Source organism: Xiphias gladius, chromosome 17 (assembly GCF_016859285.1).
Source record: "Xiphias gladius isolate SHS-SW01 ecotype Sanya breed wild chromosome 17, ASM1685928v1, whole genome shotgun sequence".
Classification (NCBI taxonomy): domain Eukaryota; kingdom Metazoa; phylum Chordata; class Actinopteri; order Istiophoriformes; family Xiphiidae; genus Xiphias; species Xiphias gladius.
The window spans coordinates 24,270,306-24,342,394 of record NC_053416.1 but is presented as its reverse complement, the minus strand read 5'-3'; the positions used below and the strand labels follow the sequence as shown (position 1 = coordinate 24,342,394).

The 72,089-nt window shown below is 42.0% G+C and overlaps 2 protein-coding genes across 9 annotated transcripts in view; both read right to left on the bottom strand.

Annotated features, from left to right (window-relative positions):
- The window catches only part of usp25 (ubiquitin specific peptidase 25), a 30,776-nt gene extending 8,904 nt beyond the window's left edge, over positions 1 to 21,872 (bottom strand). The window contains exons 1-19 of one of the 5 annotated variants that reach the window (XM_040150165.1): positions 21,622 to 21,872; positions 16,541 to 16,618; positions 16,222 to 16,366; positions 15,789 to 15,912; positions 14,579 to 14,741; positions 13,084 to 13,170; positions 11,480 to 11,617; positions 10,351 to 10,427; positions 10,063 to 10,136; positions 9,134 to 9,285; positions 7,463 to 7,590; positions 7,250 to 7,345; positions 6,938 to 7,102; positions 5,528 to 5,766; positions 5,314 to 5,384; positions 4,981 to 5,209; positions 3,166 to 3,426; positions 2,043 to 2,182; positions 364 to 537 (exon numbers count right to left, since the gene is read on the bottom strand). In XM_040150165.1, coding sequence (XP_040006099.1) covers positions 364 to 537; positions 2,043 to 2,182; positions 3,166 to 3,426; positions 4,981 to 5,209; positions 5,314 to 5,384; positions 5,528 to 5,766; positions 6,938 to 7,102; positions 7,250 to 7,345; positions 7,463 to 7,590; positions 9,134 to 9,285; positions 10,063 to 10,136; positions 10,351 to 10,427; positions 11,480 to 11,617; positions 13,084 to 13,170; positions 14,579 to 14,741; positions 15,789 to 15,912; positions 16,222 to 16,366; positions 16,541 to 16,618; positions 21,622 to 21,663 — 2,583 coding nt within the window. In that variant the 5' untranslated portion in view covers positions 21,664 to 21,872. The remainder of the gene's footprint in view (positions 1 to 363; positions 538 to 2,042; positions 2,183 to 3,165; positions 3,427 to 4,980; positions 5,210 to 5,313; positions 5,385 to 5,527; positions 5,767 to 6,937; positions 7,103 to 7,249; positions 7,346 to 7,462; positions 7,591 to 9,133; positions 9,286 to 10,062; positions 10,137 to 10,350; positions 10,428 to 11,479; positions 11,618 to 13,083; positions 13,171 to 14,578; positions 14,742 to 15,788; positions 15,913 to 16,221; positions 16,367 to 16,540; positions 16,619 to 21,621) is intronic. The other 4 variants (XM_040150160.1, XM_040150161.1, XM_040150163.1 and 1 more) reach the window with 4 other exon arrangements.
- An 8,995-nt stretch (positions 21,873 to 30,867) lies between these two features.
- On the bottom strand, positions 30,868 to 65,465 carry nrip1b (nuclear receptor interacting protein 1b). Of its 4 annotated transcripts, none has more exons than XM_040150209.1 (2): positions 65,184 to 65,465; positions 30,868 to 37,269 (listed from the first exon to the last, which is right to left on the bottom strand). In XM_040150209.1, exon 2 carries the CDS (start codon positions 36,811 to 36,813, stop codon positions 33,172 to 33,174), a length of 3,642 nt encoding a protein of 1,213 aa, XP_040006143.1. In that variant the 5' UTR covers positions 36,814 to 37,269; positions 65,184 to 65,465; the 3' UTR covers positions 30,868 to 33,171. The 4 variants fall into 4 exon arrangements, with proteins under 4 accessions (XP_040006143.1, XP_040006147.1, XP_040006144.1 ...); XM_040150213.1 differs by lacking the exon at positions 65,184 to 65,465 and adding an exon at positions 59,390 to 60,007; XM_040150210.1 differs by lacking the exon at positions 65,184 to 65,465 and adding an exon at positions 50,582 to 50,731.
- Between the last annotated feature and the right edge of the window lie 6,624 nt (positions 65,466 to 72,089).

The following is a 72,089-nucleotide window of genomic DNA, read 5'->3' as shown; positions in this document are numbered from 1 at the left end:
TTCACATCATGAAACTATGGTCTTGGCTTTTTTCAGTTAACAGTGACTTGTGAAGAAGCAGTTCCTTGGATTTCTGCAAAAGGTCAACACGCCTTTGTGCCAAGATGCACACTGGCTCAAGAAGAGTTTTTTCACACAAGGGTAATACAGAAAGGCCAACAAAGAGGTCAGTCTTATTGCATGGCATTTTCAGCCTTAAGCCAATCCAGAAATCAGTCCACATAAAGTGTCAGATTTTCTCAGGTGTGAAAAATCTTATGTAGAGCCATGTGAATGGGCAATGATGCGCTCACTCAATGTGTCAAATAGGCACAGACTTCTCAGCACAAAAAGAGGGAGAAGATTTATCTGGGCGAGAGCTACCTCATCATCATACCCCCCCTCTTCTGACTCAATGACAAAGGTCCCCACATTAGGAATGGCCACCTCTACCGTGCGCTGGCCAGGGGACTCATCCTCCATCAACTGGTCAGGATGAGGGGTGGAGGGGGTACTCACTTGGACCTCAGGCTGAGGGAAAGTGGGAGGGGGAACAGACTGTAGAGAGAATGGGACAGATGAAACAGGAAGGATAGAGAAATGATGGAAAGGCAAGGAACATTACATAGAGGGGAAAAAACTGTGAAATATTAGCAAAATAGTACTCATCAAAAAAATTCATTTATATCTGAACACTACAAGATTTAATGTGATTTTCCTAAAAGACTGACTCACCCTGCTGACATTACCTTTTGAAAAATGAGCTTGACAGATCAAATAACTTAATCCTTGTTTGGACTCACTAGGAACAATTCTGGAAATAGTGGTGGAAACTTGTACTTGTATGTAGCATGAAATAGGGATTAAAGAATAGCTTCACACTGATTCGAGCTTGTCTTAAAAAAAAACACTCAAGTGCCTTAATATGTAATGAAACATTTGTAGTCACTGTAATTGTTCCTCCTTTCCATACCAGCCGTGAGAAGCTCCCTTCCTAATGCAATTCCAACATTACAATTGGGGACTGTACAAAAATGTACTAAATTGCATTCTGAAAATCAGCTGAGGCTAAGAAAAGGCTTCAGCAGACTGAGTTAGTCAAGAAGGTATCTTCCAAAGCTATTTATTTTTAGTAAGAAGTTCCTGCTCTGTTTTACTATCCATTTCAGCAGCTCAGCAAAGAAACTTAGTACACAGTTTGAAAGATGTCAAACTTATCTTTTAAACCTGCAGTCAAGGATTTTTTTTGGCCACTTGGGGCCAGTGAAAACACACTGAGCAAGAAGCAACACTGACATATTATCACCTTTTAAGTTGATATGGTGACCTTTAGTTACTTATTAACACATCCAGAATGTGCAAAGTACTATTATAATTCATTTGGTGTCATGTTTCTGACCAGCTGGTGAATATCAGATGAAGTCCACTGTTCTCTTCCTTTTAGCTCTCGTTTTATTTCCACCAACGTCCCAGAAAAATATCTGACTCTTTAGCTGCTAAATTCTACACTATGTTCACCAGTTAGTCACTGAATTTGTCTGTCCTGGGCAGGTATCGAAAAGCTGATGCTGCTATGATAGCAGTGAAAGTGAACCAAAACAGTGGGCTGAAAGACCCTATAAAGCTCCATAGTGCTGAGGGGAACTGCAGAGTCGAGTGAGCATTCCCTGTTATCATTATGATCATGTCACTACATGCAACACCTTCCACATACAAAGTCATATAAAAATATTGATTAGATTATCTTTAAAGAGCTCTTGTTTTGACACTAAATTTTACATTTAAAGAACAAAAAATACCTCATTCAACAAATAAAATTGGTTCCTGAGCAAATAATTACTCGTACTGGTGTTCTGAGTTGATTTGCTCAAGGGCAAAAAGATGAAACTGGATGAAATAAAATACGACAAAATAAAAACAAAGGTAGATAGACTTTAGTATTCTGATTAATATAGACTAATGTAAAAAAACAAACAAACAAAAAAAAACACTGATGGACATGATGGGTAACTATGACTTGGTGTGAGAGTGGTGTACTGTGTGACTTTGTATATTTTACATACAGCATTTAACAATGCTTCCGGGCTTCTCTCCTCTTGTTCAGCAGCAGCCCTAGAGATGGCTCTCTCTGTGTCCTCCTGCAGGTGCTTGGAGTCATTCGTGGGTGACGGTTGCTCCATGTACTCTGGGTCCTGCTGGGGTACTGCAGGACGGCAATGACACCATCAGAGAAATGCATAAATGCATTGTTCATTGCATTTCAACAGTTCTCTTTTCACACAAGCATTTTCTTTGTTTGTCAACGCAAATGCCAAAACAGCAGTATGCAAAGTGTAAGTTCAGAGTATGATTGCAGAAATCCTCCATAGCCTTTACCAATATTCAGGATTACATGTAGAAAGCTCTCATTCTGGACAAGGGCTTGGTTGAACTGTAGTTTAGGTAATAACAGTGTGTCCACATTTGATGACTGTTGCCTTGTTTTATAGACGCATTTCTGATGAACAATAGCAGTAAGTGCTAAGCTCACTGACTAATACATTGCATTTCCTGTGACTACTTCATAATAAAAGTCAAATTTTGTTTTGCCAGTAAAATGCTATTAATGTGAAGCTGCAGTAGTAGTAAAGGTTCGATTTGCATCAGCAATAACTTAATACAGCATTTTTTGCCGGGAATATCTCAACAGACACCCAGTGCGTAATACTTCGAACATAAATATCAATAAATTAATAGTTTCGTCAGTGGGTCACAGGCTCAAACACCATTGGTGTTACCTCATTCAGTGGTAGAGACTCATTAAAAGGAAAATCTTGTATAAATTGAGTTCCCTTACATGTTTGGTTTTATTACAACCCAATAACATACCTTTCACTGCTTAATTTAGCCAACCGTCATACCCTGTGTCCACCATAATTCAACAGAAATATATTTGAGGGCTGTGGGCTGAATAGTGAGTCTAAATCTTCACTGTGATATACTGCATATATTGTACACAATATTGTATACAATTACATGTCCAAGGGAGTGAGAGTTGTAAGGCTGCACGCCAATATTTCAAGGTCATTTCCTTGTCTTTTTATAACTCTCTAGGGAACAAGTTTTTTTTTTTGTATTTACCTTACAGCCTAGTATTGATTTTCAATTAAGTATTCTACTCTGTATTCTGAAGGTCATGACTCTGACCTGCGTTGTCTGGAGGACTGGATTCAATACTCATGGGCTGAGGGGAAGAGGAAGAAGTGGAGGTGCTGGATGCTGCAGAGGCAGCTGCTGCTGATGTGGCCAGCGCCAGTTTCTCCTGCTGAGCCTTGCGAGCCTGCAGGGTGTCCCACTCCTCAATCTCCTTGTCAAACAGCTCATTGTCCTCCTTCACATAATGCTTCAGGTCTGGAGGCAGTTTGTCCATGCCGCTGAGTATCTGTCCAGTTTCCTTATCAAACTCCTCTGCAAAGACAACAGAGAGGGACAATGTATTTGCTATGCAGCACAACATTAAAGCTTAATCACGTCTCTATAGTGTATCTATTTCAGAGAAAAGAAAGTACAATTTTTTTTTGGTGATATAGCACTTAAAACATTAGAAATCTGAAACGCTGTCACCCCCCCCATTAAACTGAAGAGGTTCTTTTCATCATTAGTTGTTTTCATTTTCGACAGCATGTCCGAGCTGGCCAAACAATTACAAATTGTCCTACAGGAGAGAAAGGCAATACAAAGTCTGAGTAATATTAGCTTCACTTATTTGATTTAATTGACTGTAGTGCTAAATTCACAAGAAGCTAAAAGGTAAGGCAATGCCGTAACCTCCATTTTTAAAAGGTATGAAAATATGTAATCGCCAGCGAGGGAGTGATACAGAGGCAATAGAACAAGCAGTAGGAAAACATAGTTAATTCAAATCAGAGAATAAAATGTCAACTGAGAAATATTTCAACCATTTGAATTCTTGGCTATACTGCTGAGTTTTCACTGTCTTTATTTACAGGCCTTTTGCCGAGTCACTATATGTCTTGGAAAGCCATATATTGTTATTTTAAGGGCAAGTTTAGCCATCAGTTAGCATGCAAGTTGCGTCATACATGTTCTAGGACAGTTTTAATTTTTAAAAAGTTACATGCGGTTTTAAATTGTTTGAGTTGTTTGCATGTACATCCACAGGTTTCTGACAAGGGGGGATATCTGTATATGAATGGAAAGAGAAAAGTCCGAGTTTTTCAGGGATATAAGAACCATGTAGATTCCGACATTCGGAGCCTTACAACTATCAAAAAACCTACTGACAGTGCAAAACGAAAAAAGTTATATAAATGGATGCTGTCATCCATACCTATTGGTATTTTTCTTCTGATCTCTGTTTGGGGGATAATTGTGTTCTAAGTGTTGGAACTACAAATCCTATAATGCTTGGGGCAAGAAGGAAATATAAATATTGCCAGTGAGTTAGCTGTGGGGTGCACATTGAGCAGAACTTTCTTTAGCCTATATATTTATGGTTGAGAAAATTAGCTATTTGCAGTTCCTGTTTTCCTTTTTACCTTGGATGATCAGATTAAACCACTGGATAACTTTTAATAACGAGGATAATTTTCAAATGTGATGAGTATCAGGCATGATCTACAGTTACAAGAAAAAACTTTTTTTCTAGCATTTCTAAGAGGATTTATGGATGAATATCTGAGGTGGACATCAGAAAGTTATAGTTACCCTTAATTTAAAAATATTTGTATCATGTCTGTGTGTTGAGATTTAACAGAGCTATGACCCTGCAAGTTTTATCTTTTGGCCTGTAAGCCGAGTACAAGAAGGGTGTTTGAGAAAAATGGAAAAATGAACAAACGGAGACAAAAGGTCAACACTTACACTTACAGAAGTCCTAAAATTGTGCATCATTAGTACATATGTGAGGGGTGTAACGTTGTCAGAGTAACGATTTAGCAATGCTCACACATAAAGATACGTATTAAAGCTACTACTGACTAATTTTAAATCCATGTGTACCTTCTATGAGAAAGGGCTTCTTGTCATTGATATACATGAGACAGTAGGCACTGGCGTTGCGGTAGCCTCCGAATGAGTCCCTGACCAGCTCCTCCCAGGACGACTTAGTGACCGCGATATCATTGTACTTCATCCAGCAACGCTGGTGTGGGTCATAGATGTAAGCCCAATAGTGCCCTGCGTTGGCCTGGCCTTCGTGAACCAGCACTGCATGAAGCCGGTATGGCACCTGGAAAAGCATAAAGAAGATTTGAGCTGCTGATTACCAAATGGAGCACTTTATGTGGCTTTTTGTATTGCAAATAAGACTGATTACAGAAAACTGCTGCTCACCTGCATCATAGATTTGTCAGAGTACATTAACTCAATGGTCCTGTGGATTCTGGTTATACTGCCCTGCAGATCTGGTGGGAAGAACATCATATAAAATGTATTAGTGCCAATCTAATGTTTACTTTGGCAATATTATACAGAAAGTGGTGGACAATCAAATCATGCTGAAGGAGACAAGCATAAACGGCTTCAAATGGAAGGCAAGTATACCTACCACGGGTGTCGTTTTCCACTTCACTCCTCCAACGATGCAAGCAGCCCTCGAGCACCCTTAGCTCTTCTTCAGTGATGTGCCGTGGGGCAGGGTGCATGGGGAGGTCGGGAGGAAGCCTGGACTGGGTAAAGGGTTTATGAATGGGTACTCTCTGTTGCTGGGCTGCAGTGGGAGCTGTGGTGGGACCCAAGGCAGGGCCTGAACCCTCTAAGGGAGGCAAGGAGTCCTGCTCGGCTGTGCTACAGGGTGAGAGACAGAGTATAGAAAATAAAAACAGAATACATACAGAAAAACGGGTCTGGTCCAATGTTCCTGTAACACCCATTCTGCAAATAAACTAATGATACAACAATGACAATCTAAATCCTAATCATGGTTGGGGGTCAAGATGTTTTGACATTGCCAGCAAAGTTAGCTAAGGGCAATGTGACTGCAGCATGGGCTCTGATCAAGGCTCACAGCACCTCAACACTATTTGAAAGATATGTAGCTGTATGGTTTATAGGTATTAGACAGAATATGTCTGCTCTTTAGGTTAAGATATGGTAAATATCTGAATGAAGTTAAACTGTTCAAATCCCTTTTTTTCCAATTAATATCAAACATGTGCTGCTCTACTGGTTTCCGCTGCTCGTTCCGCGATAATTATTTAAGAACTTAAATTAATAAAAAATGCTGCCTCATGCAAGAACCACTGACACAAACAGATTTGTTTGTGACATGTACAAGTGATCTAACAGAACTTGTCACATTCACTTGTTTTCTTGTATTTTGAATTTTCACTTAAGTACCAACAAAATCCATGAGAGGCCTGTTCTGTGAATAGTGAACAGATAACCTGCCTTTCTCCACAAACAAACATGTTGATTTGACCACCTCCAATTTCATTTCATGGATCAGTATGTCTTACTGAGACATGTTTCTGCATCTAACTTCATGTCAAACCATTCCCTCTTTATGATTAATGTCACTGTACAGTGATGACAAGGCACTGGCAGCTGTAGCATTATTTTTTTGTTTTTCAGGTCCCCTAATACGACTACTATCTCTGATAACTTTTTTCAGGTATCATTAGCTGAATTCCTACAGCTGGACTGATGATATGTGGTGTGAAGCTCTTTTTCACTCTTGAGTGAAATTTTGTGAATGAAACTTGTCTGCAAATACAGCAAACAGGTAGCGTTATGTTAATGGTCAAATCTATTAATTCCACACTTATTCACAAACAGGTAGCGTTCATCAAGTTGAAACAAGCAAGTTATGACAAGTTTCTGCATTTTGGAGGGTTTGCTGAATCCAACTTGCAATTTCCCTTCGGCACTCTATTTGGTACTCTATCTGTCCACTGGAACACTGGTATGAGCAAGTGATAAAAGAAAGGGAGGTTTATGATAATAATATGAAACTTGCCTTGGTGGGGGCAGCTGTTGTCCTGTTGTGCCACCAGGGGGTGTTGATGAGTCAATATCTTCCACTGGGGATGTGCACACAGGCTTACTGGAGGCAAATTCCATGGCATACTGGAGGACATCTGCCAGAGGAAACCTCTTGGGGCCTGAACCATAACGCAGATACCTGAGAGGGAATAAAGAGAAAGAGCGATGGTCAGAGATGGAGGGAAGCCGAGGGAGAGAGAAATAAGAGAGAAGGGCATAATGATAGACAAAGAGAAAGCAGTCAGAATGAGAGATTACTCTCCATGGCTAAATAAACAAATGGTACCTCTCCAGTCGCTGTTGGAGCAGTGTCAGATGCTCTTTCAGCCTCCTGATCTCCTCCCTCTTGATCCGAGTTATTTCCCTGTTCCTGTCCATGTACCTAACAACACAAACATCACAGCAGAGGCTTTAGTCTTGAAGAATGTAAGATTAATTATCATATACAGCAGAGACAAATAGATTCTATAATAAAGACCAGTCTTAATCTTTTTATCACCTGTCCATGTAGAGCATAGAGGGGAATTCAAGCTTGTTGTGGATTTTCTCAGGTCGTCCTAGTGCTTGGTTGAATTCAAATCTTGACAGTTCAAAGGTCAACACAGGAGGAAGTTCTGTGAACCAGTGCTGAAAGAAAATTGGACATCGATCGAGAAATTAATTCTCTTATTATGTTTGGCAAGGACATTTTTGGCTTTAGAGTGGAGTTTCTTAAACATTTAACTATCATACAAGTCGTCATACAACAAAATTTGGTTTGCAACATCCCATTTTGAGAAGTTTTTCTGGCTGCTTGATTTATGGTGCAGTCAGACCAAAATCCAACTGGCAGAATTTACATGCATGTTGTGGCCAAAAGCAGGGGAGACAGGAAATAGGATGGCATTTTAAACATAACCTGCAGGAGCTAGCATGGCTAGCAGGCTAACAACAACAGTCCACCAAGTTTTTAGTTAAACATGTGTTTTATCAAACATTTTACTGTTATTAACCTCTGTCACTCTCCTTAAACCCACCGCAACCAAACAGCACCTCTCGTCTGCTGCTTGTATTATTTTGTCAGGCAGTTATAAACCAAGAATATAAACAAATAATATTTCCTGAATGAGAGATAAGTCCCTCTCCCCCTCAAACTGGCTGGACATTGGGGAACCTTGAGATTTCGCAGGTCAAAGTTCAATCAGACTGAACTCTACGCAAAGTGAAGGAGATAGGTCAATTAGGACCAGAAGCAATCATGTCTTGCTCCAATCTACATAGCAGGAATGGGAAGTGAATTTTGGTTTGACTGCACCATTAGATTTGAACTGCCTGTCTGATTGGTATGGAGACATAACAATTCCCCTAACCACTTTCCTCGGGGAAACCCTATATCCCTATATAATGTGAAAGGAGCATCACTCCTGCTCTGTCTCTAATGTGTCCTCCCTCCCTTGTGCTCGGTTGGTGCTTTTCCAGAGGGCTGAGTGCCATACCCATCTGTGTACTTGCCTGGTAATTAGCTACTCCCAGCTGCTGTGAGACAGCGTAGACAAGGCTACAGCTAAGCAGCAGTCAAACCCAGAATAGCACAGGTGTCAAATAAGAGCAAGGTGGTCAACCCTTTGGAGAGGATCCTCCATATAATCCCATAATATTTTACCTGATTGTCCTCTCTCTGTGGACAATGCTAATGATAGGTGGTGATTAACAATCGTTTAAAGAAGTAGTTAAGAATTGTGAGTTAAGATAATAGTAACAAATACTTAACCAATGTTTCAAATTCAAGTACTTTAATTTTTTAACGATGCAGTTACATTAACTGAATGTTAATAGGAGAAAGACTACACATTTACCTAAGTTGGACAAATATTTGGTTAAGAATTGAGAAAAATATCAATGGAAATGCATGTGTCTAATGTATAATGTTAAGAATGTCTGCAGGCAAAGAGTCAAAACTCTCCACCACAGCCTCTAGAAATGTTGTACATGCTGTGATGCTAATGTTTAACTCTTCATCATGGTCATACGGCCATTAGTTTTTTCTAGTGCTCCTCTTACATTTCATCTGAGAATGAAAAAAACAAAACAAATAACTTTATTCATTTTATATAAACTTCTCAAAATGTCCAGCAACATTTTCTGAACAGTTCAATGGAAACAACTGTTGTCAACCTGCTTTAGCACTGACCTCTTGTCCAGACCTGGCAGAATTCTCTGCTGAGTGCAGGGACTCGATCTCACCCTCAATCATTGCAGCCTCAAGACACTCATGGAGATCCTTGAAGCCGTTCACCTGCAGGGGGTACTGCCCAAACATCTCTGTGTTTTCAAATTTTTTACCTGTTGAATGACATGTGTACAACAGAGATGAACAGATGAGCACTGTTAGTCATAATGGCTAACCTAACTGAAAGAGCATTTCAAAACAAGAAAAGTGTGTACCAAAAGGGAACTGTGCGCTTTTTATTGCAATCAAGTATTTAAAGCTGTGTCATCACTATGTAAGAGAGAAAGATACAGAGAATCATATACATCATACCATATACATAGGTCAAAGGTGCGTTAGGCGTGACAGAAGAGTTGGAAAGGTTAAGAGCTTGGGGAAAAAAAGGCATTAACAGTCACTTCACACTGGTTTTGCATCCAAGGTGATTTTCACTTGTTCAGCAGACACTCCATCACAACTACTTAAATTGCTGCACAGAGCTCCCTGCACCAACTACTGATGATCCACACACACACACGCACACGCGCACGCACATGCACAAAAAAAAGGAGGAGAGGAGTTGCTAGCGGACATGCAGATGAGGTATTAAGGTCATTTTACGAGCAACAGACTCCACTGGCTCAGCTTTTGGTGGCTCTGGGCCAGTATTGTCATGCATAATAAGCGCAATGTCAATCAGCCGTCAAGGTCTTCCACGATCAATGCAACCGCTCTCCTCTTTTACATGGACCACATCTCATTAAGACAAGGTCACCTTTCATTACTAGGGGCAAGAACATGCTTGCTTTCTGGCTGCTGTAATAAGACCATTCTAACACTTAATCTCTGTGATTCTTTTGCTACCCCTCACATTTTCTTTTTATCGGTTTTAACCTAACACCTCTCCTCACCTTCCAGGACACCCACAGCAAGGAAACGACCATAGAAGAGCTCCACCATGGGGTTCTTTGGCTTCTCACCCTCCCTTAAAACAAAAAAAAAGGTGGTGTTGAAATACACAGGCCACAGTGGTTTACATGAGACATCTCTAATTCAGTCCAATGTAAAAAATGTACATTTGATTCTCTGCTTGAGAAATTACTGCCCAGTAACACCAACAAGCATTTGTCCATGTCCTACTGTAAGTCCATTCTTTCCACAGTGACCTTCGGATATAGAGAGCTGTAAGCTGTGGTTACCTGTCTTCTTCAGCCTTCATCTGGAAGGCATCCTCCAGCCAGTCCAGCAGCTTGTGGGTGAACTCACTCACATCTTGCTGATGAGCAAAGCACAGACATACGTACAACATGACCAATTACAGGACTGCCATTGGGACTGTGACCTTGGAGGTCACAGAGTAAACTACAGGACTTAACTGCACCTACAAGCAACAAAGTCCAATCAGTCAAATCAATGCCATGTCTGTCAACTGTTGATGTTCACTGAGCTTTGGATATGAGATGACTGGTCTTAGTTGCCGAGTTAACAGATTGCTGAACTTCACAGGAAACCTGAATGCCCTGAGGCCACTCTCACATAGACATGCCACTGGAATGCCACCTGGTAATTCAGGTCAATGCCTATTCAACCTTAATAATACTCAGAGGAATGACATGACTGATGAATGCAGAGGCCAGAAAGGTGGCCTTACTTAACCTCTACAGAGACACTTGCTTAGAGTAAATGCTTATGTGAGTTTTGCACATTTGGCATGTGTGTGTCACATTAAACCCAGCAACTGGTTTTAAAGCTGTGGCTGATCAGTGTATGCAAAAAAAAAAAAGAAAAAAGAAAAAAAAAAAAGAAAATTCCACGTCAATACGATTTTTTGCAAAGTTCAAAGGGGATGTTGCATTTTTGAGGATTAATAGCTCTAGATAAGATAGGTTAAGTGTCTTAGATTGAATAGAGTTGAGTCAGTACAATGACGATGAAACTGAGTCGTCCAGCCTGAGGCTGAAAGGTCCGGGCACAAAGAGGAGATAAGGAGCATCAAATATTTCTGGTATGTGCAAACAGCAAAAAAGGGCTTATTTTCCATAGGACAAAAGAAAGTAAAAGTACAAAAAAAAAAAACAAACAAAAAAAAAAACAACCGCAATATTGTACACAATACAGTATAGGTCGTCAGTATATAGCCCATAAGTCTCCGCAAATATAATAATAAACATTTTATATACAACATTTCAAAACAACTGTTAGATATTTCTTTACAAAATATAACAGACAAAGCAATAAGAAACCACTAAAACTATTCAACTGGTAATTAAAAACAACAACATATGGTATGGAACAACAAAGAAAAACACAGTAGGCAGAAAGGCTTACCTGCTGCGACTCACTGGACTTAAAGGCGTCTTTGAGAATTTCCACAGCTCGTGACGGATCCACATATTTCCTCTTAGACCCCACCATGAGGGAGAAGAGGTTCCTTAGCTCCTGCATGAAAGGCAGGTTCCTGTGCTCCTGGTCAGAGTAACACAATCAACAAATTTAGTGAATCAAACTTCAGTCAAATCACTGTTCCTCATCTCAGAAGGAGACAGCAGGTATGCACCAATGTTTAAGTGAAAACCATACAAGTATCTGATATTTTCCCATCCTGGCACAACAGGTAATGTGATTGGAAAAGGGGAGCACCCTTGAAGATGACTAAAAACATGTAAAAAAAAAAAGTATTTCTTTATGTTTTAAATGTTTAGTATTCTCACTTTCTCATTGAGGTTTGTCTTCCTTCATATATTTTTTTTCAAATATTCCCAATTTGTGAAGTTTTTATACTATTAAAAAAATATTTTCATAATATACCATACTTTAGAGGCATGGTGTGGGAGATATAGTACCAGCTATTGTACCTCCCCACAATCTTAACTGTGGACCAAATATGATATCAACTAAACACGATACCAGTAACACCACTTGCTTGACTACCAAATCAGCAATTCGCTTTTAAACCACATAACTGTGAACCAAGCTCATTCAGTGGTTACAAACGATTTATGTGTGAACACTCCATTGGCTAATGTGTTAAGTTGAAAGTATGTGAGATTGTTTTTCTCATACTTTCCTTATTTAAATGTACTGCATAATTTGAGGACCACGGTGAAGCCCATAGACTAAACTGTGTCGCTAATAACAACAGCATTTTTTTAAATACGTGTTTTTCTATAGTCTCTTTCTTTAAGCTGCACACTGTCACCATAGTGACACCATGAGAGTGGGATTCAGAGCTAACAGTGCATTATAACAACACACTTATTTTTTGTGCTTGTGAGTCAGGGATGATGATGTAAAGATTAGAATCTAAGCTCTAGCAGTCTCGTACTGCTAAATTAAACGGTCAGTGATTAGGAGCGAGGGAACTTAGATGAAGAGATGACTGCCCCAAACCACACTTCCACAGCAGAGGCTTAGACCAGATTAGCGACAGGCTGCTATGGTGCTATGGTGAGCATCCTGTAGGGGAAAATATGGGCAAACAAAAACATGCTTAGAACTACTCTACCAATGCAGTAGTGACTGTGACAAACTGCCGGCTCAATCAAAACATGCTCTGTCTGCATGTTAATTTCTGTCCTGGTGCAGACATACCAAGCCATCATCAAACATTTCACACCAGCTGGCACTTCTTGTAGTTTATAAGCAGTGAGTCAAGTGAACTATCAGGGACAAAACACTAAGCTACTGTGACCTTAGGGCCAGATCACACAGCTGCTGAATGATGGCTCACAGCTCTAAGAGGGTCAAACCCTCAGACCTAAAGCACTGCTAGCTGTGATAGGCTATAAAAGGGCAGCTATGATATAAACAGTGTGAGGTCGCCCACACAGGCAACTGAACTAAAAAGCATTAAAGGACATCATACTCTAACACTGTTATTGCTTGTTAATTTTCCTCTGTTGAGAAGCTGTGAGGACAGGTGGGGGTCTCACCTTCTGGTTGCGAGGCAGGTCATGGACTCGGGCTGGTGGAGAGTAGTTGAGCACCAGCCTCTGGAACTCAAGCAGGTTGAACAGAGACTTGAGGTTGAAGGGGGATAAAGACATGTTAGTAACACCCAATGATAAGGCAGCCTTGGCCTGCAAACATCGTTTTATGTCAGAACAACCATGATTATGTGCACTGTAATACTTAATGCCTCAATCTAGACTGGTCTTGCTCACCGGCATAATATGTGAGACCTTTTAGTATGGTCTTCCACTCTGTACAGCAAGGAGGTTGCAGTAACTGCAGTAACCATTTAAACTTTTTATAATCATTATCACTACTTGGTACACTTTACATGCATACTATATGTGCAGGATAATGCTTCTCAGTCACTGTGTGTCTGTTTTCTAACTTTTCCCAGTAAAGCAAATGTTTTTATCAAAAGCTTATGCTCTCTGTAATTACATTAAGACTTCCCTTCTGGCAATCACAACCCACTCAAGCCAATCTGTCACATGCTACTGCCAGCTCTATTTCATAAAACAGAAATTAAAGCTAGATTATACAAAAATATGATGTAAACCTGGCTCCTTTCTTTATTACTTGGAATAATATGTAGACAGTGCTTGTTGCATCATGTGATGAAAGTACTGAAAACAACCTGAGGTGATGTAGAAAGTAAAGAAATGAGCAAAAACTCAGTCATGCATCACAGAATGTTTTTTACATAACAAGCAAAATCAAATTTAATTGCAAACTCAGTGTGTTGTGATGTTGTTACAGATAACAAAAACTACATAAAATGTTCAACTTTTACCACCACTGACAAGAATAACAAGAGCTACTTCATACTGCTTTCACCATAGGGTCATGATTTTTAATTCCTGTTTTGTATGTGAAGGTAAACACAAAAACTGTCAAGATTTGGATATCTTCTTAGGTAAAGGGAAAGTTGTTTACTCCTGGTCTTGTAAGTGCAGTGGGGTCATGTTCAAGCAGCATCTTCTTTGGGGGTTACATTACACACAAGAGCCAGGCACCATGTGATGGTGTATCCAGTGTTCATCTGGCATATTTCAGCTCAGGTCACATTCTACCACTGACTCCACAAGCTGACAAGAAGTTAAGTCTTTGTGACAGCATTTCCAAGCGTATAGACATTTAGATGACTCTCTTCTTCACTACTACTTAGGATTACTGCAGTAGAGTAAAGCACTGATTTCTGCATCACGACAATTAAATGCAACCAACCAGGAATGCACTAAGGAATGCAAAAGTCAAGTCCCCTGTGTCTTCCTAAGTTTCCCATTACCGAAGAAAGCAGGTGTAAGAGCAAAGTACTTGAAAAATGGCAAAGAGCCAAATTGACAGACAAAAGGTATTTTAGAGCACAATCAGAAAAAAAGTCTATAAAAAGGTCTCAACAAAAGGGTTTAATTTAAATTTCAAACAATGTCTTTCATTTGGTCTTGGACCGCTAGTGAGTTTGTGTGTGCCCACCTGTATGACAGCACTGAACCAGCAGGTATTGCCAACATTTTTCAGCCCCACAGGGCAGTTATCTATCCTCTTCCTGTCATGTGGGTTGGGTGAATCACTCCATACTTCTGTGTGGGTACGCTTCAGACTAGCCTTGTTCTCTGCTATGCTGGCTTCCAAAACTCTATTAGGGAAAAAAAGGGAAAGAGAAAGAAGAAGGCAAAATATAAACAAATTCAATTAAAGGGCAACTAACACATTTTTCTACCAAATGACAAAAATAAGTTCTTACATCGTCAGACCTATCTGTACAGGATTACCTGCTTTATGTACAATTCAACTTCTTGCATGTTTTTATTTTTATTTCACAGAAGAAGCAGCAGATTCATTTTCCTGAACCAATTTGCCAGTTCAACCATTGCAGTTTATCTGCACTATTTCCTAAAATGTTGAGCACTATTTTCAAACTTCTTTCATCTCATGCTTCATCCTGTGCCTAAAAACAAAGCTGTGTCACAGTGCTCCCCGCACAGTTGAAGTTTTGTCCTTCTGTTGAAATACACTGTGTTCAAAAGCATTTCTCCAAAGCACAACATCGCTGCATAAATGTAGACATAGTTAGCCATTAGAAGGGCTTATCTCAATTATTCACGTGAGTACAGTCAGACTACGGTTTAGTTAAACTGCCAGATTGAGGCTCCTTATTATGCTTCAGTCATGTTCATGAGGCTTTTTTCCTCCCTTATCATAATAAATTAATCACATTTATTACAAGATAGGTGACCGTTAGCAATGCTTTGTGAGGTGGAAGAAAGGAAACATAAGACTATTAAAAGGGGTCAAAGTGGTGACTTGTCCAAATATTCATTCCACCATTAGTCCTCTGAATTGTGCCGTTGTTGAGATAACATTAAACCTTAAAACCTAGTCTGGATATGTCTTAAATATTCCAAGACTCTATTTCAAAACTGCTGTCTTTCAAGAATGTTAGATAGGTTGTTTAATACAGTTTACTTTTCTGTTTGACAGAAATTATTTGCTGTTAGATATAACTATTGCGTAGCTAATACTTGATATGACCTTGTTGTTATAATAAGAGTGTGTTGTTTTTTTGTTTTTTTTTTATAGATCAACAATTCAGCATTGCACATCTTTTTAACTGTTTGGTCAGATGTTAAGTCCAGGATTTCTTGGTATGGTTGTTCTGAGTCAGAAATGCTGATTTACCCACCTACTGATGGCCTGCTCCTCATCAGTGATGCCCGTCTCCCTGAATGCCCGACTGGACTCCTCCAGGCTGAGGGCAATAGCCCTCTGCAGGTCATCTTTATCATCCCCAGTCAGGTCAATGACATCTGCATGAAGAAAGCACACGCACGCACGCGCACAAACCCACAGACAGAAGTTGAGGGAAGTATTCTTAACCCTTTCCCTTTTTCATATTTTCTTTAAGACTTACTGTTACCTATGTATGATGTTTTATGTTGTAACAATCATACAATACACTAGAATGACGAAGGTGTCAAATGGTTGTTTTTATGTGCATTCAAATTTAAATACAGACATTTTGTAGATTGAGACTGCCTGTTATAAAACTGTATACTAAGGTCATCCCTGTGACGGTTCCAGAACTTTTATGCCAAAAGTTTAAGTGAGCTGCTCACTTGTGTCTGCCTGGCTGCCCACGCTGATATATCTATCGCTGGCCACCTGAGATGTCTGGTAGTAGGTTGTCTCATCCTGCTGAGGAACCTTTGCGTTCTTCTCCGTCAGAAAGGCTACAGCCTCAGCCAGGTCTCCATTGCTCACCTGCAGCAACAATGTGTTTGTTCAGGCTAACGATAGTTGGGTATGAACACAGGAAAATTTACATGAATGCTCAACTAGAACTTGAATCATATTTTAGTTCGGGTTTGGGTGCATAAAGTATATAAGTGTCAGCTCTGATATTAGAATTTGTAATGCATGTGTTTCATGATGTACCTGCAGAGCCTGCTGAAGCAGCTGAACGTCTGTTGTGCCCGTGATCTCCCTCAACTGGTTTAGTAGCGTCTGCTGATGCTATTGACGGCAAAAGAAGAGAGACAAATATAAGCAGTTCAGAGCAGAGTATGATGGAAAGAGAATGAATAAGGAGTTTAGAACAGTTTCAGGTTCTTAAAAAAAAATCCAAAGGAAGCAAAACTTTTTCACTAAGGGTGAAAAAAAAACAACATTTCAACTAAATCAATAATAAACATACTCAAAAGGCTCTTACACACCGGTAGTCACTGCCAAATAATTTTACTAAAGGTGCAGTAGGGTCACTCTCTCTAAGGCTACAGGGGAAGGCTGAATATTTTCTTTATTCTTTTCTTTATATTTTTTTTAAATCTGTTTTTTTGTAATTATTTTGGAAAAAAACTGGCGAGAATTTGCAGTTAACCAATATGTAAGGAAGTTCTGCTCTACACAGCTATACATATGGAACCATTGTCACAGCAATCAGAGCTGCAACAATGAATCTATTTATTGACTGATTTTTTTTGATAATTGATTAATCATTCTAGTCATTTTTCAACCAGAAATTCCAAACATTTACTGGTTAAAGCTTCTCTAATGCGAGGATATTCTGCTTTTATTTGTCCTGTTTGTAAATTTGGTGCTGGTTGAATAAAACAATCTCAATACAACACTGCAACTTTCACCATTTTTTGATTTTACATACAAATCAGTTTACCAAGAAAATAATTTGCAGATTAATTGTAATTAAAATATTCATTAATGATAGCCCTAGTTGGACTGCACAAGTACTGTTGCACCAGCTTTATATATTCTTGATCGATTAAAATTCTCAATAGTGTTTTACTGAGAATTCATTAACCATTAATAACCATAATCACAGCCAATTCATGTTCTGTAGAACCGACATTTTACTGCATCTGGCTCAACACCATCCAGAAGTAAAAGCTGAGAGGGAAAAAATAAAACAATTTGCTGCTTTAACCTCCAAATAGATCCTGGTCACTATCAAGAATCAGTATCAACTGCATTAAAAGTAACCATTAATCAAAAAATAATCCTCATTTCATGTCACAATGTTGGAAATTGACATATATATCTAACTTCTGGTTGCAGAAGTGAGACAGTATCTAATCAAAGGCTCCCTGTCAAATCCCGTCCCTATTAATGAGTTCACCAAAGTGTGATGACCTAGCGATGTCAAACCCAGCTGAACTGCATAGCTTTAACCACACACACTTAACCAGCAATGCATAGCTTGAGTAAATGCACTATAAATAATGGGGAGTGCACTTAGTGTCAGCATCCAAGGCAGAAGTCTAAAGTCTTGAGTGAGAATAACACAGACTCTACAGTAGCTTTCACAGGTAGAGCAGGAAACAGACAAGATGGTCACATCTCCCTAGGTCTTCAGTGGTTTAGGACACATTACTGTAGATTGTTTTCATAAATCATAGATTGATGGCACAACACACATCCAGGGCAACACTGTACAACGTCTACATCATGGACAATTTGAAACACTGGAGTTACTACACAAAAGGAATTGAAAACCAGTCATGCTTTGTAGCATGGCATGTCATGAAGCAGCGCACTACCAAACAATTGATGCAGGCTTTCATCCAACACAAGTTTTTTGCTCTGCTGTTGTGCAGTGTATGCATTTGCACTATGACTGTGAAATGATAAAGGTGAACAAATCTGGACTGCACCTTAATTAAACATCAGACATCCCAATTCATCAGGAGCACTCAACTTTAAATGAAAATAGACTCAGATCAGGGAAAAAGAACTCACTAATTAGCCCAAGTGTGAACTTGGCCTGATACCACATTGCGACATACATAAAATATTGTTTACAGTGATATAAAATGAATCCCCCCAATTACCTCAGACCAAATTCTGCAGGGGTCCAGCACATGGCTTGCTGTCAGAGTTGCAAAATAACATTGTAATGATTTGGAATTTACACCCTTTATTCAAGCACTGAAATGCCAGCTGGTTGGCTGGGGGGAGAAAGTGAGCAGTCACAGCTGGTGCACATAAGTAATGATACCAATGCAATTTTTGTGTAAAAACAGGCAAGTGTATAGTTACAGCATACAAGCTGACTAAAAGTAAACTGAATTTCATTTGGGGTAGGCAAAAATCTAACTTGGGTTGACATTATTTTAAGAGAGAAAAACTGTCGATCACAAAGGAGGTTTGTGTCAGCCTTTGGCCTGACACACCCAGAACAAGGTATTCTGCACAACTGTCAGGGTTAAATAAACTCAAATTAAACAGAGTTATTGGTCATGCACCCAGAACATTGTGCCCTGCGAATATTTTTAGATTGTTATATGCCTTGGAATAAATTGGAGGTTCTAATTTAAATGTGATTACACTTTAATGTACAGTGCCACAATATCAAACAAAAAGATTACTATATTAAAAATTAACAAAATTAAAAATTTGTTACTCACACACTGGGCAATTTTCAAATTATTTTCCAATAATTATTTGAAAATACTAGCTCAGAAAGACTACTACTAAAGTGAGTCAAATAAATGTGAATTAAAAAAAAAAACCTGTACTTATTTAAAAATAATTATCATCATCATAACAATAATATTACCATCACAACAACCTAAGTGATGGAAAAACTGAGTACTGACAACTCAGTCAAAGACACCAGCACAGCATGACTTCTTCTGGAGTATCCCGATGTGAGGCGCTCAATTCTTCCAGAACCGGGGAAGCTATTGCGTACCTTGTTTAGGAACTGACTACAATCCTACCGCCAGCTACATGATTTTCTGTGAGCCTTCGAAAGCAAAAGTGCTTTCTTTAACCCCAGGGGCAAATGTTTTCACAAAGTCAGTGGAGAGAATGAAAAGAAAGTTCTCACCTTTCTTAAAGTAACAGAATATAAATAATAGACCAAACCCAATTTGCCTGCAGTTTACGCAACTCACCAGCGATCTTAATACACACGTAGAAAGTTAGGTCACAACAGTAGACTGATGATTATAACACTGTTCTTTAGCAACCTTATAGAGGAAGTACTACTCTGATATGTCACTGTATTGAATGACAAATATTACCATGAAAGTCTGAGAATCAGGGCTAATTTAAAAGAGTGTCTGAAATAAAACCAGAATAGAAATTATCAGAATGTGTTACTATAGAGCCTCATTTACACTTTTCTTTAAGTTCTTCACACATTTCTGAATATTTATCACAGCATATTACCTCTGAAGAAAATATGCTTTTCCCAAAGGCTCCAATTACAGCAGGTATAGTCATGATGGTTGCTCGTATTTGCAGTATGGAGATTCTAAAGAACATTGTTACTAAGGCAATCAAACCATTATAACTCATGCGCATGCCATGTTTAAACTGCTGGAGACAAGTAAACATAAAAATGACAAAGGTTTTTTGGTCACTGTCAGAGACTGATGGATGGCAGGTTTGTTGGCACAGAGGATGGTAGGCTCAGTTAAGTGTGAGGAAAAGTTACACCTATGACAGATCTCAACCAAGTCAACCAGAAGAGCAGTTACTCAGACATGCACACACACAGACGTATTTCTCATCTCCATGTGACATGTCTGGCATTGCTGTTTGTCACACTGGTCATCAGCCATTAAGTGGCAGCTTGTGAATAACACCACAGAATTCTCTGCATGGCACAGGGAACAACTTTGAGCCTGTACAGCAGGTTACAGTCCGGGGCATTCCCAGTGAATCTACTCTCAGGTTCTCATAGCTGTTTTGTATATGCATGTGAAGGAGTGCAAACAAAAACAAATTGCTAAAGCAGGATTAGCAGTCCTTTCAGCTCTTGAAAAGGTCAGACTGCATAATAGGGTTTGTGTTACACTGCTACTTTTAAGTTTGACTCATCAACGGAAGGCTAATATTTTATTTTTGCCAATGATCCAGACTTTTAACTGCCATCAGCCCAACAGATATTCACCTCACACCGCTAGCTTGTGGTTTTTTTTTAGGTAAGCGAGGTATGTCAGATTTGTTTTAACACAGTAAACCTATGCCGCCGAAGTACTGAATAGTACACAGAGTAGAAAAACATGACTGTGATTACATAACTCTTGTGCAAAAAATATTATTTCTTTTTCTTGGTACTAGCAGAGCAAACATCTTACGTACATTTTAACAACATCAGTCAAGTTGTTACATAACTAACCGAAGCTGTACAATGCTGGGCATGGTGGTCACAGACTAAATCCCGTAATTTTTAGCATAAGCAACTGAATAATTCGTACACTGAGGGTTATGATCAAATTTAACCTAGCAGCCTGCCTTCTCGGTTGTGAACCATCGCACATTTGGCTTGCTATCAGGCTACTCTATCCCCGCAAAGCGTCAAGGCTCGGCTATGTTTCTACCTTCCCCGTTAGCCATACTTTGTAAACAGAGATATCAGATATGTGATGAGTAACCCAGGAAACATTTGAACACATAAACACGGATATTCAATGCTTAAAACCTAAAATTGTCGTTGGTAGTAACCGACATCGTAAAGTGGTTTCAGTAAAGCGCCCCGGGAAAATAAAATATTTACTTAGTCAGTACTACGAAGTTGCTTAGAGTAACGTTAAATCTGTCACTGTCACTTGGCCTTGTTTATTTCAGTTGACGACACAGTTAGCCCAGTATGCTAAAGCTACCAGGCGAGGTAACGTTATTATCAATACAGATACGTATGAATTGCTAGCTATCGTTAACGTTACACAACTTGGGCGGACGACGCAATGGTTTAACTTAACTTTACGTAGTGCCGTTAGCTAAAGTTGGCTAACGGCTAGCAAAATATTGGATAACGCTTTGGGCTAGGATAATGTTAGGCCTGGCTTAAACAAATTTACTTGAGATTTACAATCTGTTCCTTAACGTTACCAACGTATGTCCCTTATCCCTAATAAAAAACAATTCAAAGATAACCTGACTGACCATGGGGCTGGTTACCCTACTCAGCGAGTACGTTGAGCCCTAAAACTATGTACCTATACAGGTAGGCTAAAGTTAGCTAGCCACCAAGTTAGCTTCTGAACGCTTACCTTCTGAGAATGCTGCTGCAGGACATTCTGCTCCACGGTCATGGCCGGTTCAGAGATAAATGTTATTAAATTCAAACCACAATAGCAAAACGAAGGGGGTACTTTTCACCAAAGCGAATTAAAACACGATGCTATGATGTCCACTCCTCAATCAGCGACATTACGGGCGCCATGGCAGAGTGACTACCGCAGGTCGTCAGCAGGCATGAAAACATTGCTCTTCCCTGCCTGAGATCTGAGCTCGATTACTCACGCCTGTCTAAACTGCATTTACGTCACAGATGAGACTTCTGTAAATCACAGGTAAGCAAATAAGAATAACACCGTGTTGGCCTGACACTTGTGCTTTTATTACTGTACACATCCTGCCTGTGTTTACTTTCTGTTCTGAACAGGTGTTGTTCGGTATTCATCGCATGAACACATCTAAGCACTACCTTATTTAGAATTATCTCGGCAAAATTTCACATTCATAGTAAGTTAAGCCCATTTTCAACATTTTCAAAAAGTAAACTTAAGAGTATATGTAAACAATTTCATTTATGATAATAAGAGGAGGATTAGACTTGCAAATGTAGGTCCTGTGAGGTGCCATCCATAATTATTGTGTGAAGTTTATATATATATAGTATCCATTTTTCCTCCTTTAAAGGAAGGAAAGGATACAATAACCATATTGTATTGTACTTCCAACTACTACCATAAGCTAAAGAATATTGTTTTAATAATATGCACTGGAAATAGGTTTTGAAATTGTTCTAAAAATGTTAGAAAGCGAGATGAATGCTGTTTTACAGTCCACAGGCAAGAAAGTTGTGAAAGGTACGTTGTGCAAATCCTCAAGGCGTACTTGGTATTTTGTTTGTTTGTATCAGTAAGTCAACATATTCATCAGTGAGCCAAGTCTAACTTCAATATGACTGATCAATCCAATGAAATTATGACTATACATTATATAAAGAATGAAAACAAATATTCACATTGCCTGCTTTTTGAGATGTAGATAACTCAATAACTCAACATCAGGTTTTCAGAAATATAAACCAAAATTCAAATAGATTTCATCCATTGAGTTATTATGATAGACAAAACCAGTAATTGGGAGTATAATCGGTAATTAATTGCAACTGATTCTTGCTTCACTTTGTATTCACAATTCATAAAATGAATCAGTTAAAAGCTTCCCAACCCTATAGCATCTGTCCTTCAGTATAACTACTCTGAAATACTCAAATGTTACTTCTTGCTCTCTATATTCAGCTCCTTTTTCATTCAAGAGCTCTCCTTTGGCCTCCAGGAGGTGCTATAACAACAGTACAACCTTGAACAGACCTACTATTTAAATACATTTGGTTTCATATGGAAATTTGGACTTAATATGCAGATTCAGATGCAGATCGCTTCCACAGCCACCACAACCCCACTGCTGATCATGTTGGTGGAAAGTAACCGAGTACATTTATTTAAGTACTGTACATTGGTCCAATTTTGAGATATTTGTACTTTACTTGATTATTTCCATTCTCTGTTAATTTATAGTTTTAATCCACTATATTTCAGGGGAAATACTGTACTTTTTACAATTATCTAATTGCTTGAGTTACTTTGTAGATTAACATTTTGCATAGTGCAATCACTGCTAATATCTTAATTTAACAAAGTAGTGTGTGTCAAGTGACAAGTGAAAAAAATCTTTCATTGTGGTAAGATCATTTCAAACTGTTTAGGCTGTATTCAAATAGTTCTATGAATTATGTAGAATAAGATGATATTTTTTGTTGCCTTGAGTAATCAGTGGTCAGTTTCCTCTTTCAAGATTCTCATAGTGATTTCTGAAAGGTTACAGTATGATAAGTACAGAGGTGTCATTGGTGGAACGACACAGGTTTTGTAATTTCTGGAAAAAGACAGTAAATTCAGTTGTCCAATTTCTGTCCTAACTAGTCAGACAGATAAAATAACATCAACAGCCAAACACTGGGCATTCAGATCTGTCAGCTGTTATTAATTCAGTGCAAGATGGGAGCGGAACAGTCCTCTCACACAGAACTGGGTCATCCCTTAGATGTTCAGGAATAACATTGTTGTAATAGTTATAACTGAAGCAGCCAGCATGCTTTGTTAACATGAACTGTGTCATCTAAGTGGTACATATAAATATTAATGGGAATAGTCATAACTTTGTGGTGTTATGTGAAAGGATTTAGCAACAACATAGATGTAAGAAGGATGATTTCATCAGTATACATTTTGCAATTTCATTACAGGAGGATTTGTACTTGAAACTCATGCTTAGAGTAGATAGATTTTACATACGCAAATATATATATAGTACACATCAATATATTCTTTTTTCATAGCCTCAATACTTCATTCAGTAATAACATTAGCTATTCAGTGTGGCTCTGTCTCTCAGATTTTCTCCAGCAGAGGGCAACATTCTCCTTTGGAACTCCAGGTTGCATAATGACAGATCTCCACAGTTGCAGCAGGAACATGGAAAAGGAAATGAATCATGTAAATGATTCCACTTGGTAGATCAAGTAGCATTATAAGTCACAAAGTCTGTTTCCAATTTTCAGCACTGTACCTTAATCAATATCTTATACTTCTATGTGTAGCATAATAAAATATTGACTGACCACTAGAGTGTGTGAAGGTTACCTTAAACACCAGAACGCCTCTTAAAACAGCCCACTTGTCTTAGCAAACACATCACACAGTTTGACCTCAAGGCAGGAGGTAGAGCTATCAGTCAGAGAATCTGGGAAGCTGTCAGGAAACTAATCAGAAAATAAGTTGATGAATCAATTGGCAAAGTCAAACAGTAGCCGCTGCAGTCTGAATAGATTCTTGGCTGACAAGCTGATATATAAAGAGCTTAGACTTGTTTGTTGAAGATCAAAACGGATCCTGAAAGTGAGCCTGAGGGCTGTATGATAATAGCTTCACTCACACCAGGATATTTAAAATCCCCCTGATATCTGTCAGATTCAGTAATCCACCACAAATAAAATGTACTGTATATCAAAGCTGTACTTTAATATAGATTTGGAAAATCAACAGAAATTTTAATTTCCTAACATACTGGTCCTATGTGTTTCTTGAACTGGGGGTCCTTTTAGGGGAAATACTGTATATTGTGATTCAAATTTAATGTTAATTTTCAAATGTATCTGTGGTGTGTGTGTGTGTGTGTGTGTGTGTGTGTGTGTGTGTGTGTGTGTGTGTGTGTGTGTGTGTGTGTGTGTGTGTGTGTGTGTGTGTGTGTGTGTAGCTTTTGGTACCCCAGAATATCTGCTTGTCCTGCGGGTGACCCTGCCATGTCTTTAGCTTTTAGCCTGCTCACTGAATGAATCAGTGAAATACTATACTGTATTACAAACTGTATCATAGGAAAGAAAATTTATTGTCTGTCATTAATGGTTTAATGGGGATTAAAGTGCTTTAGCTATTAGTTCTGGTTTGATTATTACTTTATTTCAACCAATGCATGCTTTTCAGCGGCATCCAAATCCTTGAGATCCTGAAAGAGAATGAGCAGGTACAGAAAATGAATTGATGAAAACATTTTGAGAAGCAGTCCTTTTCCCCAGCAATCTCATTGTTTAGCAAATGTCACCAACTGCGGCGTCTAGTCTGACGCTAAAATAAGACCCTTTGCAAAAACACCAGGTTGAGTTTGCTCCATGCAGACACCCTGTATACACATTATATTGCAACAGTGTTTTGGAAACAAAATGTTGAATTGTATCCATGGTCATCCCTTTTGTGCTGCCCTCTTGAGTCTGTTTGTGCACTTGTCTGGTTTTGCGCACCGTCCATGTTTTACTGGGGGGTTTTTGAGAGACAGGCCAGGCTCCAAGGCTGCAGCTGGACACTGTAGAGTTAATGTGAGTAAAGCAATTTTTTTATTAACTCAGGGCTTGCAGCAATTAGATGTCTTGGGTTCTGGCTGACAAAGCATCATCCAATATCATCCACATGGTCTGGAACAGACCATTGCGCTGGTTACTATACTGTATGAAAACGAGTTGTTATAATTTTTACGAGTGTAGTCTATCGCATAATGGCTTTAAGTCTAAATGAGTTGGCACAGTCACCATGAAATTTGATATAAGAGTGAGGACCTGTTCTTTCAGGAGTCCAGAATCTCCACATGCTAAAACTCAATATCTTTCACTATTTATTAAAGACACATAGTGTACAACGTCTTAAATGGTAAATCTTGATACTGGTTATCCAATTACATATTATTTGAAATAGTCTCTAATATAAGGCTAGTTTACACATCACAAAAGAAATGTAGGCACACATGGATTATAGCCATTGCACCTTTAGAAGTTTCTTTCCTGGAGGTATCAATCTATATATCATACAAGCAACATATCAATCAAAATCAGTCTCTTTCGAGTAGCAAACCCCAGTAGTTATTTTCAGCACTACTGACCTATGATTTCCCAACAGGATATTTATCTGCCATAAACATGAAACCATTAATAGTTATATGTCATCTGAAAGCATCTTTTCCTTATACTAAGTCATGGGACAGTATATGAAGTCTTGGTCTTCATATAAACAAGATACGCCTCGGTGTGATTTGCGGTCATGGGAAATTACTGTGTCAGACAGAGATTTTAGTTGTTGATCCTCATACTGTATTTAATATCGAATACATACACAAACGTCTATCATAGATTTTAATATACGATACAGAAAACATGAACCTAACCCACCTGAGCAGCATCACAGCACAGCGAGGACTTTACTCAGTGAACACATATCAATGTATTTTGTTAGAAACTGACATGGCAGCAGTAACAGATAGTTCATTTAATTATAAAGAACACTGATTGTGTCCTTTCCCTTTGCTGTTTTTTCTTCAGAGTGCAATATAAGCATTGATTTTATGACAGTGTAAAGAATGAAGTAGTTAAACCCTGTCATGGCTGGATGTAGGGCATCCTGACAAAAATCTTTCTTTGTGAGGATTTCAGCCATTTTCTAGCTTTTAATTCTTATAATGGTAAACATTAACCACTTCCACTACTCATCCCCCTTCAGTAAAAACCTGCATTTCATATTTATTATGTTTTTTAAAGCTAAATTAATGCCCCAAAGTATTTTACCACAGTGTTGAAGAGAAAGGGAAAAAACATTCCTCAGTGACAGGGATTGCAATTGGAAGAATATCTGTTGTGTGGTGTCATGTTTTTCATGTACACACCTGTTCTGAGTGCTAATGAGGTTGAAAACATGTTTCATATATAATCCACAGTCACTCAAAATGTAGCTCCTGCGTCCTTTAAAAATAACAAATAAAAGCATAAAAGACACAGAATTCTCATTTTTAGAAATTTAGACAGCCATGCTAGCATCTCTGTGAGGGTGTACTGAGGATCAGTGGTGCTTTTAGCTAAATGCTAACAAAATGGCAACAAAGCTAACATGCTGATTATTATCAGGTATCATTTTTAGCATGTTCACTGTCTTAGTTAAGTGTGTTAACATGCTAACACTTGCTTTTTAGGAGTAAACAAACTACAGATGAGGCTGATGGGAATGTCATTAATTTTGCAGGTGTTTGGTTTCTAACCAACAAAATTTTTGACCTGATGGTAGTGCTAAATGAAAGTCAGGGGAACCCTCCTTTGGGGAACATGAATTTCTATACAAAAGTTTGTGCTGTTCCATCCAGAAGGTGTTAAAATTTTTCACAGGATAAGTTAAAACTTCGACCAGCTGGTGAAAAAGTGGCTCATCCCCTGGGGACCATGAATATCTGCACAAAATTTCATGGCAGTCTATCCGATAGTTGCTGTTGAACAATAGCAAAGTGATATATATTTCTGTCCTTCTTCATTTCCTGCAATTTGACTGCCCTTCTAAATACTGTCAAATTTGCAAGTGCTTTTAACACTGCCAGATGCAGCTTTATTATTTATTTCCCTGTATGACTTCACACGGAGTGGAACTTCAGAGCACGAATCCAGAGTTAAATTTGGCATGCTTCATCTTAAATGGCCCTTAACCCCCAGAGCACAAAGTTCACATCCCAAACTGGTTTTAGCCAGACTGGTTGACACTGAACTCCCCTTTTTCATTCAACTGGGGATTTTGACAAATGTTTACTTGAAAAGTTCATGACCTTGCAGATCAACCACAATATTATTGTTTCTGATGAGACATACAGGAAATTATTGGTAAATACATTTCCTGGGGATGAGTCTTCTCACATGAAAGAGGTTTTGGTTAAATGGATTGGTGAGATGACTGTTAATTGTTTGCTCTCAGTAGGTTTAATCTGAGGACAAGTAAAGGTCAGGTCAAGAGTGAAATTTTTCACTCTCTGATAGATTTGCTTCTGTCTTCAAAATCAAAACCTCCAGATGTATGAACATGAGCTTGTGTGAAAAGATCGGCAGAGGTAGAAGACACTGGCAGACAGGAGACTGACATTGCTAGTTCTCCCTAGCCAGTTTGTAAAACATTTACTCTTGTGCTTACTGGACATGGCAAGTATCATGCATGTTCTTTCAATGTCAGCCAAGATCCCTCAAGCTGACAGGCTGCTCTGTGGACTGCAGGGACTCTCACTCAACATGAATATTACATTGGGACTGTTTACATGCTTACACATGGCCATCAGTGAGGAAGCTTTACAAAACAGCTATCACTGACTTTAGCAGCTATAGACAAAAGTCCATTCTTGCACTTTAATCTTCTACTTTACAACCAGTGGGCTCACTGTTGAAGTAAGTTGTCTTTTCACTTTCTGGCTCTTTCCTTGATCCCACTGCACATCAAGCTTATTACTTATTTATGCTTTATGTATGTAGAGTAGGAGGCCATGGGAAGCAGCAAGGTTTAAGAGGCTATCAGGCATGAAAGAAAGGAAAGACTGAAGCCATACTGCCACTTGTCATATTTACATGAAACATTGTAAGAATGGCCTGAGTGTAATGCTGGGGAGTGGAGGACAGGGTGGAGGAAGCTGCCGGTGGTGTGTTGTGTGGTTTGTGTGTGTATGTGTGGAGAAGGGGGTAGGGGGGTCCCACAGCTGCAGGCCAACAGTTGATCCTGTCCCGGGAAACAAGATCAGCCAGGTCAGGGCAAGGAGGGAGGCAAAAGGTCGTGACCCCGGAGGTTAAGGAACAGACTTCACAAAGAGGTACATCTTCAAAAGCAAAGGCCCCACTGGGGGGGACCAGTATAAAGCTGGGAAAATAAACCAGTTTGACCTCCTTTCTCAGTGTAGGAGTTTCCCCAGGTGTTTGCTTTAACCTCTTTTGTTGTCTGACTTGAGGCACTGTTCTCATGTACAGTATTTACATTTATCCAGACACTGCAGTAGTATTACCTTAAGGCAGGGGTTCTCCATTTTTTTCTGAGATGCCCCCGTTCAGAAGCTGAAAAAAGTTTGAGCACCCCCCAGCCCACAATTTTTTCAATCATTGGCAATGATAGGGGAAGCAACTAAAAAAAAAAAGGATCAAAGTTGAATTCAATGAAATAAAGCTCAGCACGACAGCTTCAGCAAACTCGTTTGTTTATTTTCCCAACATAAATCATATTCATTCAATTTGTTTTCAATCTATATTTTTGCCATGGTCATCCATGCCCCCCCAGGGGGCCTGCCCTCCAGTTTGAGAACCACTGCCTTATGGCAAAGTACAGAAGGAATTTTGCTGGTGTCTTTTACGAAGAAAGTCTGGTGTTTTAGCATTTTATTCATTCATTTTTTATTCCGCTCCAATTGGGGTCTAGTGACCCATAAAATGCTAATTACATTGTGCCTGTGTGTGTGTGTGTGTGTGTGTGTGTGTGTGTGTGTGTGTGTATTCACATAACATATGAGGTCAAACAGTGTGCTCAAAGTTCAAATACTTGTATGAGGAGAGGGTGATCGAACATCTGTGAGCATATTTATCACACCAATCACCATGACAACTAGTGAAAAGTGCTAGCTTGGTATGGCCTTCATGTGAATAAACAAAGCAACAAGCTAACAAGAAAGTAACTGATTAACACTAAAATAGCAAACGCACAAGACAATTTGGAGTTTTAAACAGTTTATACTTTCCTGTGTAGATAAACCTTTGACTGAGTAAATTAAGTGCAGACATTATGTTGTTTGTCAGAGAATAAGCATCTGTAATGCCAGGAAATAGTTTTTGGAGGCCTCATAACTTTGAAATGCCTGTTGTGGGACTTCCGAGTCCTTGGCCTTTAGTTGAGTCATTGGTGGCCTGGTGTGCAGTACTCACATCCTTTTGGCCTCATGCTGAGGTCAGGAAATTAAAAGAGAAAAGCCATAGACAAACAGCCGATTGTCAAGTTTTACACCTTGACCTCAGCTTAAACTTGTAGCTTCCTCCTTTATCTTTGCCACTGCTTCAGCAATCAGAGGAAATCAAGAGGTTACTCCTGGTTCAGCCTTGATAAGAATCTTGAAATGGAGAAGTTCACAGAGGGGAAAGGTTACGGAGAGTTTAAAGAGAGTGCAGTCAGTCATGGGGAGGATTAAATAAAAGGGAAGTCAGGGCTGAGGAACTGTGCTGCGATTTCAGAAGTGCACTGCAGACAAAAAGCCGTCTGTTCGCCTACTGGACTTCATATTCAAACCCAGTGCAAGGGAAGTTTAGCTTGAACTCATCTTCACCTTCTGGAAGTCTCACGCAACAGACTGTTTTTCTCAAGTCAAGAAAATGATCTCAAAATGGGCAACTTTCTAGAGTGAACATAAGAATTAAGGTTTTGTACTGACTGTACAATCAGATCTATTTCAGGCTCTAAATTGAAGATGCGTTCCATTTTGTCAGGCACATCCTTGGACATTTAGTGTACATCTGGTGACCTCTATGTGTCCTCCCTCCTTTCAGTGTCTTTCCTGCCTTTGTTAAGACTCAGCACTATAGTGAACAGCAGCCACCTCAGAAGCAGACGTTTTGGGGCAAATACAGGACATCCTCTCACTCTACTTTAATGGACCAGAGTCTTTGATGTCCTTTTTTAAAATAATATAATTCTTTACTGTGAGGCCCAAAAGTCTGATACTGGGGTGTGTGTGATAACTTCCCTACTGGTTGCTTCATTTTGTTATCTTCCGTAAAACTAAACACTCAAATGATTTAAAACTAGGCTGCACACGACCCTTGAACAAGATAATATATTTAAATTGTATCGTGGCACCTAAAAGAGGTTAAACTAGAAAAAGAGAAACACATTCATACTAGGTCATGCATTTTAGTACTTTATTTTTGAGATATCAGTGCAAATGAACACCAAAAATGAAAACATAAAAAATGAAACAATGTTTCAGGTCTTCACATGAAAAAATGAAACATCTTTTTTTATATTTGCTGCTACAAATGTTTTTCTTAGATGCACAATGCAGATCTATGATTGTACGTCAATCCCCCACTATAGCCCCAAGCTCTTCAACAGAGCTTTGTTAACCAGTAACAGAAAAGAAAATCACAAAAATATTCAATGCACGTTTATTTTTCACACATTTTTATCAACTTGCTCAACAGTCTGTGGTTATTTAGAGACTGTTCATATTCTAAACGAACCTCTCTCTGTGATAAAAAAGACCTATTTTAAGACTTGACATTTTCCCCCATCACCAGTAGGGATACACAGGTAGTTCCCATGCGTCTGCATGCAACAGGCAGCAGTGAGGAGAGTCAGACATTATTACACAACACAGCGCAGGATAGATTATCATTTACCACATAGAGATACATGCAAAGAGCAAACCAACCAAAAAAAGATGGGCATAGCATCCTCTGCCTTTGTATGTACACTTGTACGCATATAATTCATATTTACATATCAGGGCATTAAAAACTAGGGTAATATCTTTTCTTAAACATTACAAAATAGTCATCTTTCATACTGAAAGTACTATTTACACAAATATATTTAACCGTTGTGAAAATGTATTAATAATTGAAGAGACGTACTTCATAGGTATGTGTATTAAAAGATCACAAGACTAAATGGATAAAGCAGTGTGTGAAAATAACTGAAAAGAATACAGTACAATCAAAATAAGGAGCTAGATACCAGATATCCCTCAAGACACCAAAATGTCTTGGTGATTATTGGGGGGCAGGTACACATATCCAGCTGCTTTGAAAACAAAGATGTACCTGTGGTCTTCTCTTTATTATCATGCAATTCTTTTGACGTTTTATGGGTTAAGAGACTGCCACAAAGATAAAAGATGTCCATAAACCACAACAGTTAAGAAATGATGTAAAAAAAAAAAAAAAAAAAAAAAAAAAAAAAAAATCACAAACTGTCAAATTCTCAACAGATAACAATACTGACATTTTTTTTATTACATGCCATTAAATTGTTCTGAAAAGGACACAGAGAACTCAGCTTTGATAGTGCAACCTCTGGGTGCTCCTTTATATGAAATGAAAAGAAAAAGCCATGTGCTTCACACTCAATATTTTTGTGTGCATGAAAAAAATTGGTGTGGGTTTACCCAGGATGGTAAGATAAGTTTCTGACACTGCAGCCTTTTAACTGTTGCTCTAGAAACCTGTTTACACACAGTTGCTCAACTGTAAGCACCACACACTCTCTGTTGACCCATCTGCTCAAAACTGCACATTCTGCAAACACATTATCCTGAATTTGCACTGTCGAATATTGGCCTTAAAAATTCAATTGGAATAAAAGCAAAATACAATGAGTTGTGACTATTCAAACTTCCGCTGATATATTCTTGTTTCATTGGTAATTATACCACACCATGGAAAAGCAAGACAGAGCATTCATCATGGTAGGATCTTCACCAAAGCTACTGCAGTGTGGATATTGTTTTCAATGTCCTCCTTCACATGAATGTATCATGTACATTGTTGTAGTAGACTGCTGTGACTGCTCTAGAATGACTTTATTTGGAATCTTATCTAAAATTGATGGGATTCTGTCCATCTGAAAATTTTCTGATGGAGAAAATAAATAAATGTCCACTGAACTGAGCAATAACATTTTTGGAGACATTAATAATCAATGTCGCTTGAAATGTTCTCTCTAAATGTTTTAGGGCAGGCAACAAAGAGGACATGGAATAGTGATATGTGTGCAATTCAGATACAAGTAATAAGTATAAAACAAGACCAAATTGTACAAATAATAAGTGTGAAACAATACCAAATTGTAAAGGAGGAATTCATAACTGACAAAATTAAGTATGTGTTGCATGATAAGCACTGATGGTAAAGGTTAAATTTGAGACAGTTGTGTACTTTTGTTTTTATCAATTAGACATTTTGTAAGGTAGACCTGTTTTGTACCATTCCATGACCTCACTGCTGAAAATTTTGAAAGCAATGCAAGTATTTGAATCTGAACTTGCTCTATTTCACTGAAAAAAAACAAAAAAAACAAACAAACAAACAAACAAACTCATTTTTGCATTCTATGTTATTTGTCTCATCAAACCAATTTGGCAAGTCATTAAAAAGACAAAAACATAATCAATGAATTCGATTTCAGCTTGTTGTTTTTCTGTAGTTGATACAACTTCTACTCAGATGATTGGCTCAGCCCCTGGCTCTCATGGCTGTGCTTGTCATTGTGGGTTGGTGACTGTGGGGTGGAGCTCAGACTGTGTTCATAGGCATGCATTTCACTGATTGGCTCTTCTTTAACTCTAACCACAGACTGGGTCCCCTCTGCCTGATCCCTCACGTCCTTCCTCAACTGAATGCTGCCCTTCTGCAACATGTAATACAGGATGGGGTTGGAACGTGAGAGCCGGGGAGAGTCCGGGTTTGAGTCACCCCCCTCGTCCTCCTCCTCATTCTCCTGACCAGTCCATCGCACAGGGCTCTCAGGCTCCTGTTTGACTAGAGTAGGGGGGTCCCGTTTTTGAGTGACAGGCCATGTAACTGGATGGCGGCTCCAGGCGGTGCGGATAGGGCTGGCACCTGTAGGGGGGGTGGGCAGCGGTCTGAGAGTACTCTGAAGCCCTGAGTTGAGGGAACCATGGGGGTGCCAGCTAGGCAGGTGGTGGAAGCTGTGATTATGGGCAGGCTGACTGAGAATGCTGCCGTTGGCCTTGCCATTGGCCTGTAGGACGGAAGGACTAGGTGCTCCCCGGGGCTGCTGGGACAGCTCCTTCAGGCAGTTGTCAGAGAGCAGCAGCTGTTTAAGCACATTGAAGCCCCGACTCTCTCTGGTGAGTGTCTCACTTGGTGGGCTCCTGGATGGAGCGTCCTCTTCCTTCAGACTCCTTTGCTGGTCAGGCTCTTCCTGAACAACAGAATTGGCAAAAATGTTTGTGTCACCACTGTCCACTGCTCTTGGAGAGCTGGTATTATTCAAACTATCATTCTGATCAGAGCAGAGGCGTCTCTTCTTAGGACTGGGGCTTGGGTAGTCCCTCTGTTCCTCTTTAACCTGCCGGGGTTGTGACTCAGCCTGCATAGCAGCACTGGTATAGTAGGTAGCAGTCTGTTGTTTAAGCAGCTGGCTGAGGAGGCCATATTTTGCTATGACCTCTGCAGGCTGTGGTTCTGTTTTTAAGTCCTGCTGAGAATCTGACAGGGGGCTATTCTTCTCATAGCCACTAGGTCTTTTTCTGCCACTCAAGTCCTCAGACATGGCAGAGGACGACCCCATCCCCTCTGTGATCTCTGTTTTGACCTTTATGTCCAAAGGGGGCCCATTGAAAGTGTCACAGATGTTGGAAGCACCAGGGCTCTTCTCATAGCATGCCCCTGCCACCTCCACACTCCTCCTACCACTGGACTTATCTTTGCGGCTGACTGTAGCAGTAGCTGAGCCTGTTCCTAGAAGGAGCTGCAGCACTGTGCGCCTCTCTAGAAGGTTCTCAATCTGTGATGAAGGAGGAGAAGCTTCCTTCCGACTGAAAGGTGTGCCACTGCCTGAGGGTCTGTCCGAGAGTGGAGTGGTGGTGGTCCTGTGGATTGGAGCATTGAGCCTTTCCAATAGGGCAAGGGGCCTGCTGGCATCAAGCTCCTGGCCCAGCCCTTTGCTGGAGGGGATGGGTGGGGAGGATGAAGCTGTGCCACACTGAGCCAAATTCTGCAACAGTTTACTGGCACTGAAGGCAGGCTCTGAAGCCTTCTCAGCAGGAAAGGTTTTAGATTTACACAAGTCCAATGGGCTGGACTGGACGTGGGGGGAGGGGTAGGAGTATGGGGATAGTGCACCGCTAGGGTCACGACTAAGTGAGTACAGGGGCTGGGCTGGGGCTACAGGCCTATCTGTGGGGCTTTTTGTCCTGGTCCCCTCCCAGGGTACCAATCCCTTTGGTTGGCTTCGAGACATGTTGGCCATTGTTATATCAAGTGGCAAATCTTGGTTACCTATGCTTTTATTAACCATCTCATTATTTCTGCGCTCCAGAAGAAGCTGCATAAGTGTCACCTTAGGGTGGGATTTTAGGTCTGGGCTCATTTCAGACTCCGTGTTCTTGGACAACTTTGATCCTGATGGCTCTGGCTTCCACTTATTTATTAAAGATTCTGTTAGTTTGTCCAGGGAGGAGGTAGAGATAGAGGAGGAAGAAGATGAAGAAATAGCATTGGAAACAGAGGAGACAATGGTAGAGGATGGTGAAAAGGTTGTGGTGGAGGGTTGAGCTGAAGCTGGTGGAGAGAATGCAACTGGGGTGGAGGAAAACACTGTGGTCGAAGAAGAGAGGGTAGAGGTGGAAGAGGATAATGAGGAAAAAGAGGAAGAGGGGGTTGTAGTTTTGGGCCCTGTGTCTTGTGTGTTGGCCCGTCTTCTCATGGAGAGGTCAATGGGAGAGCAACTCGAGTAGGAACTCTCTGCATCACTGCTGTCCTTGGTCAGGCTCCTCTCCTGGGTGGAGCACTCACTGTCCGATGTGACTGAAGAGGATCCGCTTGGTGGCATAATGCCACAGCTATCCTCCAGGTGCCCATTCTTGGTCAGTTGCTTCTGGTTGTTGTGGTTGTTTAGTAGCAAGAGCAGCAAGCTGCTGCAGGTCTGGGGGGGACGGGTTGGACGTGAGTCAAAGCCTCGCTTCTCCCTAGGTGGTTGGCTGTGAGTGTGGCTTGGAGCATGTGGGGGAGTTGCTGGGGAGCTTTGGCTGTGGCCACGCAGCAAAGAGGGGCTCTGTGGACTCGTCAGGGCTGTCCGAGAGAGTGTTGTTGTTATTGTGTTTGTTGCTGTCATTCCATTTTGGGTTGTTAAGGAGCTTAGGGTGTCTTGGGCTCCAGGCAGAGTCCCTCCCACACTCGGTGGCCTTTTGTCCTGGCCATGCTGCTGGTTTGCCATGGCAGCTAGTCTCTCGCTGGCAGATCTTCCTGAGAGTTGAGCTTTGAGCGCATGCTCTCTGGAGTACTGCTGGAGATGGGCTTCACTGGACAGCAGCAGTGCCAGTTGACTGCAGGCCACACTGGGCTTGGGTGAAGGTGCTGGACTAGAACGGATTTTAACCATGTTGGCCACCGCCTTCAGACGCTCCGCACAGGATACTGATTCAGCAGCTGTTGGAGCAGAGGGAGGTGTGGCGCTATGTGCTGACCGAGGTGATTCTGGGGGCCTGTCCTGATTGTGTCCCCGTCGACTGTAAGGTGTGTTGCTGTGGTTTTGAAGTTTGCTTTTCCTCATTAGGCCCTTCAAGCGGTTTGAGGCTGTCCCATACACAGGAAGTGGGTCTTTGTCTGCAGGTGGTGCCTTGGATGGAGAGGAGCACTCACTGGGGGGCTTATTAGAGTGCTGAGACATTGCCACACTCTGAAGCCGTGAGCTGAATGACTGAAGCAGTGAAGCCAACAGTGTGCTCTCCCCAGCATGAGGAGATCCCTCTAGCGCTCCATTCTGCAGGGCTCCCCCTTGGCCATTCAGTTCCACTGGGGGGGAACTCATCCGCTGGTTCCCCGGATCATTCCAGGCTCCAGAGCGCAGTAGGCGGGCCTTTTTCAGGTGCTGTGAAGAACCTAGTGTGGGCCCGTTGGTTCCAGCCTTTGGAGCTGTGGGGCCATGGTTGGGCAGTTGGTAGGGCCCGACAACCTTGTCACCCTGCTCCTGGTTGCTGTGGGCAGCCTCAGACCTCCCGCTTGCCGTGGCCCCAGGCCCGGCCACCACTGGATGCATCAGTAAACCTTCCAGATAAGTTAGAACAGCTGAATCCTTGTGTGTCTCAGGGCCAGGCTCCTCCCCATGAGTCATGTTCAATACTAAGATCCCCTTGTATGGTTAAGCACGGCTACTGGGAAACAAATGTCCACTAGGTCATCTGGTTGACAGTGGCATGTACTTCCTAAATAACAAAAAGAGGGCAGGAAATTGCACACAGTGAGTCTGCAGGGGGCTGAAGGATGCACTGGCCGGATGTGATCCCTCTCCGTAGTGGGCACAGTCAGCACTGTGACAAAACAGCAGCCATATTTTGAGGCAATCTGGGGCAGGTGGGCCTCCCAGGCATTGCTGTATGCCTTTAAACACCGTAAGATCCCAGAAGGCCCAGCTCCAGGCTTATGTGAGTAGCAAGTGAGAAGTCAGCGTGATTTCACCACATAGATGTTGACACATTCCGTGACTGTGGATGTTTGGGATGTCTGTCCAGGGCCTGGCTGTGGTTCTGTCAGTGGCGCCTTTTGGCTTTGCAGATCTCACACGGGGGACCTATGGGAGTGAGTGAGAGGGAACAGAAGGAAGAGAGGAAACAGAGATGGTTGGGTGGAGAAAAAGAGGAGAAAAAGAAAAAAAAACTGTTTGAGAAGCAGGGATTTGCAAAGCACTATATCACATTCATTTCACCACCTTGTCTGCCATCTCTGTTACTTAGCAACATTTCAGATTGACTGCACACGGCTCCTTCTCCTCTCTGCACTCCCCCTTCAAAGCCACCGAACAGACGACAAATGTAGATTAGGCCTGATTGGATCCAAATTGAAAATTCAAGACCACTACCTTGAAAACATTCGGGTCTTGAGCTGTAAGCCCCTCACAGTGATGTTTTTCAAAACTGAAGGGCCTTGTGAGAGCTGTGAATAATTTCTTATGCAGCTTGTCATTTCAGTGGATTATCCCCCCCTGCCACCTTCTGCTCTTTATGCACTTGAGCAGCATCTCACACGAAGCAAACTATCAGTCTGCATAGAGCACGAACCACCCACCCACTCACCCACATGCACAGAAAATAAGCATTTAAGCATTCATACCTAGACTCAAGCATGAATATGTGCATGAAGACTTGCTTACTGTACATGTACATGCATTCTCTCACACTTACACAGAGTAAGTGAAAACCATTCTTGTAGCTAGTCAGTCTCACCATTGCATTATCTTTATTAACACCTGGCCAGCTGCGAATCCTTTACTAAGCTTAGTTCTTTTGAGGCCGAATTGTTTTTTTTAAACCTGAAGACAAGAGCAAATCATGGACTGATTTGATGTAATGTGAGCTGTGTTTACAGGTACAGTACAAAGTTAAGAATCACAGCAAAGATATAGCTAACAGACAAGTTGTACTTGACTGTCAAGCGTGTGTGTACTTATTTGTGTGTATGTGTACTGAGGGGTAGGGGGGGCTTAAGGATCAGGTGCACCTGTCACACCACACCACTGTCAGGAGGGCAGAGCCAGTGACACTAGGGTGAGCATCGTGCCAGTTGCCATGACAGTGTCAGTGGTACTGCCCTGGGAGACCTCTGCTCTGAACCCTGTCAGCGTGGTTTCCGTGGATACAGGACACCTCCGACAGTCCTGGCCAGATCCCATAAAGGTTAATTAATACAGAGTTTCCACCTCGCCTCAGCTGCTGTCCGTGTCCTTTCCCGATGCCGTCCTCACCTTTGGTGTCCGCTGAGTGGACCAACATAGAGGGTCATACATCAGGACAGCAGCCCTTGATTATGACGAAAGGCCATGGTAACCCCCGCAGCCACCAGTCTAAATACTGTACTTCACAGAGAGCAGTAGCAAGGGCCAAAAACAACATGGCAGCAGGCTTCTAATCAGGCTGAAATCCATTCCTGTGGCCAAGGTCCACAGGTTGTCATGACAGTGAGGGCAACAAAGTGGCACTTTTAATGCCACCTTGAAAATGAGCTGGGATTAGAAGCTGGATTTAAGTTGATCAGTGTGCAATTAAGTCTGAGTAGCAGTTGGAAAACAATCAGGTGGGCAATTTAAAGACCTCTTCAAAACCAAAGGTCCATAATTTTATGAGACTCTTCAGACAGTGCGGTATGGTATAGAATAGTATGATTTAACTGAGACAGGCCCATCAGCGTCAATTACAGTTCAAGGCCATCTTTAAGCTGTTGACCTAAATCTGACAATAACAAAAGCCAACCTGGTCACACTGGGCCATCTGACGTCTACTGTCATGCTAATCTTAAATGCTCAGGATTAGGGCTATTTTCCCGCCAGTGAGCTTAACGCAATTATAATAGAATGCCCTGTAACACCACATTTGATAAGCACAGTAAACATGTACACATGCTTACCTTCAACATAGCTTGGCAGAGTAACTAATATGCTGTGATACAGCCCCCCAGTGAGAGAAAAAATGTAAATGAAAAGAAACACTGACACAGTTTCAACATGGGAAATTCTGTTAATCTCTCTGCTGCTGGCAGTGAACCTTTGGAATTACAGTTGACCTTGTCTATGTTTTTGCCCAAAGACACTTCAATACAGAGCAGACAAGGCAGCACAGGCACACTATGACAATGCGCTACATTAGTTTATATACAACAGAGCTACTGCATTAACTATCTCACATGAAGTATAAATTACTCTTGAAACAAAACGGGGACCTTCAGGTTCTTAAGTGATGTGTGTGAGAGAACCAGTGTCAAAAAATCCTGCTACAGCAAGGGCAAGGAAAAATGTTCTCCACTGTGACAGACCTCTGTTAACAAATAAATGACCTTAATATAAGGAAAGCTGTCCTCTTTACTATGCCCCTAAAGCGTACATCCCTCCTCCTTTCCCCCCTCAGAGTGTGTGATGTGTGCATTACTATTACATTATCTCCCCTGGTGTATACATTGAAAATGACCTTACACATCTGTTAACATGTCATCTCATTGGTGGTGGCACCCAAAAAGCCTGACCTATACCCGCTTCCCTCACTGTGGGACCCCGCAGCATCAATGAGCTGTTCTTCAGTTTCTGTGGTGATTATCCATTATCCTTGACAATGTCAGCCAATGACAGAGCAGGCACAATTCTAAAGTGATTTTTACCCCTACAGTCAGTCACATACATGTGAGTGGGAGGGCAGGTAATGGGGAGGGGTGAAAGCTTCATCATCATCTGGCTGATCGACTCTATATCTATCTCTCTCTCTCTCTGTTTCGCTCCTCTTGTACTTAAAAGAAACCAGGAACAGGAAAGGTCATTGCACTCCCAGCTACGATACACAGAATTACTAGAAGGCTGACATAAAAATGCATCAATGCAGATTTCACGGATTAGATCTTAAAATGTGACCTTCGTTTCTTCCACTGACCTCCAGATCACACCCCTCCACCACTGACACTTAGTCATGAATGCACTTGCTGGTAATACAGCTTTTTTTTTTTTTTTTAATCTTAAAAAAAGTGACTTCCTCGATGACCTTCATTGTCAGGAATGGTAATCCATTTAAGCCATTTAAAATGTATGAGACCAAACAAAAGAATTAAAAAGGGGAAGAGCCAAAGGAGTGGCAGTTAAAGTCAAGGTCATTCATACCACCAAGGCTTTTCCACTTGATGCAACAGCTGGTGTCCATGCAAAGCTCTGGGCGTTAATAAAAAGTGACAATGCTGCCTGAGCGGTGTGTATTACTAATGTCTGACACCAGCCTGGCAGATGTGTTCTCCCTGCATTTAAGGGGAGTCAAGGTTAAAGGAATTTAAAAGGAGAGGCGATGCCTAAACACTATTATATCATGTAATCTGTGGCCCAGCCCTGCTGCACATACTCAACGGGGTAGCTCACTTACACATGCCGTGTGACCGCTATTTGTAAATTCAATAGCCCTGACATGATTAAATAAGACAAAACATAAGCTACCTGACCAAATGCAGTTGTTCCAGGCCATCCACAAGTGAACAAGTGCACCAGAGGAAAGTTGAATTAAAAGCTCTTGTTCACCTTGAGAGTGGTAAACAAGAGAATAACATGCTACCGAACAGCAGGAGAGCTATAGCAAGAAAATGTTTTTGCAGATAAGTCAATCAGGACAAAATAACACTGAAATGCAATACACAGACACATGCACGCCCACACAATGAGAACTAGGGCACTCTGACCCACTTCTTAGGATGCATTGACCAAACAAGTCATGCATAGAACACACGCCCCCATGTGCACACACAGAAACCCATGGATGCACCCCACATAAAGGAAATGTGATACATGAATGCTGAAAAGTCAGACCTCCTGTGTTAAGTAGCACAGGCAATCCATTGGGAAAGACCATCCTACTCGGATCACTTGAATGTGAGGAACAGTGTGTGATGACTGAATTCTAACATTTCAGACTTGAACAAAATGGGAACGGAGTGCTTAAGTTCTTGGCCTGCATCTGGCCTTGAATGAAAAGTGTGGGGGTAGATTTTAACTTCATCTGTACACATTAGTACAAAGAGTTCTTGGGGTTGAGAAAAGCAGAGAGGAATTCATGCACACTGATGAGTCATCTAAGCGGTTCAGAGCCCAGCTGACTGGCAAAGGACCCAGCCAAACTAGCCAATGTGATGATGATATCACTGCACTGTATCACAGACCCAGACAGTTTTCCACCTTACCTTTCGTACCCAGGCTTGCACGGATATGCTTAAAAAAATGTTTGTGTCCATAGTAAATATTTGTGTGCCATTTGGAAGACCCACCCAAGGGCCATTTCCTGAGTGGCTGAGAATTAGTGCATCAATTAAACACACACACATTCCTTCTTAATGAGCCATGGCTGCCTTCAATCTATACCTGATTCATTTCTATTGGGCTCCGAGGTAATCTTCTGCTTACATCGTCTGTCCAAAATGGTGCTCATTTCCCTCCCGAAACAACACACATTTTCCATTTGTAAACACTGGTGCTGGAAATAGGAACAGCTGATTGCCCCATGGCCAGCACGCCAAAAGGCAGAGCTAGGCTCTTGAAAAAGACTACAGTGGTGATGTCTGAGGGAAATGGGCCACTTTGCAATCGAGATCAAATGTCCCACTGTCAGGCTGCCCTGAAAGCTGGATGAAACCAGCTAAAAAACCCTGGCCTTTAATGAATCATTCCAATAATATCCTTGGCATCAGCCCTAAGAAGGCTATTGCCGTGAGTCAGCGAGATGTCTGCCTTTATTGGGTTAAAAGTGTACTGCTTTTTTTCTTTTAACTGTGAGTAATTTTGGATGGTTTGGAGTAACATAGTGTGTGACAGAGGTCTAAGTGACAGAAAAAGAAGAGGACATATCTCTGCTATCATTTTGCCTTTCATAATGCACCCAATGACCTACTTTCTAGTTTTTAAATCATTCTAATGCTCGCTCTGTGTGAGGTTGGAGAATGATATTACAGGGTACAATGGGTTGTGAAGGGACATTCCATTAGAACCATCAAAAACACAATTTGTAATTTTTTTCTCCTTTTACCTAAGTAAGAATACAGTCTAAGTCAAAGCCAGCGTTCAAAGTTACACAATTAAAGGAATCTCTTAAATCAATTAGATACATTTAACCCAATAAAGTATAAAACAATTATGTGCAACCTTTTCTGAGAAAATCTCTCAAGCAGCATCAATCCAGTTGGCAAGGCAGAGCTGAGTACATGCCAATGAACAGGAGACTTCAATAAGATTAGTCCTACACCTGGCCCTGGTGTCCGACCCAGTGCTCACAGAACAATGGCTGGTGTAACCAACAAAAACAGCTCCACTCCAAGTATTCCTGAGAGTCTCAGACTCAAAATTAGCATCCAGGTTAATCATCAAAGCCACCTTTAAATACAAGCTAGTAACTTGGCAATCAGGTGAGGGTGGCACAAACATGTCCATACATCTGTAAGATTAATTGATAATCTAGTTTAATATCCAACTCCACTTCGATATATTAAGGGACTCACTGCTGCAACAAGCTGCAGATGGCACAACCATCAAGACAGATAGAAGTACACTTACAACCCTGAACTGTAACCCTGGGAGGATTAAGTACATACCCCATTGAGAGCAACACTAATAGAAAAACAAAATGAGCAACCGCTGCTAACAATACTTCCACACAATGTAAGGGTTTTAGATAACACTGATAAAGCAAGAAACAATATGCTTGCTGTCCCGTCACTCCAAAGGACTTTGTACCACCATGCACCCTGTTGTTACACAACCTGGAGAAGACCAAAGTGTAAGCTTTAGAAAGGCAAAGCCAGCTATTTAAGTTAATGTTACAAGTCTCTTATGATTCCTTTTCAAGCAAGACACAGGACAAAAGAATTTGTAACCAGTTATTGAGCTCAGATAACCCTAGTCAATTACACTGGATATTTATAATGGAATACTCTGGGCAAAGACTGTGGCTACTGCATGGTTACAATCATTTCGTTTCCAGGCTCTGCACACCCTGAGTTAGACATAGACACAATATGTAAAAAATAAATAAATAAATGCAAGAATGTATGCAAATTCACATAAGGAAATAAAATAATTTTCTACAAGAAATAAATACAGCAGGAGGGAAGTTAAGCTATAAAATGACAAAAACATCTCTACAAGCTAAAAGTCGTATTCTCAATGTGCACCAAGATCACTACGATCCCCAAACTGAACCACAGAAAAATCCATACCAAGATACCAAGGCAAAACAGACTTTATTTAGCTTGACCTCCACATTATAATTAAGACTTCCTTTACCAGTAAGTTTAACACACAGTGGTCTGTACTACTTACAGACTGCAGCAGGGTCATTTGATAACTATAATAGAAACAAGTGAGGCCCCGCCTGAGCTGCTCTTTGTCTGTCCAGTATTTGTGCATGAGTTGCCCTGGTGAGGAACTTATGATTATAAAATATGGTTCAAAAAATAGGACCTGAGAAATAGTTCAGGTTTGTACTGGTACTTTATATTACTATCCCCCTTGATAGTCTACACAAGCCATGCTCAATTTGGCAGCATTTGAAAAAAATACAGTAAAAGGATACTATAAATGGACGTTGGCAAAGGTGCATGTGACACTGGTCAGGTGTGTGGTTCAGGGGGAGTATTTATCTCAATACGTCTCTGTGCATCAAGCCAGGTGTATATTAGCAGGCCTCTCCTGTGCATTTGGATCAGTGGTGATAGCCACCTAATCATCCTGAAATAACAACCCTACTTCTGCTTTTAGACTGGATCCTTTTAAAACAGCTTGATTAGATAACGCTGTGCTTAATCAACTTTCAATGGTCACATTCTGTCCGTGAATGGATGGTTCATGATTTGGGCAAGGTCGGTGACAAGCAGTGAATATAAAAATGCTTGCAGTGGCAACTGACTATTGACAACACAGTGCTGACAAGCTGAACTGATCAGTGTAATTGTAATTTCACAGTGAAAGGATTGGGCTGAAAAAATATTTTAGGAGAAACTGAGGATGAAACTTTTTTCTTTACATATTTGCTTCAGTCATCAGTGACAATAGCAGAGAGGCAGATGGACAGAGGTATTATATTTAAGTCAGTGGGTTTCTATTCTGGTTGTCATTACTCAAACTACAGCTGGTTTTCTATCTAAACATAGGTTAATTGCAATTAATTGCCTTTACCTGGCAGCCCAGGTGTAATCAGTCCATGACTGAGCAGCCTGAATGAAAACCAGCAGGGATTTGAAGCCTGAAGACCAGAACGGAACCCATCAATTTAAATAAATAGAGTGATGATGAAAATTATGAACCAGCAAAAAAAAAAATAATTGAATTTTTCAGGGTCCTTTGTTGCTTTGGAATTGATCAGATTGTCTTTGCTGTAAGCGAAAGATGCTAATTGTCAGCGCAGATGCAGACAAGCTCAGGGCCCAGGCTTGCTAGAAACGAGTCTGTCTTCCCTCCGTCAGCCGTTGACTGTTAAATCAGACAGAGAGATATAGACAAGGCCGGCATCCAACTGCAACTGTCCTATTATTTCTCTGGAATGAAGGAGATCGAGAGGAGTAAAATATCCAGTGGTAAACCAAGTAAAAAGTGCTCAACAGAGTAACAAAAAATCTACACTAAATCAAATACTAACACACCTATTTTGCTGTGGTTGGGAGGTGAACGCAGACACACATCATGCTCCCGTACCTTGTCATCCTTAGCTGTGGAGGCTGATACAGGTAAAGTGCAGTAATCAATTTGCTCTACTGGCAGGAGTGCTCCTTTAGAATACTAATCAGGCTTCCGCCCTCCCCTCTTCCCTCGTTCTCGCCATCCCTCCACCGCTGCCCCCTCTGCTTTTCTCCTTCCTCGTTCACCTTTCTCATGACTTGACACCCCCCCAGTGCCCCAGACCTGACCAAATGCTAAAGGAGGGCGAGCTGTCTTCTGCACAGATAACTGCTGCCACTAATCAAGCCTACGTGCACCGGGGCGTGGGATTAAAAGAGCTTGCACAGCTTGACTCAGGCACTGAATGGTGTTAGCGCGCACACACGCACAGGCAAACACACACGAGGTCAAAATAAAAAACCTATAGGGAAGCCGGCAGTGTCTCGTCCTAGAAACGCACACATATACACAAGCCTCAGATGAGCATACAACACAACAAGGTCAACTTAAAAGCTGATATGTTAGGTGAACATTCTCGGGCTATAAAAGAACACACACAAGAAGATTAGATCTAAATTTACTCCGCCAGTCAAAACGGGACTCGGTGGTGAGCCGCCCATCTCTATCTCCCAGAACATGTCATGCAGCGAGCTGCAGTGTTGTGTGCATCTAAAGCAAAAAAGAGGAACAAACTTGACTGAATTGAAAGGGCCTTAATTCCCCTTCATTTTTCATTTGGAGAGACTGCTTACAAGGGGGGGGGGGGTCTCTACACCATATCAAACACATACTGGAGTTGCCTGAAGGCTGTAACAAAGTTACCTCAATGTTACACTGTGCGTACACACACACATACAGGCAGTAGGAGTTTTTGTGCATATATGTGTGTGTGTGTGGGGGGGGGGGACACACACCACTCTATGCATCAGCAAGGATATTTCATTATGTACATAACGAGTGCCATTAATCGCTCTTAACAAGAGGACACAACCTCACCTTGGCAGTCTCACACTCACAGCAGGAAGGTGGGGGGGGGGCATGGAAATATCTATAGTGCGCACAGAAATTAAAATTCACCACACTCAAGGATCCGCTGCCTCCTTTTGACCAACCACATCGTGGCTTGGGGGTGTGTGGAGGCAAGCCAGCAGTCATATAGAAGCTGCTCATCTGACAGACACATAAATACACATAAGAAAGTAAAAAAAAGAGAGGAGAAGAAGAAGATGAGGGGAAAAGGAAGTGAGGAAATAAATATATTAAAAAAAGCGGGGGAAAATGCCGCAGTAGCGGTTATCAGTGGGGGCTCATGCCCTTGACATACTGACACGGGTGGAGGAGGGAGGGGGGTACTGTCATGTGACACTCGTCATTTGCCTGATCACTTGCCTGTCTGCCCAGCCACCTGGCAACCCCCCCCCCATCACAATATCTCGCCCACCTTCATGCGACCTCATCCTCTGCTGACCTGACGCCGCCCCCACCACACCCCCCACCCCTCCACCTATGCCCACTCCCGCCCCGCCCCTCTGCAGTCCTAGCACCCTGTCCGCCCCACCCCTAGCACTCTGTCTCCCTCCCTCCCTCCCTCCCTCCCTTCTCCCTCCCCCGCGGCTGTGCAGCAAGGTCAGGCGGGTCACCGTGTCCTCATCTGTAATCCGCTGCCATTCGTCAGCAGCCCCAGCCCAGGCTGGAGGAGAGAGAGGAGAGGCAGGCGCTCCGACGAGGGGAGAATGCCCAATTAGGCAGCTGTCACACACACACACACACACACACACACACACACACACACACACACACACACACACACACACACACACACACACACACACACACAGAGCTCGGTACAGCAGAGCAGAGAGAGCAAGAGAGGAAGGGAGGGAGGGAGGCTGCAGAATCAGCCTACTGTCCACAGACAGAGGGGGGGATATGGGGTGTACATGAATCCTTTCAGCTGTGAGTGTCTGTGTATTGTTTTGGTGTGTGTGTGTGTTGAGCAGTTGGGGGTCAACTACAGTTTAGACATGTATGACTACCATCGAGGCATGTCAACAGGAGGGGCAGCGGGGTGACTTTTGAGGCAGACTTTTGAGGATATGGTAGTTAAATGAGATTTCATGGCAGGGCAGCTATTCTTATCTCACAATGAAACGAGTGTTAAGTATTCTGTTGAGTACCTCTCTTATCTGTAAGTACAGGATTGATGAGATGATCGGGGAGAAACGGCTGGCTACTACTGGGGACAGAAAAAATCCAAAGGGTAAGCACCGTCTAATGACCTGTTGGCCATTTAAATAAATCCAAAGGCCAGGTCACAACGTACCGGGCCAGAGTGGACTCTGGACTAGAGGGGTAGCACCACACTGAAATTCTTTACTGGCCCCGACTAGCAGCAGATATCAAATGGGTGACAAATATTTCATAATTGGATAATTCATCACCAGCAAACACATCTGTTTTGAGTAATGGGAAAACTAATCAGCAAAAATGATACAGGGACGACTCCAGCCCAGGCACCAGAAAGATTTATGCTGGAGCAATTCAGGACTCAAGCCTGTATCTATTGATTGTTTAGTCTAAATGCTTTTTCGTTTAATCAAAAGAAAGAGTCAAAATGGTACTATGCCAGCTGGATGATGGAACAGGTGTGATCGAATATCCTGGGGACTGGGGCAGGGTGGGTTGCTTGCTACTGAGGAGAGACTCTTTCCACCCTCTTCTCCCTTGGTTCCACCTTAAATGTCAAAGTTCATCAGGGTTCAGTGGAGCTTCAAATCCAGCTTTGAGTGGTTAGTGTTCAAAAGGATTGCATCACAAGTGTGAGGGACACTTATCCGGTAAATCCTGTCTGAGTAGAAAGTACAGTTCATAGGGACTTAGGCTAGATGTCATACAGGCTGGATACACATGTTCCTCTACCCTCGGGGAAGATTTTCCACTTGGCTACAGGTGTCTGGTGTAAATCCCACCTCCCTGTTAGACAGTCAGTTTAAACACATACAAAATGGAGTGGAGGACCGTGCAAGTAGAGGAAAAATGTCCCGTTACATTAATATAGTTAGAGCATGCAAAGGGGATAAACAGTGAAATCCCCTGAGCAACACTCCACTTTCTCTGCTGCAATTTAAATGTCAATTTATTATTCATCACTCAAAGTGACTTTTTCCAAGATACCAACACTCTCATTTTCTATCTGTATTGTGTGGCTAAGCATAAACACACACATTAACTTTGGGGTTGAGAATTTCAGTATCAAATGCACTTTCTGATATATATGTAAATTATGTGTACACTGCAAATAAATATGATTTTTTTTTTTTTTTTTAAAACAAACAACCCAATAAACTGCAATCCTGTCTTGCTATTAAACTTTGGAACAATGTAACAAGAAAAGGAATACTGTATGGGACAAGAGATACTTTAAAGTTCATCAAGGTCACTGTAAAATCCTTATCAAGTCCCACAGACACACTACCAGTCCCTATGGGAATATTCCTGTAATATCTGTCAGGCTGTATCACTGCACGACTCCACCCATCTCTGGGATTGTTATTATAATGACTCAGTGTTTTGTGGGCCAGTTCTTGCTCTCTTCTTCCAGCAGAAAAAGTACCTAAAGTGCTCCCAAAGTCTAAAGATTGTAATCTGTGATGTCATATTGATGCATAGCCTGAAGCAGCTCCATTACCCGCCTGGGAGATGGATTTAGTGGCCTCATAGAATGTCTGCCTGTACTTTTACATCTACAAGGAAGTTTAGATGATAGTAGGGCTATTAGTTCTGTTTCAAAAAACATGACCTTATCTACATCAAAAATAATCCTCCATTACATTCACCTTGTACTTCTTGTCCAATTCATTGTATATTGGTGTAAAACCATAGATGAGGAGGTATGAATGATAAAAACTGAACTAGTGCAGGGGAATAACACACTCTCACCGCTAAATTCATCTGTAACAAATCATAACTGGATTCCATTAATGATTTAATACTCTATTGTAAGAACCCCCCCGCCCACACACATTCCCTGTCACAGTCAGGTCGGAGGTCAGGGTCAGCTACACAGCAGAATCCCTGGATTGGAGCTGGTCCTGATCCAGTTCAGTGTGGCACACAGTATGCTGCCAAAAAACGCGGACTTGGCCCCAGGTCTTCAAGCTACAGGGCGGTCTCTTAACTCATTACGCCACCCTGCTACCCTAAGTGCAACCCTGATATGTACAGCTGTGTGCTGTTGTAGGACAAGACGATGCTCTCACCGTGCAGCCGCAGTGTAATGTGCACTGCAAGCTGATACCTGATTGACGAGTGAACACATGACAACAATGTAAACAAAAAAGTGGATGAGCAAGTCAGCCCATGGATACTATATACACAACACTCTATTAACTATACTCTCAGTATACCTGGAGGATATTCAGTGATCGGTTCATGTTATTATGATATCAAAACATAAAACATACTGCAAACTTTACAAACATAACAGCTATTGAACAACAATATTCCTGTTGACTGTACATCTGTCAAGGGACTACAGATAAAAAATAGCTTTTTGGCTTGCTCTGGTGCATTAACGGCGCTGGATATTAATGTGCACTTTCCCTGATAAATAAACCAATAAATAAATAAATAAACAAAATACAGAGCCTATCACAGCCAACTCACCTGTCATAAAAATGAGTAAGAAAGGCCCATGCTTTTAAAGAAATTGCTCTTAGCCTTTAAGACCATATATTTACAACAGATATTTAGCTGTATTTAGCAAGACTGGCCACACCAGCATATTGCATATTTGATAAGTAATTATCATTATCTATCATGAATGTATCATCAATCCAAGAAAATGACACCATTTTAGTATAAACATAATCATATTACACAAATCTCCATATAGACATTTTCACTCGTCAAAGTAGGAAAAGCACAGGTTGTGCTGATAACATCAATAATGGCTCTGTATTCAAGTGTCCCAGTAAGCCATGACAGTGTGACCATAGGCCAACATGAACAGGACCCTCTCCATGAGCATACTGTATTTCTGACTTGTGGGAAATGAGCACTTCAGTAACCCAGTGGGTGTGTAGAATAACAAAGATTTGTAGACTTAACATCATTCAAATGCTGAGTAATTTACCACAAGTGTTTATATTTGCAAATCCAGTCATTTAGCTGCTGTTGATGATCAGTGTGCTTTATAATAAGTAACAACAGTTACAAACATTAAAAGTCTGTGCTTGAGACTCTACTTTGCATTTGAAGCCACCTGCAGATGTGCTATAGTTGGCCTGTACAGCAGTGTGTAGTCTTTGAAGGCTGATTGGTCAAAAAAAGTGGAATTCATTTCAGCTAAAACTCACTTTAGCCAAAACCCTCAACTGAGGAACATTTGCCATTGGTTCACTGTCCCTTTAAATAACTTTAAGATCTTTTTTTCCTCTTCTCTACCTCCCTCCCTTGAGGTTTATCACTGTGACTCTTCTCTCTTCCATCTTTCTCTCCCTCTCTTTCACACACACATACACATGCACAAATCCTGCCCGTATGTGTGGCTGGCAACTACAAAGCAGTTAGCCAAGCATCTCTTGGCTCTGTACAGAGAGAATAAGACACTCTCATTACTGCCCTTAAAAAGCTCTTGCCCTCACAAAATCCACTGTAGACCCAGCCACCAGTGCAGAAATTCACAGGAAAGATTCAGGCAGTTGAAGGCTACTTTTGTCCTTACAACTCAATTCTGTGTTTGTATGTACGTCTGTGGTTGACGGTTTTCTGGACTTCTGGTTTTCTGCCCCCCCGCCCCTCTGGGGTTCCTCTTTAATGTCACAGGCCTGGCTCATATGACCTTGAGCAGCAGCGTTGGCATGGCAAGAGCGAGAGCTGCCTCTTTCGCCTGCGGGCGCCCTTGAACTGGATCTGCAAGACAAAAAAAAAAAAAAAAAAAACACACACACAAAAAAAACCCCACAAAAAAAAAAACCCTTCACGCGGCCTGATAGACATCTCAGCCCTCCTCCTACCCCGCCATCCCAACTATCCTCCCCCTTTCCCCCTACCTCTTTTATTCATCTACGCCACTCCTTATCTGTTCCCCCTGGTGGGAAGAGATTTATCAGGATGCTGTATCTTTAACCTCTCTATCAGACTGAGATAGAAACAGAATTTCAAAATGTCTGACCGGCCTGCGTGGATTTATTTTTAAACTACCACTACCTCCTCCTCCTCCTTTATGCACAAGCCCGATGCCAGGAGGCAAGGGGGGGGGCAGTGGCTTTATGGAATACACCTGTATGATGAGACAGTCATCCACTCCAGAGGTGTTGTTTACCTACAAGGAAATTCCTGACTGTTTTTCTCGCTGCTCTCCTCTGAGCCACTGGCACACAGTGACCTGTAGCTTCAAAACAAATTTCCCTGCCTCCGTTCCAAGGATGAGCGTCAGCTTATTGGCCAATCAAGGTTCTCTGACTTAGAGGGGTTGGTGCCTCAGAGCCAGTGTTTTGACAGGTTGATGACCTACTGGGTCCCAGTGATGACCTCCAATTTTCCAAAGTAAACACCATGGTCCATAGTCCAAAGTATGGGCCTGCACTGTCAAACTCTGCTCTTGCACTAGTTCCAAGCATAGTCTACTGTAAAAGCACAAAGAAGGGTTTTATCAGCATGCAAATATTGCGCACCCTCCCTGTGAGTGTAACTCGGGCCACCAAGGTTCAAGTGCTACAGTAAATATTTGCATTGCCCTTTTAGAAGCAATGTGTTCAATACTGAGTGTTTGAAAATGTATAAAAAGGTCTTTTCTTTTGAACTTAACATACATACATGCACAATAGTGTCCGTGCATAGGATTCTGTTGGAGGTTTGGACACTCGGAGACTGTCCTAGCCCTCCTACTGGTTCTCTTCATGCCTGACCTTTCAAAACAGTAATGTTATCACATGTCATATGCAGGCCTGCTGGAAACCATCTGCTAAAGGCACTGTGGTGGCTCCCTGTCACCAAAAAAAAGAAAAAAAAAAAAAAAAAAAACACTTGCTGGAGTGGGCAAGTACTGGTTCTGACTGGTTTAATGCTCAGCATGCCTCACCTTCACAAACACACACAAACACACACACTGTGACACGTACACGCCCCCTCAGAGGCTGTTCTTGAGCGACATGAGCTATGAGCAGTCACCTCAATTAGCGTTAAGGGGCTTTCGCACAGAGACATGAAGTTCTGGGGCTAAGAATAACATTAGACAGGTCTACTGCCCGGCAGTGGCAGGGCTCGGGAGCTGTGGCACTAAGGAGAGCCGGGCGTGTGTACCAACCAGAGTCTTGCAGCTAATCCGATCCCCCGCCATGTTTAGCCCTACCTCGGGATATTATGTTATGTTTGTTAGTGTGACACCTTGGCTAATAAGGCTGCTTTTACACAGAGCGTAACAAATATGATTAACATTAGCCGGGATTGATATAGGAAGAGAAAAAGACACAAACTCTAATGAACCTTCTGTCTATTTGATGTGAAATCCCTCCCATCAAAAATAAAAACATCTAGTTTTCATATCAGGAAGATGGCTGTGTTAAAATTTTAAAAGACCCACTATAGATCCCCCTGTAGGAGATCCAAAAAGCAGACTCGTTTTTTAGAGGAACCACAGTGTCCTAGGAGATTCATTACAGGTAGATTTGTTTCACATAGTGAAATATGAGTGAGCTCTACTGCCTGAAAATTACGATACTCCATAAGCAGAGCCCAATGCAAAATAAGCTCTGATTTTCAGTTCTAAAGGTCTTAGCTCAGTATAACACCCGCAGCAATTATTTGTGAGGAGGACATCAAACCCAGTGTTTATCCCGTTTTGTCTGAGACATGGTAGGAAGACACAAAGGATAGGAAACAATGAGCAATGGCACAAGCCCACGTGAAATCAATATCAAAAATATATGTTGAGTGTGGATCATTTCTTCCCCGTGGCTTGATGGAAATTGGCCGAAGCACAACATCAATCATCAGTCTGGTTTAGCCAAGACTGCCATGATATTGGGACTCCTTTGAATAGTTTACCAGACTGATTTAAATAAAAGCTTTTTTTGTCAGAAGTAATAATATCTCATGAGGGCTCATGTAAGCAAATTATCTATTCATGTCTGGCTTTGGCACAGATGATATGCAAAGAGGTCACTGCATCTGAATAAGCATCTGTATTGATCATTTCTAAATCACACTTGAACTTAGTACAGTAAATAACCTGACCTGAATAAAGTCGTGCAAATCTGGCAGAAAGCGGGCTATATTTAGAAAACGGCACCCGTGTGTCAGTGAAAAGATCCTTTACTTAAAAGCATGTGTGGCTCCGGCTTTGAGCTTGTCAGGTCTGCCTGCAGTAATCAAACGCTATTACTGGAGACTGAGAGGGGAAGAGAGGAACTTATAGGAGGCGGCAGTGCTTCAGAGATTCCTGCACTACTGTAAGGCTTATATGTGCGTGTGTTTTTTGAAGTGTGGGGCTGGGGAGTGAGGAGAGACCTCAGTGCTCAGCTTGGGGCGTATAATCTATGGTTCATTTGCAGCTTTTCTCCCCAGTATGACAAGCCGTTTACAAGACGTAGCCTCTGCTGCTGACCCAGTTCTGAGTGGCTGCGTCTCGCGACAAGGCCCTGCCTCCCCATCAGGCCCTGCTCCTCGTCTAACTGACGATAACACCGCCACCCTCTGCCTCCGTGAACTGTGGGAAAAAAAAATAGGTCGCCCTGACCCACTTTTCTTCTTCTTTTTTTTTTTCTCCTCCCTAAGATCGTGCAAGGAGTTCTGCAGAGCATGATCAAGGGAGACAGTAAAAGGGAGAGAGAGAGAGGGAAACAAAGGATGAAAGGAAGTTAAAAAAGACAGACCCAGAGACTTCTCTGTGATGAGTCCCTACATTCTGCCAATGCGTTCCTGTGCCCTTTGGAATAAAGGCAACCCTTATCAGCTGGCCTGCTGTATGTTTGGCAAAAACCCTTGATACACCAACCCCACACCTTGATACAACAACTGCTCCCGAGGTTACAGACCATATACAGGCCTCACCCGTCCACCCCACCTCCCAATTTTTACATCTCCTCTTCTTGGTGGCCATTATCTCATGTCTTACTCAGAATGCTAAATGGGATCCTCTGCCGTATTTAAACACAGACGTACACACTGCTTTTTGCAGTCATTTAACACCCATGAAAGTATGACATGTCATCCAGCCAGAAAAATTATGAGCCTTTCTTGGCTAGGGGAGATATGACAGGGCTAGCTGAGCTGGGAACTGCCCTAATGCCTGGTAGCATGACACTGGCCCCTTTAAGTGCCTCTTTGTGGGTTAGGACAATCCATGATATATCTCACATCACGCACAGTGCTCTCATGCAAACCCTTCCCTCATTAAGCTGCACTCACTCATGCAGGGCTTTTGTAATCCCTCCACACATTAACCATGGCTCTCCTCGACAGGCATGTTCCTCTGACAACAGCTGAGAGTTTCATTCATTTATAAAACTGGTACTTTATTCTGAAACACCCTTTGTATCAGTGTTGGATTCCTGTTTGAACCCATTGTGAAATACCCAATCAACGCACACCTTTGACTTGTAATTTTAATATTAATGTGCCGGCCAAAAAATCATCACTCATCACTCACTGGTGTCTTGGTGTCGCTTAGCAACCTTTGTTTAGCTTCTGTTCGAGAGGTATACTTGTAGGAATGAGAGTGATATTTAATTATTCCCTTTTAAAAACCTTTTACCTATAAAGAGACTTCCTGAGTTGAACAATTCTACTTCAGCTGTAGTGTGCTGCCTCTTTTTTATAGCAGAAATAAGCCGCTCACTGTGCATTATAATGATTTTACATACCCCTGCCTTTCTAAAACCACAGCATGACACGTGTAAGTAAAATTTTTTGAGTTCTGGTTACACAAACCTCTTACAAATAGACTGTCAAATAGCTCTCTGAACATTAGTGTGCCTTATGTTAGCACCCCAGTGCCACACAGTTTGCCCGTACAAGAACTTAAGTCCCAGCAGATGCTAGTGACTACATGTGTTTGTGTGTATACTCATTTGCATCAGCCACAATTTGACACTGTACTTTAAAAAACCAGGGGAGGGTTTACCTGCTGCTAAACTCTCACCAGCATGGTGCTAAGCCCCTGCGTGCCAATGGTGACCTAGTGCACACAGACATGTTGGTGCCTCAGAGACGACTCATGGAGCCTGCTGCTCCACTTTCCTCTGTTGCCAGACAATCTGCAAAAACGGTGGAGCTGCGCTGTATCTTACTTTTAAGTGTGAAGTGCAGCAAATATGACCAGAGAGAGAGAAAATGGCCATTGGAAAAAGCAGAGTAGGGTGTCAGGTCTCTTTATTCGGCAGGAGCTGGTGGAGGTTCTAGTGCCAGTTAAGGGGGTGGATGTAGGTCAAGCCCTGTCTCCTCATAAGCACCAAGGTCAACACTGAATGGAAGGGAAGGTGGCTTAGAGAGAAAGAGGCCCCGGATAAACCAAATTCGTCTGGCTCTTGTGCCAGCACTAGCCCCAGACGTGTAAACACAGTTACACAAGCACACAGCTCCTCTGTGCTACCCCTAGGTGTGTGTATGTGTGTGTGTGGGTGTGTTTGCTCTTTCGACATGCAGTTATACAGAGGTTCAACTCTGATGGGCAACCAAATGATATACGTTACAGGTTCCTCTACCGTAGGCTCTCTCTTGTGTATGTGAGCAACAGGTGTATCTAGGTGGGCAGCAACTGATGTCAAGTCCTAGCAGGTGATCACCTTTATTCAAGTCTGTCTAACAAGACAACTCTGCACGTAATCAGAAAAGCCTCTGAGGTGATTTGGAGTTTGATTCCCACTGGGGCCATCTGTAATGCCCCCCCAAGTCTAAAAGTAATAGAGTCTCGTAGTACAAATAAACAAATCCTACATTACGATTTCAATATTTGTCAAATACAACTCATTTATACAAAAGTCAAGTAGGAAAGTAAGCATTACAAAAGTGTGAAAGTTACAATGAGCTCAACTCGCTCTTTGTTTGTAGTAGATACAAGGAAACATATGCTCATCTGGATCATTCTCCCTTTCTAAAGCCTCGGTTATCCATCCAGACAAATTGTGCCCTTAGCAACTAATGCAACAGTCTTGTGTAATGCCTTACTTCCTCCAGCACATGACAAGTTCATTTTATTAAAGCTGAGGAATACAGTATGTTTTGGCCTGCGTTATAATAACATCACAGTGAGATGAGGAGCACAACATTAGAGAATTAGTCACACTTGGCTCCGTAGAGGGTATAGAGAGAGTATATTTCTGTGAAAACAAGATGGGAAATTAAGTTGCTTCTTCATAGTTGTCTGAGATCCTGCGTGAAGCCTGGAAGTCTTTCTTGTCAGATACAGTATTATATTCTTATCAGGGGGCAGAACATCTTAACAAATCCCCAGATTAAGTTTCTTATTATTATCTCAAGCTTAGTATTTACAGTACATGACATTACGGTAATTTGTCATCATTTTACAAAATGCTTTTTACTTTTGTTGAATTTATTGAAATGGGATTCAATTTAGCGTTTTGATGTAACATTTAAGATTTAGATAACTAACAGACAACAAAAACTACACAAGTTTTGAAACAGGAGCCAAGTTTACTGAAAACAAAAATACAAAACCAGCCTGGAATTTAAGGAATAGATAAAAACCCTCATTTTCACACCTCACTTTGTGTCACAGCACATGCTCTATGGAAATAATCTATCATAACAGGCTTAAACTAGCCTTAAAGAACCCGAGGGAAACAGTGCCTCTCCATGACTGTCTAGTTCTGCAAATATACTGAAAAGCAGAGCTCAATATTCTGAAAAAGTAAAAAGTGATTGACTCATATGTACCAAGACTGGCATTTGGCTAGCTAATGCAGTTTTAACAAAGTGGGATGGGATCCTGATTTACCCAGCCATATGGTAAACATATCCAGGGGGCAGAAATGTTAACGTACTAGCATAAAAATACTCTGAGGCAGAGACAGTAGCTTGCTCTAAAGTGAGACAGTGAGACAGTGAGCCAGCGTGGTTTTAAAACAGCAGGGCGGCTGTAGCGAGTGAGTGAGGACACATGCAACACAAATCCTAGTTGCCAGCTCACTCTGGACATGAATCACTCTGGACACGAAACGACCTTTCCCTGACATATGCTGGTATCAGTGATTGAGAATTGAGAAGATGACTAAACCTGCTCAGTTCGTCACCACAGTCAAACAGGGTGGAAACTTGTGGCCGGCCTTTCCAAAATTCAGATAAGGGCGAGAATCCCTGGAGCTGCGCTGCTCGGTCTGACATGACCTCAACCCCTTTTTGACCTTGGAGCGATTACCCAATTGAATGACGGCCCCTGCAGCTGCATGCAGGCCTGTGGCGAGCGTCTCCACCCCCTCATCCTCGTAGACATACAAGGTCGGGAGAGAGGGTAGGGGGTGAGGCTGGGTGAAGGGTGTCACATGATTGGATCTCCTTCTGGAGAGTTACTTAAAAAGCCTCCTCAGCAATCAGGTCAAGGTCGTGCTCTAGCCTTAATACCAAAGGAAAAGAGAGAAGTCTGTGAATGTGTGTTTGTTTGTATGGACGAGCGCACAAAGACAGATGAGAGGGAGGAGGAGTGACTACGTTCTCCTCTACATGTTCAGCAGTCCTGGGTCCTTGATAACTTGAAAACACAAGCTATGATTCTATTAGCTGTATTAATCTTCCTGCCTAGTGGACACTTTTATTCAAAGTCACTTACACAATTATCACTCTTGCACATCTCTTTCCATTTCGACAGCTGGATATTTACAGGAGAAATCCAGGTTAATTGCCTTTGCTCAAGGGCAAAGGGTGAGCATGAGTATGAGCCAGCATTCTTCTGGTCACCAGTCCATTTTCCCTAAGTAATAGGTCATATGGCTGCCTCTAGTCATCAGCCCAGTGTTCTCCATCTTCTCTCGAATGGCCTCTCTACTACTGGGAGCCTTCTAATACAGTTATGAGAAAGCTGCACTTCTGAACCACAGTCTTTCGGTCTGTTTAGTCTGCTCTAGTGAAGATGTACTGAATAACGCCACCTCACTAATGGATTTACAAGTGGGCTACAGGTTCACAAAAGGACGGCGTGTTTCAGAGATTCAAGAGACCACTTCCATTGAAAGAGGGGGAATGGGGTTATGCCAAACGTCCTCAGTCCTTCTTTTTTTTGGTGTGTGAGCGCATTCATTTTTTAATTTAGAAATGTGCCACATATTTAACCACGCTCTGTTAAAAGATATTTATTGAAAGTGCAATGAGTCATTTATGCATTCGTTGACAAATTTAAAATGGAGTGAAGAGAATCTGAAATGTCAGAGCCATCAGAAAGCTGGTCTTCAATGAACAATGAAGTATTATTTTTGATGAACAACAAATTGTCTACTTTGGAATAACATGCAAAAATTGAGGTATTTCAGGGGGGACTCAGTGACATTCCTCCATTGGAAACCCGGATACTGTGCTGCAGATCTATCTGAACTCACACAGCTCCGACTCTCCACGGCCATCCGCATAGGTCCCTTGTTGCCCAGCAACAATTCAGCTCATCAGTAGAAGCCAAAAAGTTACACAATTACAGTTCAAGCCAAAAGAGCATTTTGGGGTGTGCAGCACGTAACATCTTTCAGCAAGTTATATCCGACGTCTATAAAGATGTGGGTCTGAATGAAAGAGGAAGTGGGGAAACCCCAACTCTTGCATTTTCCACACATCCTGCAAAGCCAAGCAATGTGAAAGTATGTGAGTGTTCACAGGGTTACACTGACAAATAACCCAAATATTGACAGTAGGATGGTGTACTATGAACTCTGAAGTGTTGTTGAGCTGGTGGCATGCAAGAGCAGCTCTCAGGTACAAAGTTTAATGATGCCTGAATTTCCCCGAACTTCACCCTTTTTGCAATGGAAATAAATCCCCGGGACACAACCTCGGAGCACATACTGCATATGCATCCCCCGCTCCCTCGTTTCCTCCCTCCCCTCTCCCCTGTCGTCCTGTGCAATATATCCATCATTCATTCATAAATTCTGAAAACTCCTCTTTAGTTAATTGCCTGGGAAAATTTAATTTCAAACGAAAGCTTTTAAAAGAGAAAGATATAATTAAGTTGCAGGGATCTCTCTGCCCCCTCCTTGTCCAGGGGGGCCGAGGGGACATGTGCTGTGAGCTGTGCAGCTCTGCACTGCACTGCTCCGTGTCAGGGAAGTCATACACCCATGTTTAAAGCAGAATGTTACGTAAAGCCTCCCCCTCTGCACAAGCTTACTGCACCAGACGCTGTGTCCTTGCCTGGGCTGCTCAAGGTTCCCAAAAGGACAGGCTGCTAAGAAGTTGGGAAGGACGGGGCCCTGTGATAGCCTGCAAAGGGGGGGGGGGGAGCTGCTGCCTGTGACAGCCTTGGACTTTGAATTCAGCGCCAGACAGGCTCATGCATCAATCCCTCAACTTACAAAGACAAGCCACTAACCTTGACGAGGCCAGGGACTCTTCAGGAATGAATGGCATTTTCACTTAGCCCCGGCTTCTCCCCTGCACTCCTGCCACATAACCTGGTTAAAATAAGACACAGTTGAATAGCAGCTGACCTCAGTCTCTGGACTTTTTGACCCGTTGCTCTAGCCTCCAACCCCTAGGCTTCTTAGACCACGCCAGGGACATATGCAATAACACAACACAAATAGCATTTTATCACACAAGGTGCAGCTTGTCTGATGCCTGTCAAAGGCTGGTCTGTTGGAGTGAGGCATGAAGCAAGCCCATGTGAATCCACGTATGATATGATCGTTGGGATCAAGACCTGTATTATCACAGACTCAATTACAAATATCCTCTGACTGTTGCAGCGAAACAATTCCAACAAAAGCAACATGCAGAGAAGTATCTGCCATCTTTATACTTTGTATTCCTCTGTAAGAAAACAAGGCAGAAGCTCTCTATCACATGTGCTCACAGGCTGGGTATGCCTCCTATCTATGAGCGTCTGTCCTCATTCCCCTCGCAGCCTGCCCTCTCTGTCACGCTTGTGACATTGGCCTGCTTGTGGCAGAGCAGAGACCTTCCCCTGGTCTGACTGCAGCATCCTGGCAGCACGCTCACCACAGTGGTAGAGAAACCTTCCTACTGCACCTCTACAGCCCGGGGCAGCAGCTCTGCTACAGGAGCAAGAGAGGGAGAGGAAGAGAGAGAGGGAGGGAGGGAGTCAGTTCCACTCCACTCCTCTGCTGTGGCCACACCAGCTTGGCCAGGAAAAGAGTCAGCTCCTCTCATATCACCCAGGAGGTCTGCTACACCACAGTTCATCTCCTCAGTCTTTACTAACGAATCAGAGGAGAGGGACAGTGGAGATTTAGTGTTAAGCTGGTATCTCTGTAACCACGGTACAAGGTAGCTTGATGCTGTCACCCTGCTCTGCTTCATCGATTGTCACAGTTAGGCTTCCACAGCTGTTGTTTTCGAAACAGTCCGATGCTTCACGTGGTTGACCCGCATCATTGTTCTCTTTCAGGCTCCTTCCCATTTCACGAGCAGTTTCCAGCAAAGTCTAAATAATTCACGGCAATTGCAATCAGCAGCGATCAATTGTTGTTGATAATTGAGTGGCCTGTCATTGCGCCAAGGCCAAGGTGAAGCGTCAAGGCAGAGGGGTGAAGAGTTGGAGGTGAGGGTGAAGGGAGGAGGAGGAGGAGGAGGTGGGGCGGGAGTTATTCAACAGATGAGCTCTGGCTAGTATAGCTCTCAGGGGTTACAGCGGAGGAGTCCATCTTTCTTCCTCGCAATTCGTCATTCCAGCCTACGTCCAGGAGCGATGGCTGTAAAGGCGCAGTGAGCAGTTCCTGCCTTGTCATCAAAATGAGTCCCATTGACTTTGGTTGCCTTCTGTTCATGGCAGAAGCACCAACAGGAGCCGGACTGATTGCCTCTGAATGAGACAGTGTTGCTATAACTGAGAGCCCTCACTAAAACCCTATGTTCTAAGCGGCACACGGGAAGAAAAATAATCTGAAACTGCCCACACAATGATCTTATTTTAGAAATCAAAAATCAACTTCAGTGCTGTTGTGCTTTCATTTCTGATGTGGTTTCATTCAGTGGGTCTTCTAGTGGCAGAATATTCTGAGAAAATAAACTAATAATACATTCTGATTAGTAAATAGTACAAGTTTACACATGCCTCTTTATGTATCTGCTTTCACTAATTTATGATCTGCTTGGAATAGTGGAGCTCCAGTGTTAATTTTAAAGTCTGTATTGCATATTCATTTCTCAGACTCATTTGTGTTGGCTTTAGTGGTTTTCAGTCGCTTCATCAATCTGTGTATGTAAGTCATCCTCGCTCACGCCTTGACATTTTAGCCTCGTCTTCATTATATCCATTACAAGGCCTTTCCTATTTCAATTTTATGCAATCTGGCCCTGTTGCAGTATCAAGAAGCGATACTGTGTGTACGTGAAATCCACTTATAGATATGAGGTGTGGAGGAGGCGGCACAGAGTCAATATACTAAGGCGTGCTAACATCCTCTTAATAGCAAGATGCTAAAAACTGATTATTACACTTTAATCAAGTACCACATGGACTAGTCTTGTATTGTTTTTTGGTCTTGTCAATTTGCGATAAGCGTTTTAGTTCGACTATGAAAATTAACAGCACAACTGTTGTGGTGTAAATCTCCGCTGTAAGAGTGTCGAGTATTGTTATTAGTAGAAAATAGCTACTGAATAAACAAACAAACAAAGAGAACAATAAAATGATTTGGCTTAATGCATGCTACACAGAAATATTACGCAGCCCAAACAATTAGACAAATGAGCTCGTGGCCAATAGGTCTCTGGTTTGATTCCTCGGTGGGCTGACAAAGTACAGGCCTGTAAGTGGATGAGAAATGCACCTCTCTCCCTCAACATCTACTGTCAAAGTGCCCTTGAACAATGTTCGGTGGCCAACAACACAAGTGCTGGGCAGCTCCCAGGTCTGTAATATATCAAAAACTCTGCAGTAAATGCATGACACTCGTTCTTGTAGATTGCACATTAGTTTGTTTATTCGCAGAGTATCTCAGCAATCAAAAAGCAGGATGCCGCCCTCACTTTTGCCTGCCTTGTGTCTCTTGCTATTGTGACTGACAGATTTACAAACAGTGGGCTCTGAGTTGGCACAGTGGTAGTAGATAGAGAGGCTGTTAGTAGAGATAAATGCCTGGGCATGTACTCCTGTATCTGGGGCATCATCCTATATAAAAATATACTATTACATCAAATAATTTAAAGGAGAATAGAAAGTCACGGACCAGCAACAAGCATTGTGATTCTGAAATGACCTAATGTTTTTCATACTGTAAGGAAATACGTCACTATAAAACACAACTGCAAATAAGACGTGCAGCACAAGAGCCCACATGCATGAACACAATCACACACACACACACACACACACACACACACACGTCAAAACATGCCACCTTCATACAGCAGCAGTGTTGTTTTGATGGCAGATAAGATTTGCTGTCGTGAAACGCAACCAGTGGATAAGGGTGAAGAGTGCAGAGTCCAGTCTTGTGACTGTTCAGCAGCCTCAACGTAATTTGCATTTGGCCATTTGAATGTCCTCTGGTTCTGTTGCAGACTGCTGCACAACACTCAACAGCAGCTCCTTGGACAATAGCAGATGGCTCAGTCACATCAAGCCACATCCAATACAGAGAATGCTTTGAGTTACGGCACGGCTGGTCAGACCACTCAACCAAAAGTACCTTTTAAGTGCAACTTTAAAGTTGGGCTATAAATGTGCAGGTTTTAGTTATCTCTGGCAACAGAGGACAAGCAGAACTACCCTGAACATCTTGTGTAAGTTCAGGTCAAATAATTAAGCAGCTTAAATGCTCAACAAAAGAAAGGCTAAAAGGCAGACCCCCAGACACAGACAGTATTTAGACGGCTTTAAAAAAGTTTAACTTTTCCCCCACATTTTTTTTTTTTTTTGTCAGTCTAAGTTACAGCGGTTCTCTGAAAGGTAGCACATTAACTGAGCAAACCTTTTTTATCCTCATATCACGACATCCAAACAGGCTGCTGCTAGGAAGCTTTGTAAATTGCCCTTTTAGAGCCTGAACTGAAGATGTTCTCTGCCCTCTTTCCTGTAACTCGCAGCAAACTTCAGCCCCTGACCTTTGGCCTCCACACTGATCCAAAGTCCAATGAAGCAATAGGACATTTCAGGAAATGGAACACCTACGCAAAGGCCACTGACAGATACTGAAAAACAACCAAGTCTATGAACTCTATTAAAACATATCTGACATGATGACACAGTGATGTGACAGGCTGCAACTGACCGACTTCAACCAGCTGCATCTTGGTCTGCAGACTGAACTAATATCCTTCCAAAAACTTAAAAAGGGATCAGCCAGTGGTTTCAGACAAGTTGATTTTTTTAGGTAACAAGTCAAAACAAAATGACCGTGAATGTGGATCTTTCACTATGCCATGAATCCAGACCACGGCTGTTAAGAGTGCATTAAAAGGTCAAACGTTACCTTGATACTGATTATGTTATAGACTTGTTGTAGCAACAATGCTTTGTAACATTTTTAAACATCTTCGCATACACTGTATTTACTATACATGCTTTGGAGTTACTGCCACTGTCGCTGCATCCCCCTGAGTGGTTATGCAATGTAAAATATAGAAAATGACATCACAGGAAATAAACAAATATATGCGAGGCACATTTAAGACTCTTGAAGACATTAATCCAATTTAGAGTCAATGTCCAGAACTAGAGTTACGGCCTCTTGGTTGTACGTCTGCCAACCAGTCAAGTTGCAGTTTACATCCATGTCTCCCAAGACTCATATGATATATGTAGTGAAGACTGTGAAGGAATTTAATGAAAGGTATTTTTGTATTTTATGATAATTAGCTCATGAATTCTTGAGTTACGGCAAAAAACATGTTTTGTGAGGTTAGAGTGAATCTGCGACCTTCGACCTTTGACAACCAAATTCTAATCAGTTCACCCTTGAGCCCAAATGAATATTTGTGCCAGATGCAATGAATTTCCCTCCAGGCGTTCCTGATATATGGCATTCACAAGACTGGGACGGACGCGAGGTCACAGTGACCTTGACCTTTGACCACCAAAATCTAATTTAGTTCATCCTTGAGTCCAAGTGAACGTTTGTGCCAAATTTGAGGCAATTCCCTCAAGGCATTCCTGGGACATTGCGTTCATGAGAAAGGGAACGGGCGTATGGATGGACAACCCGACAACACAATGCCTCCGGCCAGAGGCATAAAAATTACGAATGGAAAGCTCACGGTGACATGTGTGTCTGGGCAACCGTGGAGATTTCTCATGAAGTTGCCGAATGCATCCAGGACAAAGCTGTACTTTGACACCTCTGAACCCCTATTTATGACTCAAGCTCAACATACTGTATAACTGCACTTAGGTCCATGTCAGGGCCTTGAGGTTCACTCAGAACCCTTCATGATCTTTTAAAGGAACAGGCCTTGCCAATAGTAATTCACAGACCAGTGCCACTGTGAAGTGTTTCCCATTGGTGCTTCGAGCACTTCTTTCAAAACAGGAGGCTGCCTGCGGTTATGACCCAACGTGATGAACTACATTAATCTGTACTAACGCGACGTTACAACTCCGATGACCTGGGCAGCCCCGTCGTATGCGCCGCTGTGAAACTCAGCAATGGGGGTGACGAGATCCATTCCCTGCTCGTGGGCTATGCCAGTGGCGTTGAAGAGGCAGCAAATGCTCGGCTTCATCTGATCCCGCCGCGGTCAGTCCGCGAGGACAACATCGGTGAATGGGCCACATTTACACAGAAAAAACACCTCCATTCCGGGCCAAACGCACTGGCCGTGGGGCAGCCAGGGAATTCAGACAGCGGGCTTAGGGGGCTAAATCAGGAGCCTGTAACACCGCGCGCGCGCGCGCACACACACACACACACACACACACACACATACACACACACACACACAGGTTTATCGTCCACTTCTTCTTTATGCAGCGATTTCAGCTCTATATCCATATGCGCCTCTGCTCTCCTTACGACACACACACACACACACACACACAGCCCTTTTCCATCCTCGGAAAAACACGCTATTATCTGCCACGGTCGTCGACAGCGCGTCCCGCACGCAGCCCAGCCGCGTTTTTTTTTTTCTCCCACCCACGGCGGTAATGGCAATTCTCCACATATGACAGTGCGTTTATCTGTAGCGCATAGATCTCCTACCTGCGTTGTCCACCGCACGGTCAGCCGGAGAGGCGCATCGTTATTATTCGACAGGAGGCAAATCCAATGAAAAATGGTCGCATCTGTCTTGACACTCTGGGCAGGAAAGGGACAGCGGGGCAGGCTTTTGGCAACAAAACAAAAAAAAAAAATCACAAATTTTAGTCCGAAAAACGCCTCGTATGTTTGTGCTTCGACCGTGAGCGGGCTGAGGCGTGTAGCGCGTAGTCTGTGCGAATTGTTTATTCTCGGATTCTCCTCGCTGTGGAGAAGTGAGCTGAGACAGCCACACTCCTCCTCCTCTGCCCGCCGCTGACACCACCCTTAAAGGAACAAGCCTTCGCTCTGCTGCTGCCCACACACTCCCACTGCCAGTAAGGGACAATCAAAGACAGATAAACACTAATCCTGATCCTAATAATAATATGACCAATGTTCATTTTGTTGTCATTACTAACTCCTAACTATTTTTGTACATTTTAGTTGTCATTTAATTGCTTCATATAGTTAATGTAAGTAGCAGTTGTTATACTAGTAACAGATACTATCAGCGGGGACAATGCCATTAGTCTTGAAACAGTACTTGCCAGTAATGACCAAAAGTACCGGGGCCACTAACACTAGGGTACTAATAGGTACAGTAGTGCCAGAAGCTGTATCAGCAGTAGCCTATAAAATACTGTATTTTGGCGCCCTTGTAAAACACAAGATCCTCCAAAAAAGGCTTACAGTGAACATCAGCAGGACGCGGAATCACGGAAGCTAAGAATGACCACTGACTCTGCATTCATATTTTAGTTTACTAGTTATGGGGAGTACGATTCACCTTGTGAGAACAGGTGCGTAATGCTCTGGGAGAGCTGTCTAGAGTCTAAAAAAAGGAACCCTAATGACGTCATCTGGGTTATCTCAGTTTGTGGGGCATGGAGTGTGAAAGACATGGGCATTTCCCAGGTAGGTAAAGTGTAATGAAAATGCAGTTAAATTGCATTATGGGAAATGTAATATCCGGTGTTTTTGGATCGTCATCCATAGTAAGGAGTAAAAATCCGATTACCTAAGCATCAGCTACATGTACTTTGACCTAATGTGTGAGTCTAACATGTCTCCCGACTTTGTGGAAGTGCAGTAATAAATCACTGGAATGCCCCATTAGGGCTGCACATTTTTAGGGGCTGCTCATGTAGGACATTTACTGTAACCTTATTAACGTAAGGGAGGATAATCCTAAACTCACTTTTGTTTTACATTTCTGGAATAAAGATTCTTCCACGTTATCTGGCCAACATGAAACTTAATGGTGACAAATAGACATTACATTATGTATTATATCACAGAAGCTTTGTACATCACCTCCACATGTTTTGTTTTCTTACACAGTGAAATAACTATTAATGGGAGGACTGAGGTCAAAAATCTTCGTGGAAACTACACACTAATTCTTTAACTCGCCTCCCTTATGACAAAAGCAAGTTATTAAAATGGCTTTTCAGTTAAATGCAGGATTACGTAGGGAGTGCCCAAACGACCCTTTCAGTCGGCATCTCTAAACAAACCATTAGGCCTCTCCTTGGGTCAGGTCCAACATATGAGAGTTAAAAGAATAGATCTGCCACAGTGGCAGAGATTTACTACCTGCCTCAGCACACAGAGACCAAGTGGAGAAAATGACCAACATAAACGACATCGAGGTGTCCTTGAACAAGGCACTGAGGCAGCTCCCAGGTGTGAACGTGTGTCAGTAAAGTGTGAAGCAGGGTGTCATTCGCAAACAGCAGATGTCCTCGTGGAAACTTTGGAAATGACTTAAATGACTTGAAATATCACTTCATTTCTCTTCACTCTTCTTTATGCTGAAATGGTTGTCACAGTAGACCATTAGCGGTGTAACTCTGAACTTATGATTGTGCTCCAAGTATCTTTTTTTCTTTTCTTTCCTTCCCGACATCTTGTGCTAATCTGTGCTATCAGGTCCACTGGCCTGCGGTCTGTCATCTCAACATGGCCTTGAACAAAATGTCTCTAAGGACCTGGGGAACATCAGTGTTCTCATGAATAAGAACACAACAACATAACCTACTTCTACCCATCCCTGTCTGTGTTTCCCTTTTCAAATGCAGAATAGGGCGTAGAGTGTGTGTGTGTGTGTGTGTGTGTGTGTGTGTGTGTGTGTGTGTGAGTGTGTGTGTGATAGAGAAAGTTTGTGTGCTTGTGGGGGGTGGCTCCTCCTCCTCCTCCTCCCTCTGCTCTGCTATAACATCATGCTGTGTTATTGGCCACTTGTACTCAGCCAGTTGGATACTGTGCCTCCTAACCTGCTGTAACCCCAGCGTGGTGTTTAAACAGTAATTCAGTTCATTGCCAGCAGTATAAACAGAGGTGGCACTCAACATGTCATTCAGGTAAATTGGATAGTTTTCTTTTACAAGGTTGTTGTTCAGAATAGGTGTTACCTGCAATTTGCATTTTGAGTACAACAGCAGTTAAAAGTCTGATCAAAGTCCTCGCCAAAGTGCTATTCATAAAAAGTTGATGCTGCTGTGTTTATTGTTGTTGTCTAATTGCACCACGAGTGCTGCTCAGGACATTATTTTAGTGTTGAGCGGTTTCGCCTTAAGTCAGCCTTAAGTTAGATGAGCATGACGGGCCTAGTAATTTGGATGGTATCTCACCTTGTAACCTCTGAACTGGCGTGACCTTTCATCTCTAAACTCTCACCCTGAATGCCACATAAATGGAGATACAATATCCTCCCTTTCATTCCTTCCCCCAGCCAGAACATGCTGAACTTTGCCCTTGAAGCTTTTCACAGAAATGTGGTTCAGGAAAACTCTGTCCTTTGACCTGAACTATAGGGATAGATTGTGGCTAACAAAAAAGTCTGGGGCCTTTTTGAAACCATTTTGTCATGATTTTATTTATGTATGTGGTTTAACACACTCTGTTAAGAACTAAGGAAAAGAAGGTTGGGTACAGATGTTAACGGGCTGGTTGCAGTGTTTGGCCTGATACAGCTGTGTCCAGGGACAAAAGAAGTGAAGAAAATTGAAAAAGTGTGGCGCATTATAAAAGGGAAGGTTAACAAGCGTTTAAACATCATGAGTAGATGGACTCTGATGTTTTACAAGAACGACTTTTCACAATCTTGTTAACACAGTGTCGTATTAAGTGTGTAACACATTGCTGGACTGGGATTTTCTAACAGATTTTTATCAAAATAATCAAATCCAGTGAGAGTACAGGGAAAATGATCGATTCAAATTCCAGGTGTTTTTTTTTTAACAACAGACAAAGGGGGACTGGTGAAACAAATAAAGTCTTATCCTTATGTAGAATACACTTTCTCTAATTAAAGAATGGCAGACTTTAGCTAATTAAAATAGGAGTGTTTTGTGAAGCTACATTTAAAAACTAGAAGCAGAAATACTTTGGCTGACAAACACATTTCCAGACAACAGATTTTCCTGAGTATAATACTGTAATATAGCCAGTTCATCTGTGATTCACCTTTCGCATCGGCATGAGTTCACCAAGCAGTTACTGGGGCAGATTATCATTCAAATCTTTGATGGGATATGCAGATTTGACTTGTTCCTCCATCCAGGAATAAAGTAATCTGACCCCAGCCCTCTTGAAAATCAGTTCTCTATACACTCATACTGTACTCCACTGAATATTTCAAGGTAAAGGAAAAAAAAAAGATGGAAAACATATGAATGTTTGGGCAAAGGTCAGCTCTGCAGTGGTGTTCTCTTGGCCCAGCAGTGCAAACAGAGGCGAGTTTAGATTCAGACGCCTGATTGTCTCAGAGGGAGGGAGCCGGAGTGTCAGGAGACATTAACCCCCCACCTTTGACCTCTGCTCCCCAGTTTCAACTGCAGTGTCTCCCAAGGTTTGGAGTAAGGGAGGGCCTTCTTGGGGAGGAGGCAGGTGCGAGCTGCAGTGGGAGGGCCCGCTGGAAGTCACACCATACTGTAACCTTTGAACTGGAATGAGTATGGGGTGAATGTGACATTCCCCACATATACAGCTGCAGGGAAGGTTCTACTAAAAACCATATAACACAGCAAAACCTGCCCACGGAGAGACAGATGAGGTATATTCCATTTCTTCCAAGTCCTCCATTGTTTTGCTTGAATAAAACCCAGCAGAGGCCACGTATTTAATTCAACAAAGAAATAAAGGAATAAACAGGTAAACCTATCGTAGCACTCCATAATTCATTGTAACTTCATTGTATGAATCAGGTACTAATAAAATACTGAGTTGTTCCAAATGATACTTAAAATAAGGTACAGTGAATACCCAGTTGTTACTCATCTTTTCCTGTCAAGTCGTCTTGTTCCCCATAGTCTTGTTTTCTTTCACTGTACCTACGTTTAAGTATCCGAAGGAACCATTCACTACTTTATTGGTACCTGATTCATGCAATGAAATGACGCTGTAAATCATGTGCTATATAATAAAGTGTTACCAAGTCTACATTCACTTGTTAAAGTAATTTTGACAAGGTCATTGCATGAACTTGCTGAACGTTGAGCAACGTCATGAAAGTGCCATCCTTACTACAGCCTCAACACTGGCCTTATGATGAGTGGATTATTCATTAACGAAGGAAACTGTCTTTATTGGTGCAACAAACTATGGATGGAGAAGAAAATCCATGACCTCTGTTCAAAATAAACAGACAAGAGTGATTATGACTGGATTATGGCAGACATGCTAAACAGCCATCTCAGTCGTCTCAGTAAATATTCCACTTTTGTCCTTGAAGTGTGTCAGGGAGATGAGACTGTATCTGATAGACAAGATAGATAATTCCAGTACAACGCAGCACTGCGGTAAGAGAGGAGATACGTGAAAGTCACAGCTGCCACTGTCCGAAAAGGTGTGCCAAAGTACTGAATAGGATGACCCCATCTCTCCCTTTTCACATTATTTTCTCATCAGACTCACAATAAGTACAATTATTTAAATTTGCAATGCTGGGGAAAAATGCTCCGTGTAAGCAACATTATATCTGACTGAGGTCATCATGGGACGTTGAGAAATGTCTTCTGGGGCACTGACGCTCAGACAGTTGATACTTCGGTCACTGTCCAGGTATGTCAGTGTTATTTAGTGCAGCAGCTCCGTGTTGAGTTTCTCTGGAGAGCCAGTGAGCCGACTGAAAGGATCCACTCACAGCGCGGTGCTCCGTGAAGGGATATCACGATGTTACCTTCACAATAGGGATGGTGTCTGCTTTCCCATTCAACAGTTTCCTCAGTCTGCTCCTGGTGCAGAGGAAAAATAGGCTTCATAAACACCTATGGTATCGGAAAAAAAAATCTCCAAGGCCATCCTGCCTGGAGCTGTTTTTGTAAGGTGTGAATGTGAAACTGCAGAGCTGTTATTGAATAGTCTACCTGACCTGAACTCACATGGCATGTAAAGTTTAGGGGTGAAACAACTAGCTTGTGCCAAAAAGGACATCCCCACTCATTAACATCGCTGTTCATTTTTTCATTTTGCTTTTACCCAGCAGAGCACATGTTCTGCCAGGGAATCAATTGTAAGGCTGCTGACAGCAGTGGGAATGTTTACATCTCCCTACGCCTGTCCTCATATCTAATGCTTAACCCATACTCACTTGCTCTGAAATAGAAAAATCAAGAGGAATTTTGGAGTTGTTTTTGGATAACTGTCAAAGAATGGGAAAACAGGTCACTGCGTAACCGTGGCTGCCTCTGTGTGAGAGCACAGCTTTGGGTGTGTGTGTGTGTGTGTGTGTGTGTGTGTGTGTGTGAGAGAGAGAGAGAGAAGGAGAGAGAGAGAGAGAGAGAGAGAGAGACAATTCACGCATGTGAATAGGAACACAGGCAAGACTAGGCCGGCTCCTGTGTGGGTGAGTTGCCTCACGTCCCCCTGTACATGGACTGGCCCTGCATCTTGTTGACCTAGTTGGTGCTCTTTGACTAATCCCTGTCGATTCTGCGGGTGGTCTGGGAGGAGCTCTCCTCCAGTTTCCGCTGCATTTGAATATCAGATGGCAAAGGCGGGGCCTAGTGGAAAAAAGCATCTCCTAACTGCCAAGGGATTTGACTGGAGCGCCTGCCAACATAACACGCAATGTTTTTTTAGTGCTCCCTGCACCTCCTCTTTCTCTCTCTCTCTCTCTCATATGCAACCATGGGTCTTCTTCTTTCATCCACTTGACAGACATTAAAGGCACCCACATTTTTTGCCCATTTTGACCCTCTAGTTCAAAGCGACACCGACACTTTCGGTGTGTGTTTTCTGAGCGATTAGAGGTCCGGTTGTAGTCCCGATCATGTAACTGTCCACACCACAGTATTCAGCCATCAGTGCTGGTCCCTCAGCTTACACATGTAACAAGAGTTTTCCCACTGACACACAGCTGACATGCTTTCTTCTTGTATGAGGATTTATTACTCATGTTTGGGTGATCCAATTAGTCATTCACCTTGTGGTTTATGGCTCTTTTAACACATTCATTCACTCAGTATGGACCATTTGCAAGCATAATGAGTCACAGATATGCTGTTACTGCATATACCAGCAGTTTTCTGTAAAAGACCTTTAGAATAATGTTAGGCTGCGTGTGACAGTATAAAAACAAGCCTCACTTTGAAGGCAGTACCAAGTTTTGATTGTGGACATATGATGTGCAGGATTGTTTAACATGTGTGTGACAAATGCAGCAGCAGAGTACCAATTAATCCATAGTCAAAGCTGCTGTGTTGATGCTGGTTTTACACTGGACAAGCTGCTTTGTTTGACTGAGGCTTTACTGGGAGGACACAGCAGGGGCTGAGCTCAAGAGTCAAATATCAGGGACAGAGGCACCTTACTGTCCCTGCTGCACTCTCACACATGCACCTACACACACACACACACACACAC

Bases quoted from the DNA above. Each gene is read 5' to 3' on its own strand.
- nrip1b (XM_040150209.1), bottom strand. From the start codon at position 36,813: ATGACTCATGGGGAGGAGCCTGGCCCTGAGACACACAAGGATTCAGCT.